The following is a 60948-nucleotide window of genomic DNA, read 5'->3' as shown; positions in this document are numbered from 1 at the left end:
GGAATGAATTATTTTGGCCCAGTTTTAATGCCTCTTCGAAGTGGAAACGAAGACAAGGCTTCCTGACTCTGACTCTGACTCTTGGACTCCAACTCCAACTTCGACTCTGACTCTGACTCTTTTTGAGGTTTATTTAGTTTTCACTTCCAACCCAAATGCCCGCCCTCTCTCTCCCTTTAAATTTACAGTCTATGTGTGTGTGTGTGTGCGTGTGTCTGTGTGTGCGTGCCGTAATTACAGCCGCGCGGAACGGAAATGAGAATTTGGCGAGCTCATTTTGCAAAGGATTGAAAATTAACAAAACAAAAAAGCTGGCGAAATACTAAAAACAAAAAATAAAGACTACAATTTGCAAATAATTTAAAACTATTTTATTGCAACTTTAAATATTTTATTGTTATTTTAATGACAATAGATGAACTAATGAATGTTAAAATGATGAAAAAGTTGTAACCCAAGTTTTAATTAGTAAGTTTGTTTTATTTTATTTTCATTTTAGAAAAAGTGCTTTAAAGTAAAGAATGCTTATTAATGCTTTGTTTTAAACGATTATATTGACCAAATCGCTGCATAAATAACATAATAATATATCTTGCTCTAGATGAGATTTCTCGTTTCATTTGCGCGTAAATTATTCTTAGTGCACTTTTGCTAATTTGATTTCATTGGCATTATTATTTGCCAGATTGAACGACAATCCCCATCATGCTGTCGTCTATTAGCCTCGTATTGTGGCACTGTAATGTGTGCCGGATGATGGCCAAAAAGAGTAAGACGATACTAAATGCCAAAGAAAGCAAACATCAGCGAGCGCACATTAAATTAATTTAAGTGGCTCAACTTGGCGCTCATATAAACAATTGTCAGCGCATTAACGCTAAGTAGAAGACGACAATGAAGACAAACGAAGATGCTTCAATTGCGCTATACAACAATTGCCTGCAATTGTAAGCACTCCTCCCTCCAACCCGCACACTAACAAACACACAAACACACACACACAAAGAACTTCTCATTCCAACTTTTATGTCCTCTTCGGAATCGAGGCAATCTCCCACATCTCCCTCCATGCATTAATCCATCGCATGCGAAGCTAAGAAAAACAAGCATAAAATCAAATTACAAACTAATATTACTCACAGTGCGTTTACTTTTCCGTATCGTTAGTTTTCACTGTCAATTGACAAAAGGAACAAACTGACGCTGAAGCTGTAGCAGTAAGAATAATAGAGACTGTGGAGGAGGGAACTCTAAGGGGGATGGGGATGACATAGGAAACTGCAGCAATAGCAGGAAACACAGCAAGACAAAGGCCAGAAAAGCATGAAAGGCAACACACACACACACACACACAGGCAAACAGGCAAACACACAATACATATAAATATGAAGGCAAAAGGCAACAAACAGCAAAACCTTCAGCAAACCCCAGATCCCGAACCCCAAAAACCCCAAACGCAACCAATAGAGGACAAACAATGCCAAAAATTGTAAGACTAACGTAAATTGTGTCGACGTCATCGATACGTTAAATGACGTGGGCAAAAAAAAAAAAAAAACACAACAAAAACAAACCAAAAACAATATTGGCTAACTAAGAGAAAGCAGTTTGGCTAAGACTTGAACTTGGTAAAATTAATTCTAACTAAAGTTATTTATTTGTAAAGGCTTTTAAGCTATATCAGGAGATTAAATTTCAACACTTGTTTTTATTGTAGGTAAATTTCTTTTAAATTAAACACTCTCGTTTGGAAAAAGTTAAAACTTTTGTGTTAAAGATTTTGCAACAACTTACATATCATATTTACATATAGGCTCTAAAGCATATTTAGTTCCATCTCAGCTGAATGTAACAAATTTTTATTGTCTCTCTTTTATTATACTCAACTTTTGCACTCGACTTTTCGTTCGTTCGTTGTTACATAGTGCCCACTTTGTTAGGGTATTTGCGTTCATTGGCATGCATGTTTGTTTGTCGCCTATATACTTATAGTTTCTATATACATACATATAGTATATAATGAAAATTGGGGCCAAAAGCGTCAATACAAAACAACAAAAAAAAAAAAATGAAAGAAACACAAAACAAAAAAATCACGTATACGTCAGCATGGTCCGTGGCGGCGTTGAGGCTTATCTCATTGTTGTTGGGCAACATAATCGCAAGCGCCATAAAAAACGCATTGTTTATGCGACGTAATTGGACACCATGAAACAACCCTGCACCTGCACTGCTCCCCTCTCCATCCCCAACCGCCACCTTACATCTAAACTCAGTTCTCGCTTCCTCTTCATCGTGGTCATCGACAAGCATTTTCAATGCCATTAAAAAAGGCCTACAAACAAAATGAAATTATATATCCATATCTATATATACAGACTATATACGAATATATATATATATAAACATAACAAAAGGACCCCGCGGCTATGGCTGTGGCAGCGCCAGCTTTTGCCCGCTAATCCTTCGCGTATTTTCAAGCTGACCCCAAACAAAAACATCATAACAACCAAAAAAGAACGAAAAAAACAAAAATTTGGCTTATGTAAATAGCTTAAAAATAAGGCAAAAACCAAAATTTACCAAAAAAAAAAAAAAAATAAAAGCCAGCAAACTTTTTTCTGTCGAAAATTTTCTGCAAACATTTTGGTTTTTTCTTTTTTTTATTTTTAGTTTTTTATGTTCATATAACTTTTTTCTTTGTTTTTTTGTCGGAAGCTCCAAAATTTCAAATTAAAATTCTGCAAACTTTTGCCTCATGTCATGTGTGTGTGTGTGTCTGCATGTGCATATATATAGATGTGTGTGTGTGTTTGAGCAAACACTGCGCATAATTTTGGGCAAATCTTTGACAAATATTTTCACATGCTAATTTCACGTGAGAGGCAAACGCGACGACAACGTCGACGACGACGACGACGACGACGACAATGGCCCAAATACCAAAAAGGAGCACACAAAGTTTTTGGCCTGGCCCAAAACCCATACACCTCAAAGTTCCTTGGCTCTTACTCACAATCTCTCTCGCTGTCTCTCTCTTTATGTGTTTCTGTGTGTGTGTAAGTTCTCTCGTTCATGGTAAATGGACCAAAGGATTTATTGTTGCATAATCACAAAATTCTTTGGCATAACAAACAAGGCAAGAAAATTGTCAGCATGCCTCAAAAGTTAAGCCTCTCCACTCTAGAACGGCATCTTTACAAATAAACGGCGGAAAGGGCGTGGCGTTGCGGGGCGGTTATGGGAGGAGCTGGTAGGCTGGTTTGCGGGTGAATATTATTTGCAACTATTCTAGGGAAATTGTTTAAAGAGTTGTAAACATTTTTGGAAAATCATTCTTTGCCTAAGATAACTAGACTAGTTCTCTAACTATTTGCATCATTGGCTATGTTGACTAGTTCAAACTTCTATACCCTATAAATGCTTAAAATCTCAAAAAAATCAAATCTAGATAAGCATGCTAAGAAACAAGCCTCTCCTTGGAAACTAAGCCATAGTCTTGTATGTAAATTTTCTATCTTTAGTAGCAGACAACATGACGTATGAGTAATGTTTTCCTAGTAAAATAACTTCATAAGGTAAAGTGAAAACAAAATTGATCTATAAATAAAAATGTGGCCAACTGTAGCTGATCGTTCACTGATATAGGGTAACTTGAGTACGTAAATGTATATCAAATTATTGTGGTAGTTGTTGTCGTTGTTGCTGCTATTGTTTATAACTGCTTTCATTTGTGTGTTAAATGTGTAAGGAATTTCCATGGGATTGCCCAATACCATGACAAGGATTCCCAGTTGGTTTTGCAACCCAAAAAAAAAAAAGAAATGAAAGCAAAAGCAAAAACAAAAGCAACAACATAACTTTACCAAGCTCGCTTTGTGACTCTAGCTCCTCAACTCCTCTCTGCCCTTCTCCTAAATCTTCATTTTCCTTTTGCTATCATTCATTCATTCGTTCATTCATGCTGGTTGGCATTCACTTTGACTATTGTTATTATTATCGCCGAGTCCTTGTTATTGCTGTTGCCGTTGTTGTTGTTGCTGTTGTTGCTGCTGCTGCTGCTGTTATTCGACGTAAAGCAGGGATCTAGGTCGCTTTTTGAATATATTGTTTGTATCTTAGATTAGTGCGCCAGATATCAGTTTTATATGGCCATATACAATACATATACAATATCATTTGCATACTCTATACACACATACAATGTGTGTGCGTGTGTGTGTGTGAGAGAGAGAGAGAGAGAGAAAGGAAGATGTATAGATAGTGTTGCTGTGAAAAATTTAAGCCACATTTGAACAAAAAGTTATCAGCAAAACACATGATAAAGGTTAAATTTACAATGCCTTTTTTGGTTTTTTTTGTTTTTGTTTTGGGAAATCGTTTTATAACAAATTTAATTTCCATTTCATGTGAAGCGAAAACCAAAGGAATTTCTATTAACGAACATCATTTTCGTTTGGCCTTCATAATAAATTTTGTTTCCCAATTGACTACTGAAAGCTTATTATGCCATTGAAATGTCTTGAAGTTGGCAAATAAATGTTTGTTTGATTTTAATTTGAACTTGACTTGAAGTTCTACACATTATCCTGGCATTTTCGTTTTCTTCCTTTATTTTTTGCGCTGTCTATGAGAATTGAGTGCTATTTCGGTTGCGCTTCGCTGCTTCTGCGAAACATGAAAGAGACGACACCGCCCTATTGAGCCTTTTAGGACTAATGAAATTTCAGTTTCTCACCGCTCGCACTCCTTCAAGTCCGACCTACAATCAGTCCATCAACAGCAGCTGATTGGGTCAGGCAGCGGCGGTTGGAATGGTTCTAAATGATTATTGAAGCAGAAATTTTCTAAATTTTTTTGTTGCTGGTGAAATTTTTTTTACTGCAATTGTCAACGTGACTGCAGCGGGGCAGGCGAAAAATGCTGACAAGGTCGATAAAAAATCGGTGGCGAGTGTGTGTGTGTGTGTGTGTGTGTGTGTGTGTGTGTGTGTGTGTGTGTGTGTGTGTGTGTGTGTTGGTAGGTTGTTTTGCAATAATTGCCACTGCGGCAGCAGCAAACGAACAAGCCAAGAACGAATGTTGAAGAAACGACAAACGAGAGTTCACTACAATTGACGATGACGTTGGTTTGGTTGTTGTTTCATTTCCATTTTGTCTCAGATTTTCTTTGCTTTTCTTTTCATTTCCCTGTTAGTTTCGTTACTGGTTTTTCGTTTTCTTTCTTTTGTGGCTTCTTTTACAATAACACACAGCAACAGCAAGAGCAAGAGGTAACATTGCTCATTTATATTGAAGACTGCTATTCCCTGCCGCCTATTGCCCCTTTAATAGCAACGTTTTTTACGTCTGTCTATACCAACCCCCCACCCCCCACTCCCACCTCACTCTGCTTGAAAACAAGCAGCAACCCCGTTCAACATTCACCGCAATTTGTGTGTCTGCAGTGACCCAGTAACATGAAAACTGCCGCAGTTGCTGCTTGTCTCCTCAGTACCCAGTACCCATCGTATAGCCCAGCACTTGCTGCCACCCTCACTGTAGCTCCCCACCATTTCTCCCCTCCCCGCACCCATCTACTCACTGGCGCTCGACTATCAACCCCTTCTTTGGCATTTTGGCGTCTTCCGCACAAATGCCTCCATTTGACCCACTTAAATGGCGTAATTTATGATTTTTTAGTGTGAAACAACATTTTTTCCCTCCGCTCCGCTATTCTTCAATCTCTCTCTCTCTCTTTGTCTCTCTCTCCCTTTCTTCTCTTTCTCATTCCTCAACCCATTCATCTAGTTCTTGGTGCTTCTGGGGGTTCTTTTTTTTTAAGTGTTGCAAAAATCAACTAAAAAAGAATTTCTTCATAGTTGTATAGAAAGTTTTTTGAGGTTTAAAATCAATGCAATTAATCAAATTGCAAATTAATTGAATATTTTTGGAAAGATATAGAGCTAAATTTATTTGTCAACCCAATTTATATGTGAGAAAATTTATTTGGTCGTAAATTTCACTTGGAGACTACTCGTTTCCATCTTTAGTGTTTTTCTTTGAAGTCTTATCCACAATACTTACCACACCCAAAGGCAAAGAAATATGAAATCATAACTATACTTGACTTTTCTCTGGCCATTTCTCATTTCGCTTTTCTTTATACTTTCTCTCTTCATATGAGTATGTGTTCAGTCATATCTATATATATATGTGTATATATATATTTTGAGTAATCTACATAGTGGCCGCTGCCCCGTCTGGCACGATTTATGTTTTGTTAATTCTCTTGCCAAAACTCTTGGGCGGACAGATAGACAGAAACAGAGAGAGAGAGAGAGAGAGAGAGGGACAATCCCATAACTCTATGTACAATAACTCACATATGACTTATGTGGCATTTAGTTAGGCAAAGAAGAAGTTCCACTGACCCCCAAAGTCCACCATATCGTCGTCTTGGTTGTCGTTTTCTTCTTTGGCCTGAAAATCTTATTATGTAAATGGATTTTTGGCTGGCTTTCAAAAACGAAAGCCAACGAAGACGAAGCGAACGAAGAAGAAGATGATGAAGAAGAAGGGGAAGTTGAAAAGAAATCTATGAGGGTGGCTCACCAATTTTCTTAACTCAAAGTACATAGAACATGCAGTTTTCCTCCTTCTCGGCTGATCGAATAACTCACTCACCTGAAATGATACAAAAAATACAAAAAATGAAGTTATGGTTAGAGAATTTATTTTTTCCCATTTTTTCCACCTTTTTTTCTTATTTTATTCAAAAATTTAATCAAAAATTGTTGAAAAATTTCTTATCAAAAAAGAAAACAAAATTCATTGATATTTAATCCCATAAATCGTAAACTCCCGGAAAACCGGAAAGCAACCCAACCCAATCCAACTAGCAGCTGTCACAGCCATTAAATTACCGCAGAGCGAAAACAAATCTGTATAGAAAAAAAGTACATATACATATATATCAATTCTGAAGGCAGCCTAGAAAATTAAACGAAGGCAAATCCAGAGCTGAGCAGAGGAAGGAGGGACAGACCGCGCCAGTGAGATTTGTGAAATGAGCGACGGGCAATTTGTAAGCCATAAATTTTCAACTGAATTAATGGCGTTTGAAATCCAAATGGCGTTAGAGACACGGCCCTTCTCGGCCATCTCTCGCAATCTACCACTTAACCACTATACCATAGTTTACCCCTCGACCATCATCTCCTGCTGGCTTTCGCAATCATGAATGCCTTGTCCTGCTGCTGCTGCTGCTGCTGCTGCGGCAGCTCCTGTCTCGCGAATGGAACGAAATCAATTGAATTAATTATTGGCGCTTAATTGATTGAAACGAAGCGAAATCCCTCCCTCTTTGTCCCCTTCTCTACGCCCACATCCCATGGCTAACAAGCAGCCCTCCTCTCGCCTTACTATCCCTACGTCCCTTTTATCATCATCGTCATCATCATCGTCATCGTCATCCACATCGACATCGTCGTCGTCATCATCAACACTTTGCCCAAGCATTGTTGTTGCTAAATAGAGCGTATTTTAGCCATTTCATTTTCATAAAATCAATTAGCCGTCGACGTTGTGCCCCATTTTCCAATGCAACACAACACAAAAAGCAACAACAGCAACAAGAATAGAAAACAAAACCAAATGAAAAACCAGCACAAAACCAATAAAAACAAACAAGAAGAGTAGAGCATACACTTGTCCAAAAAAATATGATTTCAATTGGCCTTGAAATGCGAGTTACTAATCTATTCCACATCAATTGAATTGGCTATGATCATTTTAAACTTTATACCATACACACAAAATATCCATGGGCGAGTTACACATGTAATCGATAAGTTCAATTGTTCTTTCTAATTTCTTCCAGTGTATTCACATTTAGGAAATGGCAAGTCAGCCCCTCAACCGGTGAGTACACTTGAAAAAAACAGTCCGAATATAAAAACAAAATAGACAAGAAGCAAATTATTATTCTGGGTAATCGTTTTTTCAATTGAAAACAATTTTAAAAGCCCTCCAGTTAGTAGGCCACTTAAATTGACCCTAAAAAGTAGGCAATTATAACATGTTGATTGCCAAATTTGTGGGTAATTTAATGAAAAGAATGGAAAAAAGAATGGGCCATGAATGGAAACATATTCATGAATAATTATGAAATACTAATTGCAAAGAGCATTCACACTTTATTGAATCATTCGTTGCTTAAGAGTCACAATCATTCATTCATTTGCATGCACACATCAAGTGATGACTGGATGCTGTACCTTTCTTATCGCACACACACACAGACACAGACACTCTCTACATACATATGTGGTGCAGTTTTGTGCACATTTGAAATGAGAGCCAAAATGGCAACGTGGCAAACAAGAGGCACACACACACACATATGAACACCTTCGCCTTACCCTGCCTCTTCACTAGCGATCCACTCAGCCCCCTTACAACCATCAATCAGTCATGCGGTTGGCGCAGTGTTGCATACTTTCCGGCGCCTAACGAAAAAAAGAGAAAAAAAATGGGCCGCTCCTTGACGTTTGGCAGGCAAACAGAATGTAACAGAGCTGAGTTGAACAGAATCGACTGAAGGGGGAAAGCAAGCCAGCCAGCCAGCTGGCGAGCAAGCGAGCGCACGTTGACCTTATTTGCATGTTGCAGCCGCGAATCAGTCCAATCCACCTCAAAGCATCTGCACCGGTACCACCTCCACCGCTCCCCATCCTGCTCTTCCTTCTCCTTCTTCAAGCCTTCATCTATTTGCGGTGGTTGGCCAACAAATTGAAACGAATTCTTGAATCGTATTGGAGTTCGAATTGCAATTGAAATTGGTTGCTACTGCCATGCGAGGGGAAGATGAAGAAGGACGACCGAACAGGATTGCATAGTGAGTGAATAGCCGGGCTACGGGTTTTTGGGGCTGCTGCGGGGCGCTTAGGATGTAGGGTATTTTTGTGGCATGCAACGAAGGGATTTGGGGAGGAGGTGGTGAGGTGTTCTCGCTTTTATTGCGGCCAAAGTTTTCTGTGTGTTTCGTTTCTCTGTTTTGTTGATTATTGTTGCTGGCGTTGATTTAATGCAAAAGCAAAAGCAAGCAAAAAAAAAACCAAAAAGCGGAAAAAAAGAAAGCCGACAACGGCAACAACAACAACGACAACAACGTCGACTGCAGCAGAGGCAGCGGCAGTGATGTCGATGCACCATTAAAAACGGGAGAAGAAGTAAAAGCGGAGGCGGCTCTGGTAAGGGGCAAAAACAGCAAAAAAAAAAAAAAAAAGACGCAAAAAAAAGAAAATGTTAAAAGGCGCTTCTAAGTAAATAACTGGGTTTATGGGTCGATTGGGTGCACCAAATCGTGAGCTGAAACAAGAAAAAATACCAGAAAGATACTAGGGAGTGAGCGTGTGTGAGTGACAGAGATAGCAAACCGAATAGTGGGCTAGAGCGGTGTAGAGTGGCGGGGAACTTTACGAACTTTTGCGGGATGCATAAGTGTGGCGGAAGGAACCGTTACAATTGATGGCACACACACAAGCAACAAAGCAAAAAATGTAAACCAAAAGGAACAGAGACACTGAGAAAGAGTTGGATGATTGAATTGAGAAAGAGAATGCGAGAGATATAGAGAGAGAGAGAGAGAGAGACAACATACAACGAATATCTATGCCCTAACAGAAGAAAAACCAAAAACATTTTTAAATAAATAGACGTATCCAGAGCTTGGAAAAACGTTGACCCTTAAAGTATGCAATAGGCTGGGAAGAATTAATTGCAACAAATTAATAACTTATTTAAAAGACGTCTATAAACAATGTTTGAGAATTATTTGTTATCCACTGGAGATTTTCTTATATGTTTCATAAAGCGAACAATTCTGGGACTGCATATTGCCACATCTTTAGATCTGCTACTGATTATATATTAATATATATATATATGTATATGATTTGGAACATGTAGCACACTTTATTTAAAAGCCTAAAGTGCTTTAAATAACGTATATCCAATTCAACCTATTAATAAACTTGAAATACAATTCAAACTGCTAATTATTATTGATATATTGCGTCTATTAGTTTCTCAAGCCCCTTTCCACTACCATCGATAAAAAAAAAACACAAATACAATTAGATATATAAATAATTAACTGACATATTTCAAATTGTGGTTTCTTTTGAATTTGTAAATTTTAAAATTAATCCCATTACAGGGAACTGCGAGTGTGATATCAGTAGAAACAAAAGCAAATGAAAGGGGAATGTATTGATAATGGTATGCGTATGTGTGCGTGTGTGTGTGTGTGTTTCAAATGGAATTAGTAATTAAATGTGACTGCAGGGCTAACATTTGCAGCATTTTTTTTTTTTTGTTTTATTGTCTACTTTGTGCGTAATTGCATTTACTGATTTCTCTTGATTTTCGACCAAAAAGTGGTTGCCCAGGCAATTTTTTTTGTTTGTTTGTTTGTTTGTTTGTTTGTTTGTGTATTTTAATGGATTGTAACATTGTTGTAGTGAAAAGCCACCGCAAAATGGCAATAAAACATTTCCCTTTGGAAAATGCAATAAGAAGGAAAATTCCATTGAATTTTCACCTGGATAAATGCAAAATATAAGTGAGTTAAAAATCAAGTCTGCATTTCGAAAATGTGCTTCAATCTGCATACTTTTTTTTTTACCTTAAAAACATTCCGCAATGAATATAATTTATGAAATTTCATTCTTCATTATTTATATGTGTTTAAGTGAAATTATTTTGCCATTATATAATTTAATATAATTAATAATGTTTGCAAAGTAAAGATTAAATATTAAAGATTTTTATTTTGACTTTGGCGTTGGTCGCTAACCAAAAAAAAAAAAAAACCAAGTTCAAACCGGCTAAAGGCAATGGCAAAAGAGGCAGCAAAAGAAGATTAAGAAGGCATGACCCGCTGCACTAATGTTGCACACTTAAGCACACACACACACACAAGCACACATGGAGAGAAAGAGAGAGACAGAGAGCGCGAGAAGCACATACACAGAGAAAGAGAGAGAGCGAGAGGGCGACAACGGGGTAAAGGCAGAGTCTGAGTATTTCTTAACTCAAGCAGCGCCAAATGCAAACAAACAAACAAAGTTAAAGCTCACATGCTAGTGTGTGTGTGTGTATGTGTGTGTGAATGTAAAGCATAAGATAGACAATTACACTTTTGCTACTGCGGAGAATAAGAAGAAGAACAAGCACACACACACTCACAGAATAAGATAAAACCAGAAAGAGAGAGAGAGAGACAGAGACAAATAAACGCTAAAAGGTAAATGAACTTTAGCACCCAACGAGGTGCAGTTATGTCTGTCAAGTTGTACATATACATATATATACATATATATTTATCTGTGTATGTCTAAATGTGTGCATGTTATTTGTGTATAAGTGTGTGTGTGTGTACATCTGCTACTGCTGCCTTTTGGACAGACGTCAAAATTGCATTGCATTTTGCCAAGAGTCACGCTTTAATTTCTTATGCACAAAAAAAAAATGTATTTAAACCGACTTATGTATAAGTAAGTATACATAAATCGACGAATTGTTTAATACTCTTTTTACTTTAAATTAGGAACGAAACTGTTAAGTATAATACCCCTATTCCCTTTGGGCTAATTATATTTATTGATGCAGAGAGATGTTTGATAACTCTAAAGTGAAGGCATTAATATGAGTTCAATCCATTTTACTATATTTTACAATTTCAATTAACAATCAAAGGAAAGTGAATACCACTATAAAGGAACTGAAGAGGGTTTTAACTAAAGGTTTACGAACCTTCTAAACCTTCTTATTTTTCAGTCGTACATTTCGTACAAAGATAGATTTGAGTTAACTTGCAGCATCGTTTGAGGGTCAAAAATAAAATCGTTAATAATAGTTAATATGATTCTCTTGAAACGAAAGGATAAGGATAAAGGATTAAGATCTTCTGTCAACATGAAATAAAATTGATATGAGTCTAATCTCTAATTAAATCCATTTCTCACTACAAATACATATTAGCTTAATACGTGAAACAACATGAAACAAAAATAAATGAATTATGACCGCAAAAATGTTTTGTGCATTAAAATTGTTTTTTGTATAGTGGAAAATATAAAGCAATTTGCTTGTTTGTTGGTTTTTCTCTGCCAATTTTTTTTTTTTTATTTTGCTCATTGTGTTTTATTTGTTGCTGTCTTTTAAATCAATTAATCATACAATTAAAATCAATTTATATTTATTTCTATTTATTACATTGCCAATATTTGTATGAGGCCAACTAACCAATTATACAATGTAAATTTAATTACGAATGACAGGCAGGTCGAACGACAGAGAACGGAAAAACCAAAAACTGCTGCCTACTTTTTTGGGACATGAAAATGAGAATGTTCATTTGTTTGATAGATGGAACCAATACACGTCATAAATTGAAATGGTATAGAATTTCAATAATTTGGTTGTTCATTTGTTTGATAGATGTTTGAGCCAATATACGCTCTAAACTAAAATGGAATAGAATTTCAATAATTTGGTTGGTTTCTCTTTTCCAGAATAGTTAGCTAAATTATACCCAAATGACTTTTGTTTAGCATTTTGGGATGCTGCACTTGCTGCATATGAATTGTGGTGTTAATTATGAAGCTTGACACGAGCCACATCTCTAGGTGTGTGTGTGTGTGTGTGAGAGCATATGTATGTGTGTGACTACTGGAAAGTTAAATTGGGCCTGGATTTTATTTTGCCTGTGTTCACAGCTGCATTTCAAGTCATGTTCACACACAAAAGCATAAATTATGCGAAAGTGTAAAGGAGAGAGAAAGACATGGAGAGAAAATACATGTGTGTGTGTGTGTGTGTGAGGCAAATATTTGCTGTACTTCTACCCATATTCTTGCCTTGGTTTCCTTACTCTTGCTTCAACAATTTTCAATATCAGCCTCGGAGCAGACCGCTGGCGTTACCGGCTTCATTTGCATTTTCTAGTCAGGCCCCTTTTTATGCACAGCTTGCACTTGTTTATCATTTATTACTGCTGCAGTTATAAAATCCTGCCATTTCTGCATTTCTACATTATTTGTCTAACTCGACTGTATATCAGACCCTTCTCACTCCCCATAACCATCTCTCTCTCCCTTGCATATTTTATTTTTAGCTGTGACTTTGGTTTCGTTTTCGTATACCATTTTTATTTGCATTTGCTGACAATTTGCAAATGATAAAAATATGCACATGAGAAGAATACACACAAAAATTTAAATAAAAGAAAACAACAAGAACAACAAAAAAATGACGGAATGAAAATCAAACATTTAATCAAACAGATAACAAAAAAATTATCACAAAAAACTTGGCGTATAAAGGATCAACAAGAGCTATCAAATGAAATGATATGCATAAGTAAGAAATTGCTTGTTTGTTAATACAAAGAAACGATATAAATTTGATTTATTCTTATTCAACTGACTGTAACACAAAGCCAATGACTTCAATTTATTATATGAAAAGGGTATCAGTGTGAAAAGACGAGTCGATATAGCCATGTCACGCCTTCAATTAGGAAGCTGCTGGTATCTAAGCTTTTTATTGTCCAATCGAGATGAAGTTTGACACAAACACATACAACGACTCCTTACAGTAGGCTTTGTGAGAAATGTCTCATAATAAAGACAAGAAGGGGAAAATTAAGGATTTTGAAATAACATTTACTAAAAGGGTACATGAACTTCGGCGTAGACAAGGTTTAGCTTCTCTCTCGTTTTTTTAGTGCTCTGTTTGTCACATTTTGCCTTTGTTGAAATTCGCAGAACTTAGTGCAAAAATTCAATTGCAATTTATTGTGCGGTTTTCTTTAGTTTGTCTATCTTTCAATTGCTATAGCTATCCCTTTCACAAATAACCGTTCCCCAAAAAAAATAAAAAGAAAAAAAAGCAAAGTCAAAACCGCAACACTTAATTTTCTAACAACAATAGCGGAACATGAAGAGAGAAAGAGGGCGAATTGTTATTGTCTTAGTTTTTATTAAAATGCGTTTTTATTAAAAGCGTCATGCTCAAAAAGTTGTCAAAGGCAAAAGCGAGAAAAAAAAAGTACAAACAACAAATAAAAGGGTGGAAAAGAAGAAAAAAAAACCAGAAGGGACCTATGCCAATTTGTGTGCAATTTAAAGTGGTGCAAGGGAGCGAGTGGCGGCGATGGAGAACGCAGAATGGAGTTTGGGGCGGTACATGGCCAGCGGGAATACATAAAAAAGTTGCCAACTATTTAGCTATAGAGTAGAAACTTGGCAGACACAAGACCACAATGGAGCAGGACCACGACCACGACCACGACCACCGAGCGAGAGAAAGAGAGAGAGAGAAAGTCTAGGACCAAAAAAGCCATAAAGCGTTCAACAGCAGCAGCAGCAGTAGCAAAAGCGGCTACCCATGATGAAGGGATCAACGGGGGGAATAGAGACGTTGTAAACTGGTGGTGCGGCGGCATCCTTGTCTGCATTAACGCTGGCCAAAAAAAAAAAATAGAAAATACAACAACAAGAAGCAAAAATGTGAAAAATCTCTGCAGTTGAAGTTGAAGTTTTTCGCAGTTTCTTCTCTCCCACTCGCTCTCCCTCTCTCTCTCTCTCTCTCTCTCTCTCTCTCTCTCTCTCTCACCCTGCCTTTTTTTCTCTTCTTCAATTTCTATGCCATTTGCAATGGGCAAGGCGAAAAAAATTATTTCGCGAACAAAGCAAAATCTTTACCAAAAACTCCCTCCTCCGACGTCTCTCCCCTCCTGTACAAATATGGATGCGGCATTGTTGCAACAATAACGGTACATTACAAGTGGCAGGCATCGAGTTAGTTAGTTTGGTATACTGTCCTGTCCTGTCCTGTCCTGCTCATCCTCGTTTTTAGTCTTGCTGCGGTCTCGGCAAGTTGGTTAAAAAGTTGTTGATGCACTTGCTCCAGCCAAAACCTTGTTCACTATATATGTATGTCTGTATCTATGTGTGTGTGTGTGCCTGCCAGAGGGATTGCCGTTGGCTAGCAAGAGAAGTGCTGTGCGGAGAGCAAATGGACAGACGGCGACATTTGTGCTAATGGCTGCCAACGACCTGAGGTCTGCACTAAAGGGCCAAAAGCAGTGAACGGAGTATAAATGCATGTGCTTTACCACATGGCAAACATGTTGCATACTTTGCGGTGTCAGCACAAAAAATTCCCCCAAAAAATAAAGTTACAACCGAAAAAAAAATAAGTGTAGAAAAAAAATGAAAATAAATTGAACAAATTAAACATTGTGCTAACAATGTAACGACGAAAATGTTTAATTAATAATAATAACAATGCAATTTTCTGACACAACAAAATGGCGCTAAAAGGGAACATTAATTTCAACACTTTTTAGAATATCCTTTTATCTCCTTTTTTTTGGAAGCGGTTGTTGCTTCTTATTTGAATCAATTATTTGTTCAAAAAGTGCTTTATCTTTTGTATTATATGCATGATGATGCATGAAAACTTACTACATGACAGATATAAGAATATGCCCTATTACTTAGTGATGCCAAATAAAAATCATTAATCGATTATGCAATCACATGATTTATCGAAATTGTATGTTGATTTATCACGATTTAACGAAGAAATATTAATGATTAATCGACCAAACTAGTTTTTTTTTTTTGTTTCGTTACATTTTTAATATTTTGAAACTTATTTGTAAGGCAAATGTGATTTCAAAGTTAAATTATAACCAAAATTAGGCATTTGTATTTATGCATTGAAAAAGAGAGGTTTATGCAATTGAGTAGTGGTTAATCTGTTTCTCTTTCAATGGCAGGAGCATCTGCTTAGGGGGAAATATAATCGCCATGTTGAAATATATAGATATCATTGGACCTTTGAACCAAATGTTTAAATCAAATTCATCTTCGCGAGTAGATGAAATGTCTTTGAGGCTTTCGTTGTGAATGATAGTTAAGCTATTTCTGTTGATTCTGTTGATTGAGATATCAGGATCTTGGAAATCAAGTTTTGTCTTAAACATGGGTCCAAAAATTTTCTATAGCATGTGAGTCATTAATCAATAAACGCCTTCAACTAATCATTTTTCGATACAGTTAAGTCATAAGCTTGAGCAAAATAATCTATCTATATATAACCAATCAAACTAAACTCTTTAATCGTCCTCTAAATTAGAAAACTTAGTAAGCAATGTGCGACAATATGAAATATTTATGCTAAAAAATAGAATCTAGTTAGCCATGACGTGACAGTTTTTTGGACAAAAATGCTACCTTATCAACTAATGCCGAATAAATATCATTCAACGTTTCCAAGTCGTAACGAACACACATATTTACAAAGTTTCGAAAATTTCATAGGATTTCACAACTTTACACATTTTAAGGACCTTTTAACGCGTGTAAAAAATAAAATGGATCAACGGCCAACAGGTTCCAACAAGCGTGGCGATGACAGTATTTCAAATTTGCTTGGGTATAGCCAGTCGGAGTTTGACATGTTTGTATGGGACCAGTCAGAGTCGCGTCAAGACTTTTCGACGATCAGCGAAACGCAATCGACTATGAACATGGAGGAGGATAATGGCACCGATAATGAGGTCGAGTTGTGCTCAACAAACCTACTTCCACCCAACTCAATGGATCTGCCTAGCTGCTCTCAACCCCGTAACTATGTGGACTGTGCCCATTCCCGTGGCCCCGCAAATCTTTGTGGTGGTGCCGAAACTAATATATCGGAATTTTCCTTAAGTCAAGGTACGTTACAGCAATAGTTAAGTCAGGTTTCGTCTGACCATAACATGTCAAAATTGTCTTTGCGTAAAGGAACATTAGAGCAACAACTAAGTGAAGCCTCGTGTAATACGTCGCAACAGACCTTGGGTCAAGGAACATCTCAACAGCTGTTAGAACTTGGTGGGAGTTCAACTGGATCAAAGATCCGACTCTCGAAGTCTGATAGAAAAATAAAAAAAAAAGAAAAGCAACAGCGTAAGATGCTCAGGAAAATGTCATTGCATCAGACTCTTATGGATCGTATGAAACAAACTAATAGCGCCCTTAGTGCCCAAAGCGTTAATACATCTGAGTCATCAGTGTGGGATGAAGACGACGACGACGACGACGACGATGATGATGACGATGACGATGAAGATGACGATGACGATGACGACGACGATGACGACGATGACGATGATGAGACCAGAAAGTATTTACCCACAAAACTCCGCAATCGATAGTTACATTATTATTAAATTACTTCAGTTTGGTGTCAACAATTTTGGAATCTTTTTTTTTTGGATATCTCAAAACAATTTAAATTTTCGGTAAATCATTTAAAAAATTAAACATATATAAAAATGTAAGTTTCAAATGATTTGAATTTAAAATTTTGTATTAACAATTATCTTTGACAGTTGATGTGCGAATCTTACCCGAAGTATTGAACCAGTTCAATCAATATCATATCAAGCTTCTTATTTTAGTTACTTCAACCAAAAGCGGATGAAACTAAAAACGAAATAAAACATGGAACTTTCCCGCAGAACATCTTGTTGCTTTTATAATTTCCGGGGCTTATGCACCAGCAAACACTTTTTTTTTTTTTATAAAAGAGAGAGCGAGAGTTTAGAGCGAGCGGCGGGAAGGAGAGAGAGAGAGAGAGTATGTAGGAGGCGAGAAGGAGGGAATTGCACTAAAAATGTGTCAACACACGACAAAGCAAAAACAAACAACTCAAGTTCTTGTGTTACTTTTCTGTCTGTGTATGTGTGCACACAAAAGAGAAGAAAAGGCATCTTTCAACTCCACAAAACTTTCCCGTATGGGGTAAGAGGATGATGTCACCCCTCAACTCCTACTCCGTGTTGTCCCAACCCTTCTCGTCGTCAGATAAACAATGCAATGCAATGCGCCGCGACAAGGACCAAGACCAGACCAAAACTAGAAGTCGAGTCACGTGCATGCACCATTTGTTTATGCCTTTTACTCCTTTTTCGCATGTTCTTGCACCTAAAAAAAAAAAAAAAACAGCAAATAAATCCTTGTTTTTGTTTCTCTTTGTTAAGTTCGTTTTGTTCCGTTTCTTTTCGTGCCTCTGCCTCTTACTTATTAGATGGCTTCTACTTTTAGATTTTGTTAGAAGCCTGCAAAATTTCTTTTCACTTCCAAAGAAAAGAACGTCTTATCATATGCAAAGTCCATGTGGTGTGATCAAAATATCAGTTTCTTTTCCGTTGGCTAAGTTTTAGAGGTTAGTATAAGTATTCTATTAAAATTTGTTTTATTTTCCAATTTCAAAAAGGATTTAAACAAGATTTTCATTCCTTCTTTCTCTTTCTTTCATTCCCTGTCTCACTTGCAAGTTAATTTGGTAATTTGGTCTCAATTGATTTAACTAAGTCATTAGGCAATATCTCTTTTACCTTGAGAACATTGATTATATTGTCATTTTGTGTAGATGACACAAAATGCGGTATGTTTATCCTCTTGCTCCTGCTGTCAATTTGACAGGATAAGCAATTAACATTTTGTCTCATAATTTGTTTCTCTACAAACTCCATTTGAAGCTTACCTGCAAAGACAAAGAGGAATGATGTGTGTGATGGAGTGAGTATAAGATTTTGGGCAAATCAAAGTCAAATACATTTACATGTATGTATATATATATATATATATGTATTTGTATATAAATAGGAGAGATAGGTAAAGTATACAGATTTAGATTCAAATTCAGTCAAGCAAATATGACAACAAATTAATGCAAAGTCGTCTATCCCATCAAAGGGAAAAGTGTTCGCGTGGAAAGGCAAATACAAAGGGGGAGAATTGAAAGGTTAATTGAAGCAATTTTCAGTCAACTTGAGGCAGAAGTTTACACACACCAAACAAACCATGCGAGTTGCTCTTGTTGTTGTTGTTGTTGTTGTTATTGAGGCTCTCAGCTGCAGGATAAGTCCATAAACTTGTAAAATGGCTGCCACACGCATTAAAGCAAACAATGCGAGGGACTCAACTCCAGCTGAGGCACTTCTCTTCTCTTTAGTATCTTCGCCTTGTCTTGTGTTAAACAATTGTGCGCGTAGTTAATTTCTACAATTTCGCCTCCCGTCTTCTACCCGGCTCCGCTCTGTTGCTCTATCAACATTTTCACAATTATTTTTCTCCCTCTCTCGCTCTATCCTTTGTGCCTTGTCTTGTGTTTTGTCTGCGGCAGACAATTGAAAAGGCAACGACAATACCACATACATTGCGTATACGTAATGTGCCAAAGTTTATACTAAATTTATGTTAATTACTTGACGCGTGAAATTTGTTACGGCAACGGAGTTAATATATACATAGACCAAGTCTAATAATAGAAAAATTAGCTTGAAATAATAGAAAACCTGCCAGAAATCCTATTAAATGCATTTCTATTAGATGCCCTAATAAGTAGGCTATACATAATTTTGATTAACTGTCATATCCCACTCTTGGTCTCTCCTAATGTCGTAACCAATGTCAATAACCATTAAAAGACAACACACGTCGGCCATGGAAATGGTCACGTGATGTCAGTCGACAGGATAATAGTGAAAATCTCCAACTGTCTCTCTTTCTTTCTCTCATTCTCTATTCAGGTTCTAGAGCCAAATGCTGCAGTTTCAATCTTTCTGATAGAAATATTATTTCCATTTGCTTTCAAAATTTCAGTTGTGAATAAAGTTTGTTGGGGGGAAAAAAAAAAACATTATTTTATGTTGACTCAATCATCGATCTAAAGGTAAAAGGAATCCAACTTAAGCCAGTTGTTGTTGTTTTTATTTTGTGAATTTTGTTTGTTGGCTTTCTCTGTGTGTGTGTGTGTGTGTTTTGTTTGCCAGCTGTCTGCAGTATGGCAGCAGCTTTCGGCTTTCCCATGACCCAGCAATCTACGCTTATGCCACCTTCTTTTGCCTTCAACATGATGTGGCACAAATGGCAATGCGCTTAACGTGTTCCGTGTTCCATGTTCGTGTTGCTGTTGCTTTTGTCGATGTCATGCATTGTAGTATGGCGCTGACACTGCAGCAATCGACGTAGCTAGAATGCGAAGTATGAAGATGGCTGGAGGACAGTGTGCCACAGCCCCACACAGAGAAAGGATGAGTGAGGAAGAGATAGAGAGAAAAGGCATAGGGAGAAGGGAATGACGATACGATGGTTACGTTGCCCCACGCGCAGACAATTTATAAAAGCCACAACAAATGTCGTCTGAGGCTGCTGTGAAACTTCTTCGTAAATCTTTTTGTACAGACAAGGACGACTACGACTACGACGACGGCGACGGCGGCGGCAACGACAACGATGACGACAAGGAAAACTATGACTAAGGACTTTGATGACGTCGTGACGCGACTGTGAAGGATTTTCTTAGCTCACTCGTTCTTTCTGTTCTTGCTGCTGTTGTTGTTGTTGTTGTTATTGTTGTTGTTGGCTGCATGTTGCCGTCAGCATGTCAGAGCTCTATCACGTACATAAGTGTAAGTGTAGGAAAAGAAGTTTTCATTTTTTTCACACAAAAGACGAACTGAAAATGCCCTTGACTAAGGAGCTGACCTCCCCTAATAACAAGCAGAAAGTAAGAGAATTGAGAATTAGACTGTTTTTGAAAACCTTCCGCCTCATTCAGATATCAGTAAATGAATTTTCAAAGCAATCGCCACTGAACTGTTGGACTCTTGTCTTGGTTAGGGTATTTTTCATGTTTAACCTCTGGCTGTGTTTTGCTCGGTTGTAAACATTTTGCAGCTGTCGTTGTTGTTGCTGTTGCTGTTGCTGCTGGTGCAGCCTTTTTGCTTTCATTAAGTTAATCCAGACATGATCATGCATACATTTACCTGACAAAAACAAAAAGAAGATATAATAAATAAATAAAAGAAAAGAGGGAAATTTTATGTATTCAAGTTTAGACAGAGTGTCGACTCATGGCCTACCCTATACTCAACACATTGAAACCTCTTTTGGTGAGTAGAAATGGCATCTTGAATTCAAAAGAAAAGAAGGGACGAGAATGCCTAAATGAGTTATGATTACAGGGTATAACAAGAAGGCTACATTTTCGCAACATGTTTCTTAGGATTTGGTTATGCCCTTTGGCTGCCTGCGGCTGTCTCCTTCGTCTGGAGCTTAAGCGTTCATAACATTTTCATTTTTAATATACATATATACAAATATATATGTATATGTATAGGTATATAAGTTAGGCACCTTCGTTTTTGGACCCCTTGACAAAGTTTTTTATGTAAATTTCCTGCTGATGCTGCTTCTGTTTTAGGCGGCCTTTTTTGTTGTTTTACTTTTCGCTAACCATCTGTGCACCTGTGTGCCAGCGACAGAGAGAGAGCGAGAAAGAGAGAGAGAGAGGCGCAACCAAAAAGAAGACCATGACCATGATAGAGACCGAGAGCAAGCAAAAAGGGAAAAGAGTCAAGAACTTTGGTTTGCTTAAAAGCTCAGGGATTTTTCTTTTCCTCTTCCTCCTCTTTTTGAGTTGTTTTTGATTTGTTTAAAATGTTTTCTCTCAGAAAATGATTTTTCATTTCATATTCAATTTATTTGAAATCACAGAAAATCACTAGAATTCAATTTTCCCAACCATCATCGAAGGCAAAATCTAATTTCCCTATCAATTTCCACCTAGCCACCAACACCATGCCGAAACCAAAACCAAAACACAAAACACAAAACTTTTCTTTTCAGAGATTGCCCATTTTAAGACTTAGACGACGACTTTCGATTGCCATCAAATTGAAGTTTGAAAAGTGTAACAAAACTCTTCATCTTCGTTGTTGCCGCCGTTGTCAGTCCCCCTCACCTTCACCTCAATCACAAAAACATAAAACAGAAGGACAGGCTATCCTATCCTATCCAGGCCAGGATGGGACCGAACCAACCAATGTGAAAGGGACCAAAAGACAAGTTCAAAGTTCATGCTAGAAAAGAACAGGAAGCAACTTTTCTCCAGCATGGTTGGCCATAATCTGGGAAATTAATTGAAACTGAAGCCATGTTGAGGGGCCATCAAATTGAAAATAAATAAATGAAAAAACAACAGCAACAACAATAAGAGTAACAACAACAACAACAACAACAACCTTCACAACTTGCAAGCCGAATGATTGATTAAGTCATGCGGTTGATGGAAGTCAATTGGTGGCTGCAAAACGGGAAAAGGGAAATGAATGGATGGGGGGTAGCTTATAAGGGAATGGGCCAGCCAAAGGAGAGTTTCAGTTTGAGTTTGAGTTTGTGCCCAGTCATCAAATGAGATTAGACAAGTCACTGAGCCGAAGACAAAAACACACACACAGAAGAGAGAAAGAGAGAGAGAGAGAGAGAGCAGAGACAATGAGACACCAAGTCAAGTAGATAGAGAGAAAGAGAGATTAGAGATTCACACTGACAGATGATGAGAGGTTTGTCCATCCATCCAACCAACCAACCAACCATCCATCCATCCATCCATTTATTCGTCTTCTGTCTATCTAACGTTTGCAAAACTTGCACGAAAAGAAGCCAACTGAGCCAAGTTGCCCCTCAAGGTAAGCCAAAGTCTTTGCACCAAACGTGTAGATTCTTGACATGCCATTCAAAACGCTACCCTTTAGTGAGTCACAGAGAAAGTTGACACCGGTTACAGACATTTTAAGTTTAAAATAATAAGACTTGACCACGACAAAAAAATACTTAAGTCTTATTTAATAGAGAGCAATTGCCTGGTAGATCACTTTTAGGCACCTCACAACGTGCAATGTCTTATCGAAAAGCCTTTTTATGTTTACTTTACTTTTAGTTTCTATCGACGTGTTATCTTAATTTGTAAACATGGCCATTGAGTAACATTATTCTTTAATGTCAACAGCATTTGCTTGGTAACATGGCGTATGAGTGATATTATAATTAAATTTTAACGCTTCCTCCGTTCAGAGCGTCTTTTTTTCAGGGGGAAGACATTTTAGTTGTTCTTGGTCTGATAATTATCTTAAGCGTTTTCCAGGAAACAATAAAAAGTTGTAATGATGCGTGTTGGCGTGTGTTCACACAAGGGGAATGAGAATATATGAGAATTTTCTTAAGATTTCACGTTGGGCTACAAATTGTTTGTTGGTGCTGTTGTTGTTGTTGCCTGCTCATAAATATAAGGATAATTAAGTATGTTTCACACATAAGCCCACTCTGCTGCCGTTTCACCCCCGTCATTTCTTAAGTTAGCCTTATTAACCCGAAAAAATGACACAAATATTAATTTGCCACACACACGCACCATCTTTACCCACACTCACACACACACACACACACACACACTGACAGACACACATGACGGCCTCGCCTCCTGTGTTCCGCATAGCCATTCTTCATCAACAAGGAAGAGAAGCCTAAACGTAAACGAGTAAATTGGCAGATTTAAGCAGTAAACAAAGACAAAAAAAAAAAAAAGAAAGAAAGAAAAAACAGTAAAGAGAAAAGGAAAACAACACCTAAGCGTGTGTGTGTAGAGGGCGGGTGTATGTGGGTGTGAGTGTGTGTGTGCGAGGCATGAAAATATAAAGAAAAATGTCAACAATCTATTGACAGCTGAGACTCGGTAAATGATTCGGGAGAGGAAGGAGGGCTCGGTCGGCTAGGCTCCTTGCTTTCCTTGCGGATTCGTTTCGTAGCAGGAGGTCCCAAAACAGGCCACGTAGCAAACAAAGCCATAAGCACCACTGCACACACACACACACACACATGACAGTGGGTAAAAGAGGGGTTTGTATGTGTGTGTGTGTGGCTGTATATTTTGACATCATTTTGTTTGTTGGCGGCCACCAAATTGCAGCCGGAGCAAAGCTCGTAATTTAGATGTCAATAATTTTGCACTGCATACTTTTTTTTTTTTTTGGGAGGCATAGAGTAAAACAATATTACTGCCTCCCTTACTCGCACTCTCTCTCTCTCTCTCTCTGTCTTTCTCTTTCCCTATATATGTCTGTGTGCGATAATGACAAGAAGAATGTTTTTATAAAATAAATAAAAGACAACGAGCCACCAAAATAGAAACAAAAAACAAAAACAAAACACCCAAATGATGCATAAATGATAATAATATATGTGAAGCTATGAAAGGGCGAGAAGAGGCGTGTACTAGTATACGTTTCCATGTGTATGTGTATATGCGTGTGACTATAATAATACCATCAAATTAAAATTGTAATTCAAGTTTATGTTTTTCTCTGACTCCTCCTATTTTGATACTCTTACAAAGAGCCTGCATATATTTTCAATGCATTTCATTTGAATGTAATTTTCATTGACCAAAGAAATGTTCTTGAAAAATATCACTCATACGACCTGTGATCAACAAGAAATAAGCAAAAAAAAACTAACAAAGCTTCATGACTATGACTTATTAATTGATGTCTCCCTAATTAAAACACAACTTGATGAAGAAAATTTTAATAGAAATAAAGCAAAATAAATGCAGAGTATGCGCTGGCCCTCAAACTCCCTGCATGAGTTACACATACCCCAAACACACACACTCACACTCACACACTCGTTCACTCATACACCCCTACACGTCCTGCTTGGGGTGTCCTTAGCTGAATTGTTCTCTTTCCATTTTTTTATGTATTATTTGCCATGTATTTATGGCCTAATATATTATATATTTATGTGTCTGTCATTTAATAAATTTTGCTGATAATGTCATAGACATCAGCGTTAAAATGACCCACGGCACCTCACCACATGTGTATGTATGTGTGTGTGTGTGTGTTAGTGTTGGAGTATTTTGGCCTATTTATTACTGTGTTTTGTCAGTGAAACTCATTTAAGTTTTGTTTTTGGGAAAAGGAACAGAGAACGAGAGAGAGTTTACTCTTATGATTTGTTTTTGCATTTGCAAAATTTTTAAAGGAAATACAAGAGAGCGAGAGAGAGAGAGAGATGAAGATGGAGAGGCATGAAGAGTGGTATCCTTTTAAGGGTTTATCCATCATTTGGAATTTGCAGTCATCATTTATCCCTTTTTTTTTCTTTTGCGACTTCTACATATCATTCCGAATGTGAATTTCTCAGCTGACTCAGCTGTCAATTTCCCAAATCTCGTTTGGTTTTCACCCATGTATGTGTATATGTATGTCTCTTTCCCCCCTCGATCTCCGCGGGTTCTCCCTTCTCGACACTGGACTCATTTTTGCATATATCACATATTGATGCTCGAAGACCATAAATAAAAACGACAATGACAATGAGCCTACATTACCCAATCTACCTCTACCTCTACCAGACCGACCTACGCCGTCCCCCAGAGCAGAGGAGCCATCACTTGAATCGATTGTTGGCAATGAAGTCAATTACATAAACGACAGAAGAGCAAAAATATATAAATAAAAAAGAGAACGAAAGAAAAGAAATGACAGTGGTAGAGAAGATGAGCACGAGCAGCTGCTGGTGGAGCTGAAATGAAACCGGAAACCAGAGCAATTCACTCAACACAACAACAGCAAAAAAAAAAAAAAAAAGAAGAAATAAAAAAAAGGAAATAAGGCAAAGAGAGAGAAATACTCAATGCATGCCACGCCCCTCCGCCCATCACTAGGGGTAATATTATTTGATGTGTTTTTCTTTTCTTTATTTTTTAACACCCAGAAGCGTCAAAGTGGCGTGTTCTTGCTTTTAGCCCGACTTTTCCACTTTCCCCTCTCTCCCGGTCTATCTCCAAGCATATCAGTGGTCTCTTCCAATTCCCCTTCTCTCTCTCTCTTTTCCTTTCTCCAGCGACGGTTTCCAACACAGTTGCACTCCTTTTGTGAAACATTTAAAAAGCACTTAAGTGGAAATTAAAAAGAAATTATTCACTTTGGCACATTTCACATTTACAGCAACAACAAGGAGAAGGAATGTGGTATGCGGCATGATGAACGGGTAGGGGGATTGAACGAAGGGTAAGGGGCATGAAGACAAAATTTGGTTTCAGCTGGCTTGGGTTTAAGGGGTTTTTGGGCCTAGGAGATAGGAGATAGGAGGATTCAGGCATTTATTTTTGCCTTTATTTTCCCCATCCCCAATTCTCTCTCCTGCCATTCCATTCCATTCATTCATTGTTTTGTTGCAATTTTTGTGGTTTGCCTCATTATTTGAGCTCTCCACCTTCTGTTCGTGGCTTTTGGGTACTTTCTCCTCCTTTTTTTTGCTGACCATGTTCCAGAAATACTTTTCATAACATCTTTACCCCTTTGCCTACGCCTCCGCCTTCGCCTGTGACTATCCTGTGATGTCTGGGTGGTGGCCTTCCCATTGTGTTTCGCATTTTTAATTGTGGCTTATATTTAGTTTGTCTTTGCAGTGTTGGCCACTTTACCACAATATTTAGTATTATTTTAATTGTTTATTCAACCTCAAAGACCTCAAACACTTGGTCAAACACTTTGTTTCATGGACGGGTGGTCATAAGTGTAGTGAAAGGGTCAAGATCAGATAGAAAGCCACAATGAGTTGTACCCTTTTATTTTTCTATTTTAATTGAGACAAGTATTTTGCAAAGCAAATGAGCAAATGGGTGAAAGGAACAACAAATTCTTACAGCTCTACTAAAAAGTAGTGAAAGAAATCAACGTCAACCCATTCCCCAAGTTAAATGAAAAAAAAAAAACAAAAAATGGAATTTAACACAAAAACAAAGGCGAAAACACACACAAACTGACTGCCCAACCCTTGGACAACTTTCTCTGACTCTGCCACATGTGGCACATACATACATATATACTATATATGCGGCAAATTGTAAATGTATATTTATACAAATGTACGAATATGTATCATGTATATGTCTATGTGAGATGATGTTTTTTTTTTTTTCATCCTTTTGCCTGTTTTAGCGTATTTCATATATGTATATATTTTTTTTGTTTTATTTTTTTAACGGGCACTTCAAATGCGGTTTGTAGGGCCCGCGGAGACCTCATAAAAACGACTAACGGAACTCATACAAACACACACACATATATATATATAGATGCATGTATATATTAAAATGTGGTTTAATGCCACAGCAAGGAGCCAGCCCCCCCCCCTTCGCTAGCTTCACCCCTCAAAAGGGTTCAATTCAAAAGCAAAAACGAGGGAAGCGAAAAAAAAAAGAAAATAGGAAATGTTTCGCTCCATTTAAAAACAAATTCAGTTTTTCGCTTCTTTTTTTTTTTTGGGGGGAACTCGTAGGTTGGTAGCTTGCAAATTGGTGCCATGCACATGGATTGCATAACTTGGCTTTTGCTCGAATTTTTCTCAACGAAAGTTCAAAGTTTATAGCGGGCCACAGTGTGAGCACAGACAGAGACAGACACAGAGAGGAAAATGAAAAATTCAACCAAAAAAGAGAAAAAAGAAAAAAAAAACACAAGGAAGGGAAAAGAAAATATATAGCAAAAACCGCCCCAACATGACGCAGTGCATCCAGGCAAAAGTTCATTAATCTAGTTACAAGTTTGCGCAGACAGTTCGCATAATCAATCAATAGATCGACGGGTATATGACGAAAAAGAGCCTGACGAAGTCTGCTCCCCTTCTCTAAAAGTGTGGAGGAGGGGGTGGGGACGAGCCCGGCATGGCGAATGAAAATCGGGGGCGCGCTCTTTCTATGTAGGCGTGATGTTGTTGGCGACCCATTTTTTTTATGGCTTTCTGTGGCCTTGCCGGGCAGGAGTGATAATCGACCACGTCATGAAAAAGCAGATGGAAGCCCTCTCCCTTTTTCATTTTGGTCTTCAATATATTTTCCAGAAATTTCATTCATTTTCAAAGACAAATATAATTAAGCAAGAGTAATTTGGAGCTGGTAGACTGTGTAATCGTTTATTTTTGTATGTTAACAGTGTGTACTACACAAAAACGAAATAGTTTTTCAATTTACTTCTGACCACAACATGAACAACCAGCAGCGCATCGTTGGTGCTTGATGAAACGATTTATTTTCTTCACTTCGGGATGACCGTAGCAATGGTCAGTCTCATCATCGGACGATGAGGAGCTCTCATCGAATGCATAGGGTTTGCGATAAATGCAACAGCATTTCGATTTATGACGATTCATGCCCTCATTATCGATAACGCCTACATGAAAGCTAACATGACGCTCTGATCCTTCATTGCCCAGGCGAAGATGCAGACGAGCAATTTCGGTTGAACTGCTGGCAACTGGCGTACAATTGGTATTTGAATTCGAATCGGTTGCCGATTTGGAGGCCGAAATAGAGGTTGAACTATTAACGGAATCCCAATCATTATTAACGGGATCGGCTGGCTGATGATCCATGCTGAATAGGAACAAGAGAGAGGGGGGAAGGAAAGATACGTAATCCATAATTATCTACAACTTGAATAACTCTGCTTACCTTGGCAATCAAGAGTTGTAGAGTGTTATGGCAAATGTTTAAGAACTGTTAAGAATTTGAAAACCAAAATGTGTTTTTTCGCTGTGAATTTTCGTATTTTAATTTAAAAATTTAGTTGACTTGTAAGTCCGATGGATGAAAGTGTTTTGTGAGTATTGTGAATGTGAATGAGCTAAAGTAAACTCTTGAAAACTTGTATAAAAAAGCAAAGGTAACATGTTTTTGAGAAAATCAAACATTTCAGAGTCAATATATATTGAGTGTTTACTAGTTTTATTGTATTCTAAACTTTACCTCCATATGAAGGATATTACTATTGTTAAATTCAAAACTTCGATAAATGATATTTTCTAGGCTTTTCGAATTACTTAGACTTAAAAAAATAACAACTCGAACTTTAAATAATTTGCCAATTGTTTACAGTGGCGGATTAAGCCAGTGTGGGGCCTTTGCAATTCTGTTAACATAATTATTTCAAACAAAATCAGAGATTTTCGGTAATAATTCACTTTGAATATTAATCAATAGGTATATTTTCCACAGCAACAAAGGAAGAAGTTAGTTTTAACTAATTTAAATAGCGTTTTAGACAAGAATAAGTTATTACTTTGCTTCTTCTAATGATTTCTTGGGGCCTCTAAACGCATTTCCTATGGGTGTAATCCGGCACTGTTTAGTTAGCATTATTTCTCACCTATATACCTTTGAATATATATAGGTATGTATGCATTTGAATATATGGTAAGTTTGCTGACCTTTTTGCAGGTTTTAGACGCCGACGCCGCACAGTCAATTTGGCAGCCAACAAAAAGAAAAAAAAAAAGAAATAATAAAAATAAAGATGGAAAAGAGTCGAAAAAAAATCTCTTGCGCACGATTTACGTCAATTGGGCGGTAGCCAGGACATGCACACACATACACACACACACACACACACACAGCAAACCCTTTAGCCAATCTATCCGACTCCCACTCCCCTCGCTCACTCCACTTCTCTGTCTAGTCCTCTGTCTCTGTTCTGCTCTGTTCTCTTTAGGCCATTTCTATGTTTACCTAAAATGCAGTTTTGCATTTATTATTTTGAGGGTGTACGGGCTGCAGTTTAAATTCGTTGGAGGAGAAACGAGAAGCTTTTGCCACTTTTCGCTTTGAAAATTGAAGAGAATTTTCGCCCATTTTGCAACCGAATTTTTCCTTTCTTTTTTTTTCTGCCTCTTCTATTTACGCATGGCAAATAAATGTTGAAAATAATATGATGACGGGTGTTTGGGGTGTTTGCCGGGGCAAGAGCAAGGTGCTCCTAGTGTAGTGAAGCCACTGCGGTTGGCATGTGGGGGTTCCAGGGGTTACAAGAGTTAGCAGTTAGTTAGAGCGGGCGGGGCCAACATGGGGTTAAAGAACTTTTTGCACCAGCTTTTTTGGTTTTTCGGCGTTTTTCTCTTTAGCTTTTTCTTTTTGCCATTCGGTTTTTACTTGTTCGTTTTGGGTTTTCTTTTTTTTTTTTTTCTTTTTGGCTCTTGTCTGCGTTTATCTGGGGGCATTAGGAAGCAAGAAAAATTATGTTTGCACTATGGTCAAAAAGGGGAGGAGTGAGTGAGCTGGGGGCGAAGAGTGCGGGGAGATCAGGAGGTCAGAAGGAAGAGAGTTCTGCAGATAATAAAAAGAAGCCGCAATGTCGCTTTCTCTCTCTCTCTCACTCTGTCTTTCTCTGTTTGGCTGAAGCCAACGACCCTGAATGAAAAATTATGCTCAACTGCTGTTTGAATAGTTAAGTTTTTTTCTCTTCGTGGTATACGAAAACTGATTGTAGTGAGAAATGGGTAAGGCGTCAGGGAAGGGTTGGGGAGGGGAAGGGAAGGCGGCATTTAATGGCGTTCGGTTCAAGTGCAAGACTCTAGACAAGGTCTGACAAATGTGTCGTTGCCGTCGTCGCCATTGCCATCGTCAGTGAGCCAAATAAATGTTACATTAATTGAGCCGATAAATTGTGCGAAAGGAAAAGAGTTAAGTTTAAAAAAGAAAATCGGCAGACAAATGATTGAAATACTTTGGCCAAAAAACCTCAAAAAAAAAAAATAAGGAAATAGAGTTTTGCACACAAATAGAAATAGTTTTCCTCCACACGCAAGGCACACACACACACACACACACACACACACACACACCCCAACACATATACACCAACACAGACTGAATAATAAAAATAGTTTGTAGGCCTTTATCAATTTTTATCTTTTGTAATATTTCCGAAACATTTGCCATTATATTTGCATTAGTAGCCACAGCTTCCGCACATCCGCCTCAGTGACGCCAATGAAAAGGAACACCACAAACCCACACACACGCACACGCACACACACACCCCTCACATCCACATACACGGGGAACTAAGAAATAAGTAAAAAGAAAAGCCTAGCCATTCGGTCCAGTCCAGTCGGAAGAGAAAGTGGGACCGATGTCTTCTTCTCTTTTCTATTCCCAAGCGGAAAACTGCTTATCACACATTTCCACACAGCCACGCAAAAATCACACACACCAAACTGAAATACAATACAACCAGAATTGTTGCAAGACCACCACTGCCACAGTCGAGGTGGGGCAGATGTAGGGAGGAAATGCCTATCTCTCCTGCGGCTCTTGCTCCTCCTGTCGCTTGTTGGTAGTAAAGTAATAGCCCAAGCTCACAAAGAATGATGCGTAGACATGATTTCCGTGCGGTTGATTTCTCTTTTTTAATTCGGCCGCACGCACAGTGGGTTTAGGTCTATTGAAAATGGATATATATAATGTTTAACTCAAAACAATTTCTTAAATGAAATCAAAGAGTGTTGACATTTGAATCATACAGAAACTAAAATCGTTATATAGTCAATGGATGTGTTTTGAGATCAAATTCTCACATTCAATGTGTGTTAGATAGTTTTTCGACCTAATAATTTGTTGAACTTGCTTTGAGTCACTGTATTTAAACAGCAGGCGGGCTAAACTATTTGCTTAGGGATTTAGTTTCATTCTCCTGCTGCTGTACGGGGTACCACCGGGGTACCGACTGGCTGGCTGGCTGGCTGGTTTTGCATGCCGCTGAATCAAGTGGCCTGCCAGATCCTGCTGCTGCTTCTGCTGCTGGAGAGGCATGTAATTCATCTTATTCCCCAGGAGTAGCAGCAGCAGCAGCAGCAGAAGTAAACGCAATGCCAAAGAAGCACGCGGGGGGGGGGGTTGGCTTACAATTCCGGCGGGTAAATTGCGGCAAAAGGCGTTGCTGTCTTCGCGTTGTGCGTGTCGTTCTCCACAGGGACATAAATGCCATTTGCCAAAGGACCAAGAGGACTAACAGAAGACGTTGCGAAGTGGCACGCCTCACGCGCCTCATTACGTGAATTCCCTCTCTCTCGGCTCTATGTCTCTCTCTCTCTCTGTCTCTCTGTCTCTTACTCTATCTCTGTGTGTCTCTCTAGCTCATCTGGTACGCATAAAATGCGTAATGAATTTTAGATTTCATTTCAAAGAAGAAAAGTTATGGCCAAACAGCCTCGTCTTATCATCAGGCTCATCAGACGGCCAGAGAGTAGGCCAAAGGACACCTTTTTGTGTTGTGTTCTTTGATTTTCCTTCTATGTTTTTTATTATTTTTTATTTTTTTTTGGGTTAGAAACAAACATTTTTATGTGGCACATAAAAAGCGTGTGAAATGTTTAGCCCAAATGGACTGCAAATAGTATTATGTGATAATAAAACTATGATATTGCTACCGATTTACTTCAAGCACACACACACACAACAAGCAACTTTCATTTCAGCAATTTAGTTATACGAAATTCATAATTCAATTACTCTACTGGTATTTCGAGTAGAGCAAACTCAATTAGTTCCTTCCTTTTGACAAAAAAGAAAGCAGTATCTATTTGGAGATATGTATATAAGTATTTCTTGATATTATACTCTTACTCTTGATATAGTCAAAATGTTTGATTTTATAATCGTCTAATCTGAGACTTTTTACTTTCTTTTCAATTTCATTTCATTAACACATTCGAAATCCCAAACGAGTCATTCGGTTTTTCGGAAATTCAAAGATTGCTTCTTTTGTAAAGCGATATCTAATTGATGGAGTAAATGTTTCCTTTTAGGGTATCTTTTAAGTCGATGTTGAAAGAAAACAAGTGTTTTTTTTTTTTTGCTTCTGTCACCCTAATTTGAGTGGATTTCTTTAATTTCTTTTTGCGGCAATCATCAATTTATTGCAATCAGTTTTTATTTGCCCAGTGCTTTCTGTTGTTATGCTTCTCTTGGGTTTCTATTTAAGTTTGTGCTTAGTTTTCCTATTTATGATTGTTTGCTTTTGCTCAGTAGGACGAGAGACAGAGAGAGAGAAAAAGGAAAAGGAGCCAGCGCTTAAGTAATCGAAATAAATCATATGACATTAGCTTTTCGCTTTTCATTCTATTCCTTTTTTTTTTTTTTTGGCTTGTTGTCCTGGTTTTTGTCTGCTAAAAATCTAATATAAATTCCATTACAATTATATACAATTTTATTTAAGTTTTGTTGCACTGATTCCAAAGTCTTGGTGGGTGTTGGTGGGGTTAGGGGACAGGAGGGGATTGGATAGCTGAACAAGACTCGGCCGACGAGGACGACTTTAGTTGGATAGAGCAAAGAGGCGGCTAGGAAGTTGAGGGCGTGGCAAAAAATGCATCATAAATTTTCATGTTGCTCTAAAAATACGACTTGCGATTTTCTATTGTAGTTGTATGTTTCGCCTTTTTTTTCTGTTGTTGCCGCGGGGACTCGAGCACTGTGTGCAGGAGGAGGTCGAGGTGGGGCTGGTGGAGAGGAGGCGAGTGGAGATGGGGAAAATGTGAGGCATGAAACTGACATAAAAAGCAAAAGCCCAAGATAGCCAAACTGGAGAGTAGCTGCTGAGCCAGCGCGAAATTTTTGCTCTTTCCTTTCCAACCCACAAACTCTGTCTCCACCTCCGTCCCGCTCCCCCCGTATCACATTTTCCACTTGCCACTCTTGTTGCTGCTGCTGCTGCTGCTGCTCCTCTGCTGCCGCTCTATATGTATGTATGTGTCCAGCTCCATAAAGCAGCCCAAAAAGAGAAAAAGTTTCCCCAAATGCAAGAGTGTGATGGAGTATACGAAGTAGTGCGGTGAGAGGATGGTTGAGGGTCGGCGGGAGAGGCCGGGTGGATGCTTGGCGAAAAATGCAATACAATTTCATTTTATGCAAGAAACAAGCAAACAGCCTGGGCATGAAGAGGCAGGGTGGGGATTCGGTCGGTGGGGACTGGCAACTCGCTTTCTGGTGCAAAAATTGTAAATTCCCATTTGAATTGCTCCTCCGGATTCGGCCAGAAAATGAAATGAAACGTAACAAATATAAGTAAGTACTATACATAGTGGATGACAGAAGACGGGCGAACGTTGTAGGTGTGGGCGTGGCTTGGTTAAGTAGGTAAATGTATGTTATATACATACATAAATAAATAACTAAGCCGCACGAAATACTCTAAAGAAATGAAAATCAACGAAAAATACATAAACTGACAATGCACTTAAAGAAGCCTGCAAAAGTCGACATCGATGTAAGCTGACCGATTCTGGTACTCTTTAAGTAAAAGACTGTGAAATAATAAAGGCCAAATTCTCTTTATTTGAATCTTTTGTGACCTATCAGCAGGCTATATACAAGATGAAGGGAATGAATCTTTAAATATAAAATTCTTTAATTATATGGCTTAAGTTATTCGCATGTAGAAGTGATTGGTGGTGCAGGATTTCAATTGGTAGCATGTTCTTTTAGTTAGATTGTCTGTGTGTTTTAGGGCTTATGAAAATCACACTTTGTCAAAGTTAATTCTATTATTCAAATAAATTTTTCAATCAATACAAGTTAAATGAACAAAAGTAGCAGCATTTAAAAAACTGTATGCTTATTATTCGTTTCCTACACTTAATTCAAGAGAAGATGAGCTTCGCTATGAGGCTACAGGGTTTTGAAATTGACAAACTTTGCCCCTAAAGTATGGAATAAGCAGCAAAAGGAAGAAATTTTTACAACATGTAAAGAAATTATTTCAATTCTTGTAGATAAATAGTTAATCATCGATGTAAACAATGTTTATAAACAAATTTGAAGTTAAACAATGAATATTTTCCAGCCTTTTGCATACTTAAGGGGGCAAAGTTCCTCAATTTCACAGTCCTAGTTCTAAATCTCTAACCCTCATGGCAAGACTCATTAATTTTTGTGGATTAATCTTTTAATTAACATCAGCACAAAAACTTTTACCAACATTAAAATACGCAAAAATTTTAATAAAAAATAATATTTCTTTTATCTTTTTCTTGCAGAAAAATGTGTGAGTTCGCGTTCGTGAGCTTTTCAACGAAGAAAAACTGTTTAAAGAATAACAGATTTAGTATCGAAACGAAAATTGTGTCGTTCACTTATACAAAATTCTCTTAACGAAATATTACTTAATTTCTTCTTGGAGTCTCGCCTCGTCCCACTGTGCTGGACCTGAGTTGGCTTCGCCTGCAAGCGCATCGAGTTCAAATGTGCAAGAAAAGTGCCTCCGCTGAGCTTAAACGAAATGACTTCTTGTTCCGTTCCATTTGGGGAACAGCAGTATCAGCAGGAGGACTAGGAGCATGGGCAGAAGCCGGAGCAGAAAGCGAATGGAGAATGATGCACTGCCATAGACTCTATTCCACTACACTAGACTACACACACTTCTTCTGTGTGTGTGTGTGTGTCTATTTCATGTTCCTAGTCTAGAAGCCTCTTTACCATCTCTATTTTGTGTTGTGTTTTTTTTTACAGTTTTTTGGTGCAAACGAAGTTTACGCGTGCTGATGGAGATAATGGCAGTCAGTGAGCAGGCAGTATCTTAAGAGGGAGGTAGTCGGCAGGACGTTGTCTGCAACTTGTTACCTATTAAGAGCATACACACACACACACACACACTTTGCCCCTTCCTTACACACCCATTGAGAGTATGAAAGAAAAAGAGATGGAGATAGAGGAGCAAAAAGGCACTAGGACTGACAGTTACACATGTGGGATGACTTCCTCTGTGCTGCCTTTCTCTTTATATTCTCTCTGTCTCCCTCTCCATCTCTTTCTCTCTATGTGCCTGTCTCTGTCTATCTCCGAGCAATTACAGAAAAAGCATCGGGAAATACTCACAACACTTTAGGAGAAGTTAAAAAGTATATAAGGCATAGGAAAAAACCAGGCTAAAGGAAATCCCAGACCATAACGTCCAACGACCTGAACTCAACTCGACTTACAAAAAAAAAAAAAAAACGTAGTAGTAGAAAGCTAAGAAAAAGCTAAAAGAAAATCTCACTCAGCAATTTCTTCCCGTTCCCCTCTTCCACCACTATCATCATCATCATCATCATCCTCATAATCTTCGTCTTGTTCTTGGTCTTCCTTCCGCTGCATTTTCTGCCATAATTGCTGGCAAGTTAATAAGTGGCGAGTCAAAAAGCTTAACATCCGAAACCCAACCACCCCGAAACCCACCCAAGCCATGTGGCACCTACTTCAAGTTGCATCTTGGATTTTAATTAGCGCGCAATGCACTCCCACTACCACTTAACCATCAGAAAATATATAAATGCTATGTACATACATATGTATATGTGTATGCAGGTAGACACAAGACTAAAATATTTTTTGTTTGCCAAGTGGCATATCTATTCAACCTGAAGACGCTATAATTGAGACCTTTTTTTTTTTGATCTGAATCGCTCGAGAAAAGCATTAGCGATAAGGAAGTGCAACATTAACGTTGAAGGACCTTTGAAAATGCTCTTTCTTTGTTTGTGTATCCTAGAATATTCCTTTTTATCATATCCATACTCTGCATTATAGATTTGAAAACATTTTTCAATAAGTCTGTTGAAACAAATATTACATTGATCCTAGTTTCCTAGAATCCTGGGAAATGAAACAAAGACAAGAAACTTCAAATTTTGAATGGAAACACATCGACAGATCTGCTTGACCAGGAAAAGGCAGGAGCGGAAGTTATAGTTAGTTGGTTGGTTAGTCAATTGAAAAGTAATCTTTGTTTGACGCATCTGAAAGCTTTCATTAGCCCTTGACTTCTTATCTAATCTAATCCAAAAAGAGTTTTGTTCTTAAAACATGATTTAAGGCACTTTAAACTAAAATAGAACCGAAGTATTCTAAGTACTTTGATTTTTTCTTGACGCCCAACGGGAGAGCCAGAATATATATTGTGAAATTGCATTTAATATTAGCAACGCTCAACTAGAACTTTTCACATCTGGCGGAAAAGTGAACGAAATAAGCTAAAAAATTGCATTTTAACTATCGTAGAGAAAATTGCAATTTAAGCTGTCCGACATGCACTTACAAGTGTTCCCTGGTAAATATTATTTGACAACATTTGGCTACAACATCAGAAGCGGAAGAGAGTGGTGGGATTAAGAGTGGGAGTGGCAACAGCAGCAAAAAGCCATCCATTCCCACAGAGTGCTGTGAGAATGTGTGCTTAAGCACGTGTCAAGTGGCCGCCATTGTAAGAGTCAAACCACATCCATCTCCATCTGCAGTTTTCTCACTTTCTCTCTCTCTCTCTCTCTCTCTGTGTGTCGCTTTCCATTTGTGTCTTCTTCTTCTACTTCTTTCCCTTTCCCTCTCCTCTTCTATTTGACAGTTTGTTCACTTTGCATATTGTGTGCACCTTGATGCTGGGGCACCTTTTCACCACCCATCTCACCTCTATCAGCCATCCTGGATGGTTGCAGTCACCGTTCTGCATTAATCAAAATGTTAAATAAGAAATGAAATTGATTTGAGCCAAGCGCAAATGTGGCATATTATTCAATTTTTGTGATTTGGCTGCTGGAATGGAAAAGTGCATGGCTCTGCAATCACAATCGACAATCGTTCCAACAATCCTACAAATGCGAATCGTTGACGGTATAATGTGACAGCTGCAGCTAAAAATCTGCATGAATTTTCTACGACATTTTTGTGCACCAGATGTAGCATCATTTGTACTGAAATCTAACTGCAGATTTCAATCATTCCAAACCAAACCCAAAAAAACAAAAAAAAGAAACTAAAGCATCTACATGATGATCTATGGCTCTAAAGCAGATCCAACACAACTTCAATTTGGTTGAAGAGTAGCGAGAACGGGTGGAGTCAATGAATGTTAAAAAAATTCTTAATTTTGTGAACTAAACTTGGACTTTAACCGGACACGTTGTGTAGTCATTTTTATGTGTTTTTTTTTTTTTGGTGGGAGGGGAAGTGGAATTTTGTTTTTATACTTTATGAGCAATAATTTTCTTGACCAATTCACACACACAATTCGCTACGCACACGATTTTTCCCTCATCCTTTACTTAATTAATGCTCTCACACATATGGCCAAGTTGTCCTGTCGTCCTGTCGTCCAGTTGGCTCCACATGCCACCACCCTTTGACTCCTATGATTGTTGACTGCACGTACACGCAGGGTTGGGAGTTGAGAAGATGAGCGACCTTTTGTTCAACGCTCCGACAAAAAAGAACAAGTATTTTGTGTGTGTGTGCGTGTGTGTGTGTCTTTGTATGTGTGGGCTATTTAATAAATTTTTCTATCTATTTCTTTGGTCATACTTCCACACTTGAAGTTTTCTTTAAGCTTTTCGTCATTTATCTCGAATGGTTGGTGGGATGGATGACTGCCCGGCTGGTTGGCTGGTTGGTTGGTTGGTTGGTTGGTTGGTTGGTTGGTTCGTTGGTTGCTTGGTTGTTCAGCCACGCCCCGAAACACTTTTGTCCGGAAAGTGAAAAATCCCAAACGGAAATACATTCATTTGCTTGTTTTACTTTTCCAATTTCAAATGCCGGAGGAATTCTGCCCTTACCGTGCCATATCCCGGTTCCTCTGTCCCTCTGTCCCTCTTCTCCCTCCATCAAGCCATCCTTGTCTTCTTGTATATGTTCTTCTCACTCGCACCTATATACGGTATAGACATTGTTACACATGTTGACGAGTGGGTAGGACTTGAGCTTGAGCTTAGACTTGCTCGTGGGCGAACATCGGTATGTGGGTGTGGGCGTGGGCGTGGCTCCGTTGCCGCAGTCACGTTGAAAACATTAAAGTTAGATTTATGACTTTTCGGGTTATAAAATGACTTTAGATTGATTCCCGTCCACATGATGACAGTTTTTTTGCTCCCTCTTCTTCATCCATTTTCTCTCTTGCTTTTCCTCGATTTTCATTTCCAAGGACCTTCTGGCCAGGAGTACAAGGAATGCGAATGAGATGGTGTGAGTGAGATGAAGCGGGGATCGGAAATGGTTAGGCATCGCCCTGGGGGAGGGCATCAGCTTGTGTAGACAATGAATTTTTAAGTTGTTTATAAGTTGGAGGCAAGTTTTATATGTATTTCGGTGATGATATTTGGTCTTGGAGGCGTTACCAATAGTGGGTTGGCATACACACACACACACACACACACACACACACACACACACACACACCCACACACCAACACACACACACACACACATTGCATTTAATTTTTATTCACTTCCCCCCCACCCCCACCTCATTCACTCACTCCATGCAATTTGTATCTGCTCTCTTTTTTGAATCCCACATAGAATAGTTCTCCTCCTCTTTTGGTTTTGTTGTTTTTTTTTTTATTTTCTTCCTTTTTTTTGGTCTAATAAAAGTCCACTTTTTAATGAAGAAATGTCATGACTGAGTTGCATTTCCAGGTCAGGCGAGCGGCATTCATTAGTGTGTCCTGCAGATCCTGGCTACAACAGAAAATTGCAGGAAAAAAGAAACCGACAGAGTGAGAGAGGAAACTGGACCGCGATAGAGTTATCAAACGTGGCCACAGCTAACTATTAGTGCTAAAGGCTCTGCCGACTGTGATGGGTCTTTGGTATGGTAAAAGGCTTTACGTGCTACTGCACACATTGTGGGTTAGCAATGGGGTGGTGGGGGTAGAATGGGTGGTGGGAATTGTTAGTTTGTCGGTTTGTTCGAGGTACTCGGTACTCGGTGCAGATTTGAAGCGCTAATTACGTGGTCATTAATTGCGCTAATTATTTTTCATTTTCTGTGCTGTGCACTTTCGTCCCCCCTCCTTCGTTTCACTCAACTCTCCGCCGCCATCAACGCCACCTGCTCTTTTCAACCAACCTCACACTACCCACCACCCACCATCCCCACCATTCCATTTTCAATTTCATCTATTTCCATTTGCCGTCATTTGCAATTTGCATTTGCCATGCTATCAGTGTTCAACAAAGCAAACCGAAAATGAAACCAAAAAAAAAAAAAAACAAACTAAAAATGAATTCCCATGTTTTTTTCCCCCCTTCTTCTTTTGCCTTAAGCCATTCAGTTTAAAAATGAAAATCAGAAATTATCTTGAAATCAAAAACAAATTTCCCAAGTCGTCAATAAAGGAAATGTGAAATCAGAAACAGATTAGATGGATATTATAGAGAGTTATGGTCATCTGATTCCAAATTGATTTAAGCCTTAAGAACATCTTGAATGCATCTAGCAACCCTTTCTGCTTATTAGGGTATACCACATTCTGTAGAACCCATTCAACAGTAATGCTAAAAGAAAATCCTTTTAGTCCCTTTGATTGCCTTAACTAATTTCAATTTATGAAGGTGAAATTTGCAATTCATCATAAATTCTTAAGAGGTATTCCAGCTGCGACTCTCCACCATGGCTTCATTTAGCATAACCCACCCCAGCCCCTTCGCGTCCCTTTGGCTTAGTCAGTGTTCAGTTCTTTTAGAGTCGTCGTTGTTGTTTCCCTCTACTCTGCTCTGTTCTGCCCTTGCCACGATGAGTACGCTTTTTCATTACGTCCATTTTCTTATGCACATTTTTCTGTAATAAGAAAATGCGCATGAGGTAATTTTCCTGGCTATTTGCAGCATTCTCAAATTGGGCACACTTAGCAAAGGAACGCGGAGGATTGTTCGCAGCAACCAGCAGTGGTTGTTGCCTGGTTGCGCTCTTAAACCGCAAGTGACCGACATTTTGTGTCGACGACCAGAAGTAGAAAATAGCGAAAAAATGTATATAAAGATGTACATGAACTGAATGAAAAGACGAAACGTGGGTGAAGGAAGATGGGGGTTGGGGCGATGTCAGTGTCACTGGTAATTTAATGAAAATGGCGCTACGCTAATTGAAACTTTCATCATCATCATCCGCAGCAGCAGCAGCAGGAAGCTGTGACCAAAATGAAGATGAGGAAATGGTAACACAGCGCAGGATATAGAAAGCATTAGCCATACATAAAAAGAAAAATTAAAACTGAAAGGACGATCATTACCATGGGAGACATCTATCTCAGGCCTTAAGTTTCCTTCACATCTCCTCCAAAGGTCCGTTAATTGCCTTCAAAGATCATAAGTCGAACTTGATTTTTATGTTTTTTGGTCAGTTTAGCAGTTGCTTATACAAATATTTAACAACTCTTTATAAAATTGACGCACTATTTCACCGACCCATTCATTCGGTCATTCTGTTTTCTCTTTCTCTCAGTTCATCATCACATTTCATATTTTGAGAAGTTTACATTGCAATTGAAAAAAATTTTCATTTCGGTGCTCTTGCTCTCTTCAGAATTTTTGTGCAGTTTACACTCAACTTGAAATTAATCAAACAAAACAGCAAGTACCACAAAAAGCCTGAAAGCAAAATGAGTATAGGTTATATGTATATCTACATAGATATAGAGTACGACTATATACATAGAGAACATATGTTTGTTGGTGATGGGAGAGGGATGGGGTGGGGGTGGAGAATCCGTGTCTCTTTAAACTGACAAAGAAGACAAAGAAAAAGGGCCAATAAAATTCAGTCAGCTTATGATTATGATTTATCTTTTATCAGAAGAAAGGAAGTGAAGAGTGAAAAGGACGACCAACATCTAATCTGAGTCCTTAGAGGCCAGAAGGATTGTGTGAATGTGAATGTGCCAGTGTGTTTGTGTGTGTGTGTGCGTGTGGTGTCCTGAACACGTATCTAATTTATGCCATCTGAAACAAAATCCAAACAACACACACTAACACCAGCACACACACGCACACGACAAAGATACACAAGAGAAGAAAAAGTTTTCCCTGCGTTGATTTTTGCTTTCCTCATCGTCATCGTCATCGCCTTCGTTTTGCTTTAGTTATCTATAAAACGTTTTCGTTCGTTTTTCCTTTGTCTCGATTTGGTCTCGAAGTTTTTATGAATTGTATCTTTTACGGTCTATGGGACAAGCTTTACCAGTTATGATTCTCTTCAATATTAAATAGAGATAGAGCGAGACACAAGCATTAAGATAGAAACAGCCAGAAGTGAGAGAGCGAGCAAGAAGGAGAGAGCAAAATGAAGACATAAATGGACAGTTGAGAATTATTGCCGATAAATGAGACAGGGAAAGGGAATATACATATACATATATATATATATATATATACATATATATATATATATATATATATATATGTACAAGCCGATACGATGGAGAATAATCGAAGGCGGTTGGAAACGAGGTTTAGACAGATTGAACATGTCGCCGGTAAAGTGTTACGCTTCAGTTTGCTTTATATTTTATTTATTTTTCCCAAAGTTTTGCCTCCCTTTCTTTAAGACCATCCCATCACCATGTCCTTCTCCTACTTCTTCCACTTCTACTCCTACTCCTTTGTCCTCTTGTTCTTCACCTCCTTTACTCAATGATAGACGAGGCGTGTAATTTGAAACTTGGCACTCCCAAACAATGGGAATCAAGCCAAAAAGGAATCAGGGTAGATGCAAATGGTTGCTAGCCAAATTTTAGTTAGTTGCAAATCCTGGGTACATACATACATACACACATACATATGTATCTAGTTAGTTAGCTAACAAAAGAAACACAACACTGAGACTTCTCTCACAATAAACTTGCATATCAAAATCAACAAACTAGCTGAATAAAGAAACATTTTGTAGTGTTTGGTTTAAATCTGTCTAAATGTCAATTAACTTGGATAAATTAATATGCAATTTGATAGATTCCTTACGCTCCTTTTTAACATTGTTAACGAATGTTTCCTTACATATACATATATATATGCATCTGTAAGTCTTCACTTGTCAATCAAAAGGCAAGAACAAAAAACTCTTAGGTATTCACTTACAATTCAAATATCAAATTGAAGCCCCAAACAAGTTGCTTACCTGCAATGAGAAAAGAGAAGAAAAGAAAACGTAAAATGAATTTAAATTTAAATGCAAAATTTCAATATGAATACTCTATACTCGCATATATATGTAAATACATTTATATAGCATACATTTGTTTTTTTTTGTCAGTTGTTGTAAACATATTTAATTCATTTTATTATTATGACTATTGCATCTTGTTATGGTTATTGGTTGTGTGGGTAAAACTAAGCAGAATTTATAAGAATTGAAAATTTTCCAATTTAACAAACAATTCAATTAATGCAAATTACACACTGGCGGCAAATGGAAAGAGACAGGCATACCATAGAGCACCATAGAGAGAGAGAGAGCGAGAGAGAGACTGAGTCTGTCGTCAAAAGGGCAGGGAGAGTTGGGCTAATGAATATTTTATGACAAAACTAATTTCATTTTCATAATAACACCCACCCGCTCACAGGCATAAATAAACAAAGAGAGTGAGAGAGAAAGAGAGAGAGACAGTTAGGGGGTAGAGTGAGATAGGGACAACAGCTGCGATTTTTGATTGTAAAATTTCTGTAAATTGTTTACAGGCCACGCGGTCCCATAAAATGTCCAAAGGACCACACCCACAAAATGGCACCAAATCCCAGATTTTAATTGCCAAAGCAAAACAATGGCTCAATAATAAAAATAATGAAATGAGTTTCTATGAAAATGTTTGATACCCTTTTTCAGTCGACGAAAAATTGGCAGCTTTTTCTCTTCCCTCAAGTAGCAACTTTAATATAACCAAAACCAAGTTCAAACAATTGATAATAAAATATAATCTGTATGATCGAGTAAAGTTTATACATATATCGATTATTATGAGTTTCAATAGTTTTTCGAAACGTGATCAATGTTCTCTTCGACATGACTTTCGCATAGACAATCGTTTTTTTGGGCTTTATTGATTCGCAATGTGCACAATCATTTTGGTAAGTGTTTCTAGGCTCAAGTTCGATACGTTTGTCGTTGTTGTTCTCCTGTGTTTTCTTACCTTGGAGCCGAAGAGGGTCGATGGATGGTGGCGGTGGGTGCCATTGTTTGAGAGGGGGTAGCGGAGGTTGGCTGACTAACTGACTGGCTGGCTGGTTGGCTGGTTGGCTGGGTCGTTCTTTCGCTCGTTCCTTTGGTTGTTAGTGCCGCGCGGCTGTTGGGCCTTATGAAAACAGTTTTTGCAATTATGCCAGAGCGCAACGGGGGCTTCTCATTGTCATTTGCTTTGCGTTTGGCTTCGCTTTTAGCCCGTTTTGCCTTTTCGGCATTTTCTCCTTATTGGATTGGATGACTGCTATTTTTTTCTTTCTTTTTTTTTTTTTTTTTGGTTCCAACTTTGCCAATTTGGATGTCGTCAACTGACTTCATTTGATTTGTTCTTTTGCTTCTTGTCGCTTTTGCTGTTGCTGCTGCTGTTGTTGTTGTTGTTGTTGTTGTTGTCGCCATAACGTTTATTAATAAGTTTTGCTGTTGCTGTTACTGTTGTTACTACGATGATTCCGGGTTCTGTTGCTCCTGCTGTGTGTGGCGTCTTTGCCTGCCCGCTGATTCTTCTTTTTATTATACCCTACAGCCATTAAGTAAAAGGTTATACTCCCAAGCGCCAAAATGTATGCAACATAATAAAGGGGGCAGACAAGGTTAACTTTCATAGTTTAATTTCAAATCCTTGTTATCGCTTGATAAAATCTTAAGAATTTTCGTTGGAATATTAGAATTAGTTTCGAATTACCTTCTTTAGAGGATCTCTTGGGGATCTTAATACTAGTTTTAAATGCCCTTCTTTGTATTAGACTAAGAGAGTCTCTTGAAGATCCGGAACTTAATCTATTCTTAATTCTCTAAAAGATCTTTATGGCATCGGAATTTAACGAGTCATTTGTTTGGAATCTTTGATTTCATTTTGAAAAATGCTTCCTTTCCTAGCTAATTAGTTAGCTAGTTTGTCTTAGTTACAGTTATACGCCTTCTACTTGGGTTAAAGGGTAACAAGTGAAAGAGAGCTTTAACGTGATGTGTTTCTTTTTTAACATTGTTGGTTTTTTTTTCTTTTTTTGCCTAGTTTATTTTAGTTTACTTTTTGGGGAGGCTCATGGCATGACTTGTCACGACGACGACGACGACGACGATGATGACGACGACGTATAGGCGAACAAAGAATTAGAGCAAAGTGCACTTTTTGATGACTTTTGATTTGTTTTTACTACAAGGAGAATAAATATTTATTGTCGTGCTCGGCAGGGTTGGCAAAATGTCTTTAAAATGCACGAAACACATTGAATCCATGGCAACAACAACAACAATAACAAGAGCAACGACAAGAACAACAAATAACATATTTTTAATTGATGTTTATTTAATGTTCGAGCCATAATTTACTTTATTTAAAGCCTCGTAAAACAGAAAATTTGTAAACGCTTCACTTGAACTAAATGGCAACTTGAATTTAATGTCTCTGTGATTTTATTGTTATTATTATTAGTATTTTTGTATTTTTTTCTATGTCGTTGTTGTTGTTGTTGTTGTTGCTCCTTTTAATACTTTAAACAATGCCATAAACGCAGCAAGGCGCGCATTAACACTCAAGGACCACAACCAAAAACCTGGGCCAGATAGACAGAGGCAGAAAGAGAGAGAAAGAGTATGAAGCGTTCTTTTAGGGGCATAAAACGGTTTTGCGTGTTGTGTGTAATGTGTGTGTGTGTGTAAGTGTGTGTTTGTCTTTTTTTATGCCTTTTTTTGGCATACGCTTACATAAAGGGTATATGCAAATGATTAAAAGAACTCATACTTAAATAATTCAACAACCGCCTTATAACTTAACCAAACTTTAGACTAAATCTAAAGTTAATCTATTTTACTCTATGTATTTGTATAAATGTATTAATCGTCAAAACACTTTATTATCAACATTTTCTCACCATATTGCAGGGTATAGAAAAGCTGTCACAAACGTTAACTGTTAACATTAGCTTCCGGCTCTGACTGGTTTGCTTTTTTTTTCTTTTTCCTCATCTTTCCTACAACGTTAAGAACGTTGGCCATAAAAAACTCTGCTGGCAAATAGAATTATGATTTCCACTTCCCTCCCAAACGCAAAACAATGTTAATAATGGCCGCATAATAATGACTGACAAGAGCAACAAAGAGAAATAGAAAGAAAAAAAGTGCATGATATCATGTGATTTGTCTAATCGAGGCAACGAAGACAATACAAATTAATAGAATCAGAGAGGGGAAAATCAACAAAACAAAACAAATCTAGAAACCATAAAAAACCCAGAAAATATATAGCAAAAAATATACAAAATTTCGTTAATCATTATTATACCAAGCGAAGTTGATATAGAAAAGTGTTTCTATGTCACTTTCATTTATGTTATTAATAGATTCAATTTCTTTGCCCTACCTAAGAGGGTAGAAACGAAGGCTTCTAGAGTCTTGACTAACTAACTTACTACAGGTAAAATTTCATAGAGAAGAATAAGAAGACATCACCTGTTTTATAGTAAATATCATTAATCGATTAATAAATCATATGACTAATTGAAGGTAAGCGATTATTAATCGCGATTAGTCTAACATTTATTTATCATCGAACTATTTTCTTATAATTTTAAAATTTTTAATAAATCTCTAGAGCAAATGTCATCAGAAAGTATAATTGGTAGTAACAAAAATAAAACTATTTCATTTTAAATATCATAAAGTGAAATACATTTTTATCATATTATTAATAGGGCCATCACTAGCCAGGATTTACACTACCTAAATATCAAAAATCAAGAGAGATATGTATGTCATTGATCCCAGTTGCCTACTTCCACTTCAATTGAAATGTGAGTGCCAAACAGATGCTGATTAAATTTATAAACTATATGTACATACATATGTACATGTTATAGATTATGTAGAATTTAATATAAACAAATTTGATCCAATAAATTTTGCATGACCTAAAGATGAGAAAACTTGTGGTAATAGAGGTAGATGGCAGATGAAGGCAAAATTTTGCCATACACATTAATTTCAATTATGTCTGATTTTCATGGAATTAATTTTGCTGCATGGCAAATTATGCTTTGGATATGAATTTATTAAAATGATTTGAGCTTGAAATGGCAAATTAAGCAGTTTAGAGCTGGATTTATATAATAATGTCTGCTGTCCTGCTTCTTCTATATATATATAATTCGATATGGCATATATGGCTAATAAAGATAATATTTAATATACATACAGATGTACATACATACATACATATATGTTTATCTATGTATTTGTCTGTGGTTAGGCTGTTTATTGGGCCATTAACAGCCGCAGCAGCCGCAATAGGAGAAAAAAAAACATTATGTTTAATATTTTGAAAGCAATTTTTATGGCTTAACTTCAAACCAAAGTTTTTATTTTTTCTCCCGCCACCTCGCATCATCCAACAGCTCCTCCTCTTTGTTGCCTATCCTCTTGGGTATGTTATTAATAAATGCACTTGACAACGTTCACTTATTAATACTTTAGAGCCTAAATCAGTAAAGACCATCAAAAAGTGCACAAGTCAACAGAATTTGTGCTTCCTTTTTTGCCTTCGTACGTGACCAATAAGAAGAATAACCGACTGGTGACTGGCTCCTTCTCCACCTTGAGCATGCAATGCTTTTGTCTGTCATCGTCAAGTCATTCTAAAGTCACTGGCCCAAAAACAACAATAAAGCAAAAAGAAATTGTTATATATATATAACGTAGAAACATTATGAAGTTGCTCACTTGATCGTGCAATGTACTTGGTATTTCATTTTCCTTCCATTTTCCATATTCCTTCTGTCTGTGTGTGTATGATTTTGTTGCTTAGCACTTAGCACGTTTTCAGTTTGCCATGGGATGAGGATGCAACGAAATTAGCACACACAAAGATATAGAGACTCAGACCGACCCGACCCGATGGATAATTGGGGGTGGGAGGGGGAGCGATGGGGGCCTTGTGGGAGGACAGAGAGATTGGCATTGATTGCTAGCTGTTATTTTTCAGTTGCCGCTGATGATGTGTGAAAAGTTTATTTGGCCAGTAAACATCCCCATGAAAATGGCTAAACAAAAATACACAATACAAAATGCAAGCCATTTCAGAGTGAAACTGTTCTGACATCAAATCATCATGCTCATCGAGACGAGTGAAGAGAAATGCATCTGCATTCAACTAATCAAAACTCATGATTCACTGCATCCAAATGGATGGCCCAAATGCGGTTGATTTTTACATGCCAAAATATAAAAACGAAACAAAGCAAATATAAAAACAACAACAACAAAAAAACACACACACACACACACACACAGCAGTAAAAATGCCAACTGAATGCATATATGTATGCATACAGATATATGACTTGAATGCAGGCAAAAAGGGGACACTGAACGAGGCCGAGGGAACAAGGGCAAGTATGTCAAGTTTTTGGTTGCCCCCTTCCCCCCACGACATCCCATAAAAACTCATGGAATCGAGAGAAGGGAATGCATTGCAATGCGAATCGGTGATATAAATGTCACTTTCACATAGTTCACAAATACAATGGCTTAGCTGAAACCAAACAACAAAAAAAAAAATACTCTAGCACATAAATGCCATTTCAAGTACCGAAAAGAGGAATTGGTTGGCTAAAAATAAGAATTTATGTAAATATATCTCGTTGACATATCGATTGATCTGGATGATAATGAAATTTATGTTTAGATTTTCGTTTTTTTTGTCACAACTTTGGATCGAAATAATTCTTCAATGTATATCAATATAAACAGATTTCGATCCTGGGCACTTTTCCACTCTAACGACTCTACAAAATGTTTAGGAAATGAAATCCTTGTATAATCCATAATACCCAAGGACATAAGCATATTTTTGGTTGACATTAAAAAATGTTAATTATTATTATTAAACGACTCTTCTTTCTTTTGCTCTTTCAGTGTATGTATTTTTCCTTTTCTGTTTTCCCCATGTTGTGAAATTCTTGCTCATAGGGACATAAAAATGTTCATTATTCATTCTTCAACTTGATTTCTAGGCGACCAACAACAAAACAGTGTGAGAGAAAGAGATGCAAAGATGTAAAAAGAAACAATAAGGATATCGTTCTATTCCTCTCTCTCTCTCTTTCACTTCTTTCGTTCTCGAGCATGGTTATCTATGCTTTAATCGACATTCCTGGCATTCATTCGGCGCCCGCTTTTATCCCCCCGCTAAACCCCATCCCATCCAACAGTTTCTTCTTGTCAGCATTTTGTTTGTTTATTTTTTTGCTTTTTGTTTCGAAAAATATTTTATAATATGTTGAGAAATTTTTAATTAACTGCAAAAAAAAAAAAAAAACAAAACGGAGAAGAAAATGTTAAAAATTTATTTAATTTTTCGTATTTTTTATGTTTTGCTTTTGAGCAATTTAAAGAGACAAGTTCACTCATTCATTCAGGAATGAATGAATGCTATGACCGATTTGCATGTATGTAAATATATGCCCCTATATATACCTAGATATATATGTATATATATAAGTGTATAATTTGTATTTATTTGTTCGCATTGGTTGTCGTGGTTTCCGTCTTTTGTTTGCTTTTTGTTGCATTGTCAGCCAGCCACGCCCATTGCTCCCATTTCAAGTTGTCACTCCGCCTTATGAATATATATATATTTTTTTGTATTAATAATACTTCAAATGCTGATGGGGTTATATATATATATATATATATATATATATGTATATATTGTATATATATCTATGTGAGTAGGAAAAAACGACATAGCGCAAAGCAGGCTGCATGAGGCATGCGGCATGCGGCAGGCAACGTTGGCAACGTTAATGCCCCACATAAAGCCTTCTTCGCCTTCTTCATTCGCTGTGATGAAATGAAAGTGGTAAATGAGCAAATGAAAAGTGGAGCGAAGCTGCTGCTGTTATCCCTATACACTAACGCCAAAAATTTAAGGGTATATTCGATTTGATTAGCAGTTTGTCAATCCTCTCTTACTCTCTGTCTGCATCGAGATGACATCATCTATTTATGATATTATTTTTGATTAGCTTACAGAAGAAAGAGTAAGAACAAAGTGGATCGGTGGTTTACTACTATTATTGTTAGGGTATTAGAACTTTCGTTTATGCTTTTGTTCCGTCCATATGCCTCAACATGTATGTTACTTTTTCTTTTTCGTTAGTATGTCATTGCTAGTGTTTTGTGCACAGCGCCCGTGAAAGGCTGCTGGCAGAACAAAAACTGGACAGAATCTGGGTTTAACAGCGAAAACGATGGCAACAAAAAGTGGCTCGGAGCTTCTCAGAGCTTATGTTCTTATTTTTAATTTGAGTTTATTTCTCCTTCGCTTCTTCTGTCTCTGTCACCACCATACATTGATGGCAAGTGAAAGCAGAGAAACACTAAAATGCAGTAGCGGATTAAGTTAAAACGGGCTCGCATTTTTTCTTCCCTTGAAGGAGCTATCAAAGGGGTTTTTGATTACAAAATCCATTTATTAAGTGCTTAATACTGCCAAAAATTGCTAAAAATCATTGAATGGATAAACTTGGATGAATCTTTGGTCTTTTCCCTAACTCTTATTTCACATTGGATTTCATATGTATAATTGGCGTTGGAAGATTGCTTTCTCATCGCATGTCTAAATCATTAGCGAGTCAATTGAATAGATTTTTGGTCGAGTGACCCCGACGTGTTGGCAGAATTTATCAATATCGAAGTGTAATGTCACAAAATCTCATCTCATCTTGTTGAAATTTTTCTCACACATCTCACGCCATCGGAATTTTCGCGAGCAACCCTTGATACATACATATATGTATGTATACTTTACCCTCCTCCAGCTCGAATCTCGCCCTCTTCCTTCCCTAGCCCCTCCCCACTTCACGTCTTGCTGCTGAAATCCTGGCGGCTGGCAACAGCGATACACACACCATAATATGACTTTCATTTTTTATGCTAACGATGCTGATACATACTAATAACTTCTTTCATTAAAAATTCCATCGCCCCATTCCTGCTATCGGCCTCGAAGTATGTACATATACGCCTTCGCCATACTCATACCCATAGCCATTCCCTTGGCCACGCCCACTTCCACTCTAAGCACACACTTGAGCGACGCTAAACTCGTCCAATTAGTAGCATTTAATTTGGTAAACAGCGGCATGTTTCGTGCTTTTGCATTTTTTTTGTAATTAACAACAACAAGAACGAGATGATGAGGCAGATGAGGAGGAGCAGAGAAAGCAAAAAAAGGATACGTGTGTGTGTGTGTGTGTGTGTGTGTCTTAAGCATATGTTTGTTATGGTGGCAGTTTTGGGGCATCCGCATCCACCGCATCCTCGTCATTATTTTGATGTCAACAACGAACTGTGTCTCTTTTTTTCTTGTTCCTTTTTTTTTTTTGTTACTTTGCACCTGACCAAGTTGCCAGGTAGCTTATTAAAATAAAACACAAAAAAGAGCAAAATAAATGAAAAAAAAAAAAAGAAAAACGTAAGGTAACATTTTTGTTGGTTAGCCGCCCAGGTGAACTCTTCAGCGAGCAGCAGAACAAACAGATTAACCGCAATAATGAACATGGACAAAACGCCACACATAGCCCAGGCCGGATGAAAAGGGGCAAAGAGGATGAGTGGCAGAGGGGGGGAGGACGAATGGGTAAGTCGCACAGCAGTTGGGGCTTACAGTCATGGTCTGTGGCATGGTGTTTTCAGTCTTTCGGGCCGGTCAAATGAAAAAACAAAAGGGATTGTCCCACTGACAAATCCAATTGTAAAAACCGTGGACGGAAATACGATTTCATTCCCACAAGGATTCTGTGGATCAATCAACTCAAAAACGCACTCCATTAACCCAATTGTGGCATCGCTTTAATCGCTTTGCAACTTCGAAACTAGAAAACTTTCATACTTACTTGAAACAAGTGTAAAGTAGCCCTTAGGCATTTTTCAGTTTGACCAGACCAAATTGGTGACCCCGACGTGACATTCAAAAAATATTACATTTCGCTTAGATCTCAAAAGGAAACGACTGATTCATATACACTCTCAAGTGGGAAAATTATACAAGAATTTCATTAAAAAATGGGTGGGAAAAGAAATGTGTAAACATTTGATGAGGACCCCGGATGTCCTGGTCAGGATCTTCGTGCGGCTTTTGTGGCGACGAAACAAAAAAAGTGGGAGATGAAAAAAAGAAAGGAAAAGAAAGGAAGAAAAAAAAATGGCATACATGTAAACATTTAAAGCTGTTGGGCAAATTATGCCCAGGCCAAGTAAACAAAAAAGACAACAAGAAGTAAGAGCAGGAAGGAAGGAGGACACACACACACACACACACAAACACATACACGCACATTCACTCGCACTTCTTAGAGTGAGGAGCTGCAGGCGGGATCGAGGACCAAGGACCGACTAATAAACTCAACTTGCCTGGCATAAAAATATCCATGCAAATTAATTAAATATTTACAGTTTACTGACATAAGCCGGGACGAGAGAGAATAGTGGGTGGAGTTGGGGGGACGTAGAACGCAGGACGAACTGAAGTGAGCTTTGCGCTGAATTGCAAAAATATGCAAAGGTAAGCGCCAAAAGGCAAAAGGAAGACAGGCATGCAGGGATGGTGGAGAGGGATGGCAAGGATAACAGGATGAGCGGTCGGGCAAGGCAGGAAGTGTATGAATGAATGACTGGCTCAGTGGTTGGAGTCTGGACAGATTGAAACGGACATAGGACACAAGACGGAAGCGGGGCCAAGAGCTTGTCTGATTGAAGTACGTGAAAAGGACGACGACTACGCGGATGAGGACGAGGACGAGGACGAGGACGACGACGTCGACGATAGCGATGACGATGAGAAGGCGTTGGAGTTGGCGGATGATACAAAAATTACATGCAACGGAGACGAAAAGGAAATGCGACCGGAGTCGTTCTGTCCGTGTTTGTCTGCGAAATGAAATTAGTGTTAAGCTTGCTGAAAAGAAGGCGAATGGCAGCATCAGCGGCAACAGCCTCAAGCCCCCAGCCCCCACTAGAAACCCCCGTGGCACCCAACCTCAACCTCAAACAAACAACAAACAATCAGAAAACTGCGAAGCAAAGACTGTATAAACGGAACAACAAGTACTACACAACACAAAAAATGCAGAAACAAATAAACTTTTATGCTTGTAATCAAATTTTTTTTGCCACGCTGCATAATAAATTTAAATCAATTTAAAAATAAAACCTACTATGTAAAACAAATTAGAAATCGGACTCAAGTCCTGGCGGTCACTCAATTGTGAAAAAATTTCAAAGTGGTTCCTGATTCCTGCATTCCATTCAATGTGCGAATGTGCACCCGAATGGTGACCCCGACGTGTGGAAAGTATTTAACGATTTGCTTTGGCCATTTGAAACTTTTCTTTTGCTCGTTTCCAAATTGTTGCACTTCAAATGAAGCTAAAAAATAAATAAAAGAAATTGAAATAGCCAAGGAAAGACCAAAAAAAAAAAAAAGAGAAAATACCAAAAATACTTTTCTCCAACAAAAGGGTAGAGTAGAGAAGAGAAGAACAAGGGCCGAAAGTTGCCTGCAGGCTTAACTTTTTAATGGCAAGAGCAAAGAGACAAACACACACACATGTCCTGGCTGCGGGCTGTGGCACTAGCAACTGACAACTACTGTCTGTGTGTGTGGATCGGGTGCGGGTGGGGTGGAGGAGCAGTATACTTAAGTGCATGTTACCCCAACAATTTACTAGCGTAAGTTTGGGGGGAGGAGGCAAAAATTTGAATTGGCTGAGCTTAAAAGCTGAGGAAGAGTTGGAGGAGAAGGCCCAGAGAAATGATAAAGACGAACAGCTGAGCAAAAGTTAAGTGGAAGAGCAGATGAAGAGGAGACCAAGTACACATAGGAACAGGAAGAAAAGAAGCAGCAACAGCAGCTGAAGACTCATGAGAAGTTGAAATGAAGATTTATTTGGCCTATTTGCTTATTTATCTTTGGACGATGCGCCATTTTGTGAGCTTCGTTTTTTTTTTTTTTTTTTGTAAAAACTTTACGAAAACTTGCCACGGGTATGCGATGAGATGAGATGAGATGGGTTAGGCCACTCGAGTTCTAAGTGCGGGGCAAGGAAATTACGTTAAGTACCGTAAACTTAAAATGTTAGAAAGGTCCTCGAAATGTCCGCATTGTCCGCATGCTGTGTGTGTGTGTTTAGAGAGAGTTAAGCATGTTATAAATGTTATATAAAACATCCTCTTAAACTTCTATTACTCTTCCATCCCAGCACCATCGCGCAGCGCCCCGCACTCCATGGCCCTCCATCCTCCACCGTGCTACACTCATATCCTGTGCTCTTTCTCCTGTCTAAGCGGCAAAGTTTTCTGCTGTTTTAAATGTCCTATAAATGAGGTTACAGTTAAACCTCTAATTTCACGAACTTTTCTAATTAGCCTTAGCCAAGAAATATCAAAAATTTCCTTTTTTCTTAGCGGTCACGTTAATTGGTGACCCCGATGTTTTAAGTTTTTCAATATTTATATGTATATTCTAATATGTGAAAGGTAATTTGGTCTTGTATACAGTGTCAACTGTACCTGCTTACAGGAAGTATGAACATAAACAAGGGTCTACACAAAACTACTAGCAACTTCTTCACCCAGTAGCACCAGCAAATGGGCAATTTAATTATACGGAAATCACACAAAATTCATCTAATTAGTTTGGCGTTTTAATTGCCAGTGCCAGCAAGTAAATGGGGAAAGCCACTCGAAAAAAAGATACTAAGATGAATAGAGGAAGAGGGAGTGGGAGACAGAAGAGAGACCAATTGAGGGATTTTTGCCATAAATTATGTCATCTCCGTTGCGGAGACAGACCAAAAGAGAAAGTCGAGTAGGAGTAGTGAAGATGAAAATGGAGATGGAAATTGAGAGATGAAGTAGTAGCAGAAGAAGAAGAAAAAGAAGAAGAAACTCTACATTCATATCTTTCCTTTGCTCTATAGTTGAGATTTCAATTGTGTTTGCTCTGTAAATATTTCAATAATTCCTCTTGTTTCTGTTTCATTGCGAAAAACGAAAATAACCAATACACATATACATGAACCGTATGTATCCAGGTATATCTATGTGTGTGTGTGCGTATATGCTGGACGAATGCATCTGCATTCAGTGAGATTGTTTGTTGTTCTCGGCACAGAGCAGTGCCTGACTGCCGATTGACATTTGTTTCCTTTCATCCTTTTTATTCCTTTCTTTTATTTTTCTCTCCAAGTAATTGGCCAATGCGCAAAAAGCGAAGAAATTGCCAGTTATATAGAATACGTGAAGTGGCTCTGTATGCTGTGTGTGTGTGTGTGTATATGGCATGAGATGGGGCCATGGCGCCCTTTATGATAGCAATGCAAAACTGAGAGACTAAAGTGGAAAACAGAAAAAGGGAATCCATTAGCATCATTTAAATAACTTGATTAATATGCAAAATAAAGTTCAATACAATGCAAATATTTAACAAGCAATTATGAAAGATGTTTCCAAACCAAAAGCGACTCTAATTTCAATTTATTCTGTTGATGGATAACAAAACTATAATTACGCCTAGTGTCAACTGTTTGCTCATCAAAGAAACTTCAAATTGAAGTTAGAATTGAGCATCATTTGTAATTCATTTCATTAAATTTTAATTTCTTCTTTTTTCGATTTTGTCTTCCCTTGGGTCAACACAAAAAAAAAGTATATATATTTATATATATTATTAAGTTGTATTTTTTATATCGTTTTTCTTGTTTTTATTGCTTAATGTTAATCGCTTGGGAAACGAATTCTTCTTACTGGGCTTGTGTCTTTGTTTGATGTCTCTGCCAAAGCTTATTTTGTTAGATATTCGATTTTTTTTTTTGTTTTTCATTATTTTATTGAAGCAAAAGCCGCTTAAAAAATTCCTTAGAGCTTAAAATTTATTTATAGAGAAGCAACAAAAAAAAAAACCAAACCAAAAAAAAAACATAATAATATCAATATAAAAAATTCATGTGGCACATCAAAAAGCGGCAGCAGCAGCAGCAGCCGCAGTCCATGGACCAATAAAATTGTCAAAAGTAAATAAAATGTATAAATCAAAGCGGCAAAAAAAAAAAAAAGCACAAAAATGAACTGAACAGAACAACCGAAAAGCGAAGAAAATGAAATAGTTTGTTTTATGCTTCGTTTTGAGGGGGTTGTGAGAGGGTGCTGGTTGGGCAATTGGATGGCTGCTCTTTCCTGGGTTGAAAGTGGTGGCGGCGGTGTTGGATGGGAGGGGTTTGTGCTTTTTTTTTTTTTTGTGATTGTTCAGTTGCCATGTTACTTAATTGCCAAGAGCAATAATTGATAGCCAGCCTGTGTGAAACGCGTTGAAACGGAAGTGGCCAACAAATGTGCAAGTGACAGTTCAAATGAAACACGAGAAGAGTCAAAAGGGAACAAAGTGAACGAGTGCGAGAGGAATAGACAAAACAGACAGATAGATAGAGAGAGAGAGAGAGAGAGAGAGAGGGCGACAGAAGGAGCGAGCTAGGAAGAAAAAATAAATAAATTATGAACGGACAAGTGGTAGGCATTGGTAGGCTGGGAATAGAAGAAAATTTAAATGGAGTTTTTCTATGGCAAAACAAAATTCAATTAAACTTTAAAGAGTTTCCATACATTATATAAGATATACATATAAGATCTTTTGGTTTCGTCTTGTGACCAAAAAAAAAACCCTTTAGTTAATACTTTGAAGAAGGTTGTCACTTAAAAATTCGGCATCAAATTGTGAACATTTTGTAAAAACATTTTCTTGGTGGGTTATCAAAAGTTTTGCTTGACATTAAAGCGTTTCTCATCTCGTTGATGAGAGTGGAAACATTTACCAGTTGATGGGCGTTAAATAAAAAGGCATTTTTAATATTTTAAGACCGCACACACACAAACACACACATACACACACGTACATACATATGTTTCGAGCATGGGGCACTTGAAGTTCTTCTTTGAGCTTGCTCGTTCTCTCCTTCTCCCTCGCTCTCTCTCTCTATCTTTCTGTCTCGTCTTGTCTTAGGGCTTTAGTGCAAAGTTTTCTTTCTTTCACGGTTTTCGTTTTTTGGGGGGCCATTCAACGTGGCAAATTTCACGCCACTTGATGCTAAGAAGGAAGACAGTCAGACAGCGAGACAGCGAGACAGTTGGACGAATGGTTCGAGGTAAAGACAGTGTCAGTTTGTGCGTCTTATGTGCTACATTTTGCCGGCGTTTTAATCCTTTTGCATTTAAGCTGCCGCTGCCGTTGCCGTTGCCGTTGCCGCTGCTGTTGTAGTTGATGCAGCAGCCTTAAAAAGCATCGTTAAATAAACATGAGAATATGAATGTATGATTGGCCATGCCTTCATCATCATCATCACCATCACCATAAAGTTTATGGGTCCCGCCCCCTTTCACTTATTGTGCCCTCGTACAGACATATGCATGTACATATACATATATATCTATCTTAAGCTTAAGCTTTTCTTTTTAATTTTCCTCGAAACACTTTGTTTTCTCTCATTTTATAACCTGACAAACTTTTGCTTCACTTCATTCTTTCATTTTTCTTTGTTTTTATGTGTGTGTGTGTGTGTGTTTGAGTGTGTTTTATTGTCTCTTAGTCCAATTAAAATTGTCAATTTATATCTCTATGGTCTTAGTCATTTTGTAGTTTTTAATAAGCAGAAATGCAAATTTTCCTGGCAGACTCGTCTTGAAATTGATTTATATAATGATTTATGCTGAAACAAAATTATTTTCAAGTGGAAAGCAGCAAAACAAAGAAAAAAAAGAAAATCTCCACCCCAAAGAAGCAAAAAATGGGGGAAATGTAATGTGTGTGTCTGTTTCTGTGTGTGTGTGTATCTGTGTATTGTCAATTTATGCAGCACGCATTGTGGTTTTTAGTTTAAGTTTATAAGTTTTGCCTACAATGTAATTCCCTACAATTTGGCTCATTCCAATGGATTAGACCCTCAAAAAAGGACCCCAAAAGGCTAGCCTTAGCCTTAGCAAAAAAAAACATGGCCATGTGACAATATTTTAAAGAAGAACTCTTAAGTCGAAGAACATTCTGAAATTCGGTTAGTTCTATATCGTTTACTTTTTTCTAAGTTCTCTGGAATGCTTTTGATTAGTGATACAACCATAAATATTCATAAATATTCATCTAAAAATTGTATTAGAGCATTTCCCTGAAAATTGAATTTAATTTGTAAAACATTCTTTAAGTGAAACTTCATGTTGTAACTTTGTTTCGGTTACTTTAAAACGAAGGGGGGGGGGGGTTTTCTTTTTTTTGTTGATGATTACATAACGTTTGCCTTAGACGTGTATTTGGTTTTCATACAAAATGCTCTACTATAGAAAAAAAAGAAGAAAGAACCAACGATAGAGGGATACAAATAGCGAGAAAAATGAGAAACAGACGGAAAAAAATGGCAACGATGACAAAGACCGAGGGCGTTACACTACCCCTACCCATGCCAACACACACACACACACATACACACACATACACTCATATACATATATATATCCATTCCCACTCACTCACTCCCTACCACACAACGACGACTTGAAACCATCGGCTCTTTTCTCTTCAGTTATGCTTGTAGCCTAACTACTTTGTCCTGCCTTCGTTTTAGCTGTATTTTTCTTCTTTGCCAGATAAATATTAGAGTGAGTTTCCATGTGGCTTGGCGAGGGAGGTTGTGGATGTGTGTGTGTGTGTGTTCTGGCCTTTATTTATGGTCCATTGCTGTGAAGAAGCTTTCTCAGTTTTACTTCTACAATTTCTCACATCTTTATTAAAGCAAACCCAGAGCCAAAGAGCCTAGTCGAGCTCTACCATAGTTTTTAATAAAAAGAAGAACGAAACAAAAACGAAGAAAAAAATAAACTATATTCTTTTTTTTTTCCTTTCGTTTTACTTAATTTATGTAGTTCCCCGAAGAGGAAGCAGGCTCCTTAATAGTTTTTAACTTAAATGGGCAAAACCTTAGGGGCAGGGGAATAAATAAAAGACAAGTAGATGAGGACAATGTCTTGAAGGCTTGGCGTCTGCAAGTCTCGTCCTCCTCCACAAAGTTACACATCTTTTTTTTTTTGTCTTTTTTGGTAGCAGCTTCCACCAAATAGGAGCAAGCCACTGATGGCTTATTTTATCTGTCTTCTCCTTGACTCAACTCGACTCAACTCAAGTCAAGTCGACTCGTTTGGGCTCTCGTGTGTCGATATTTTATTTTTATTTGAGAAAATCAATTTATGGCCTCTTTGGCAATAAACGATTTCTCTTTTATTTGCCTTCCTTATATATGTATATCATTTCTTTGGATATTGCTTTATGGTCTTCTCTTATATCCTTGTAAAATTTTTCTATAGTTGTCAACGCCCTCCCCCCACTCACCCTCCCGAAATGCTGCTGCTCCTGCTGACGATGATAAAAACATCAAGTACGATGATAAAAACATCAATGGATAACCATTGCAAGACGACATGCCCCTTAAAGCTAAAATGCAGAAATTTGATTGTGCATTGATGCAACAGTGCGTATGATTGATATCCAGATAAATGAGTTCATGTTAATGATGCAATTAAAAAGATCCTTCTATCGCTTGTTAGTAATCAAAGAATTTCGAGAGTTGCCTTTTTTATGCTGTTTACTGCAAAGTTTCATTTTATTTCATTTTATTTTATTTGTTATATTGTATACGTTTACTTTAACCTCCACGACCTGGCAATTGTCCAACTTTAGTCGTCTCTTTTTTTGTGTTTTTGCTTTGTTTTTTTGTTTTTGTGTTTAATACAATTTAAAGTAGGTTGGATGAGTCTGCAAATGGCATTCAGTGAAATTTAACAATCGTGTTTTTTTTTTTGCCATACTCCATAATTTATGAACTTGTCAAATGTTTCACTTCCTCTCCCACTCTCTCGCCAACTCCCTCTCCCTTTCTCTCGTATTCTTTTGCCTACCATTCCTGCCATTCCTCATTCGCGTTGTCTATATGTTAGTGAAATTTATTCATCCTTTGCCAGAGAGCGAAATACAATAATAAAACCGCCTTTATTTGTTGTGAAAAAAGCTTTCTTTAATTTTTTTTTTTTAGTTTTTTTTTTTTAATTTAATTCTTTTTTATGTTGGCTACTGTTGTTCATACTTTGTTTCGCTTTGTATTGCATTGGTAGTTTTTTGTGCGTTTCCGACTGGTCGCATTTTTTTTGTTGCCGCCCAAAAATATTAAATTTTGCAATTTGTTTGTTGGTCAAAGGTTTCGAATCCCAAAGGATGTTATCGGTTTTAAATTATTACTATATTGCATAGCCATATAATTCGTGTATAATGTTAGTTACTTATTTTAGTTCCCTAAAAAAACAAAAAACGAGAGATTGGGTAACTTAATCACAGACTTTCCTTTTTATGATATTCAATCCATAGATACTATTGAACAAGGACGTAAACTCTCGAGTTTTCCTATTTCAAGTTGTATATTTTCGCTTTTAAAGTTTCACATTCAGTTTATGTCGTGTAATGCCTCGATGAAGGTTATATCGTTCAAATCAGTTTCAGCTTGAATGCATTAGAAAAGAAAACCAAGGACAAGGCGAATCTGTGTTAAATATATGTAATTATGCTTTTCGTGTTGAACAAATCGTTTAGATATAATTTTTCTTTGTTATTTTAATGATTACACCATCCCATGCCATACCCTTATCCCTAACAGATTATCCTCCCCCAATCAGGGCACACACACAAAGTTTTGTGGGCCCAAAGCAACATATATACATATATACATACATACATACATACATGCATACATATATAATCGGTAAACTCCCAAAACTATGAACTTCTGATTTATTCAATTTCCCTCCTTCTCCCTCTTTATCTGTCTCTCTCCCACGGTCTTGCTTTTCTATGCCCTGTGTCTTTCTATCGTTCAGTTCTTTTGTTAGGGGGAACAATGGACACAGTTTACCTTGTAATCCGCCCTACCATTCGATTCTCAGTCCCTGTGTTTGCTCTGCCTTTTGCGTACACATTTCCATTCCATCAAAAAGCAATTCACTCAACCAGAGAGCAGCCAGACAGCAGCATTCAGCATTCATTTGGTTTCATCCATCAATCAATCAATCAATCAATCATTATGGTCATAAAAATTAGCAAAAATGTTGCAAACGTAAATGGTGAGAGGCGATTGGCCTTTTGTTACCCGTTCGCA

General features: G+C 37.8%; 2 protein-coding genes across 2 annotated transcripts; one reads left to right on the top strand and one right to left on the bottom strand.

Annotated features, from left to right (window-relative positions):
• The first annotated feature begins 16305 nt into the window (after nucleotides 1-16305).
• On the top strand, nucleotides 16306-17349 carry LOC111518482 (WD repeat-containing protein JIP5-like). Its single transcript, XM_023175323.2, has 2 exons — nucleotides 16306-16775; nucleotides 16845-17349. Exons 1-2 carry the CDS (start codon nucleotides 16433-16435, stop codon nucleotides 17255-17257), a joined length of 756 nt encoding a protein of 251 aa, XP_023031091.1. The 5' UTR covers nucleotides 16306-16432; the 3' UTR covers nucleotides 17258-17349.
• A 10499-nt stretch (nucleotides 17350-27848) lies between these two features.
• Nucleotides 27849-28590, bottom strand: LOC6641467 (E3 ubiquitin-protein ligase PPP1R11). Its single transcript, XM_002064180.4, has 2 exons — nucleotides 28414-28590; nucleotides 27849-28335 (listed from the first exon to the last, which is right to left on the bottom strand). The coding sequence occupies exon 2, from the start codon at nucleotides 28332-28334 to the stop codon at nucleotides 27930-27932; it is 405 nt and encodes a 134-aa protein (XP_002064216.2). The 5' UTR covers nucleotide 28335; nucleotides 28414-28590; the 3' UTR covers nucleotides 27849-27929.
• Between the last annotated feature and the right edge of the window lie 32358 nt (nucleotides 28591-60948).

This window comes from Drosophila willistoni (genome assembly GCF_018902025.1).
Source record: "Drosophila willistoni isolate 14030-0811.24 chromosome XL unlocalized genomic scaffold, UCI_dwil_1.1 Seg141, whole genome shotgun sequence".
NCBI classification, from domain to species: Eukaryota; Metazoa; Arthropoda; class Insecta; order Diptera; family Drosophilidae; genus Drosophila; species Drosophila willistoni.
Note: the sequence above shows the minus strand (reverse complement) of the source record. Positions and strands in the feature narration are given on the sequence as shown.

Bases quoted from the DNA above. Each gene is read 5' to 3' on its own strand.
- LOC6641467 (XM_002064180.4), bottom strand. From the start codon at position 28,334: ATGGATCATCAGCCAGCCGATCCCGTTAATAATGATTGGGATTCCGTT.
- LOC111518482 (XM_023175323.2), top strand. From the start codon at position 16,433: ATGGATCAACGGCCAACAGGTTCCAACAAGCGTGGCGATGACAGTATT. The intron at 16,776-16,844 runs GTACGTTACAGC...CTTTGCGTAAAG, and splicing joins GGAATTTTCCTTAAGTCAAG to GAACATTAGAGCAACAACTA.